Source organism: Peromyscus leucopus, chromosome 7 (assembly GCF_004664715.2).
Source record: "Peromyscus leucopus breed LL Stock chromosome 7, UCI_PerLeu_2.1, whole genome shotgun sequence".
Classification (NCBI taxonomy): Eukaryota; Metazoa; Chordata; class Mammalia; order Rodentia; family Cricetidae; genus Peromyscus; species Peromyscus leucopus.
The window spans coordinates 14,782,609-14,852,751 of NC_051069.1; the positions used below are offsets into that span (position 1 = coordinate 14,782,609).

General features: G+C 49.0%; 2 protein-coding genes across 6 annotated transcripts; both read left to right on the forward strand.

The window, feature by feature from the left end:
* Positions 1 to 1,031: 1,031 nt before the first annotated feature.
* Positions 1,032 to 32,539, forward strand: Pml (PML nuclear body scaffold). Of its 3 annotated transcripts, none has more exons than XM_028892501.2 (9): positions 1,032 to 1,269; positions 3,058 to 3,515; positions 16,958 to 17,538; positions 18,632 to 18,702; positions 21,468 to 21,608; positions 22,032 to 22,290; positions 22,731 to 22,783; positions 30,376 to 30,526; positions 31,508 to 32,539. In XM_028892501.2, the coding sequence occupies exons 1-9, from the start codon at positions 1,141 to 1,143 to the stop codon at positions 32,287 to 32,289; spliced, it is 2,625 nt and encodes an 874-aa protein (XP_028748334.1). In that variant the 5' UTR covers positions 1,032 to 1,140; the 3' UTR covers positions 32,290 to 32,539. The 3 variants fall into 3 exon arrangements, with proteins under 3 accessions (XP_028748334.1, XP_028748335.1, XP_028748336.1); XM_028892502.2 differs by having other exon boundaries at positions 1,053 to 1,269; positions 31,513 to 31,605; XM_028892503.2 differs by lacking the exons at positions 30,376 to 30,526; positions 31,508 to 32,539 and adding an exon at positions 23,912 to 28,208 and having other exon boundaries at positions 1,053 to 1,269.
* A 13,300-nt stretch (positions 32,540 to 45,839) lies between these two features.
* On the forward strand, positions 45,840 to 53,626 carry Islr2 (immunoglobulin superfamily containing leucine rich repeat 2). 3 transcript variants are annotated; one of them, XM_028892509.2, is made up of 3 exons: positions 45,840 to 45,977; positions 48,809 to 48,937; positions 50,202 to 53,626. In XM_028892509.2, exon 3 carries the CDS (start codon positions 50,210 to 50,212, stop codon positions 52,445 to 52,447), a length of 2,238 nt encoding a protein of 745 aa, XP_028748342.1. In that variant the 5' UTR covers positions 45,840 to 45,977; positions 48,809 to 48,937; positions 50,202 to 50,209; the 3' UTR covers positions 52,448 to 53,626. The 3 variants fall into 3 exon arrangements, with proteins under 3 accessions (XP_028748342.1, XP_028748340.1, XP_037063361.1); XM_028892507.2 differs by lacking the exon at positions 45,840 to 45,977 and adding an exon at positions 47,918 to 48,262; XM_037207466.1 differs by lacking the exon at positions 45,840 to 45,977 and having other exon boundaries at positions 48,593 to 48,937.
* The last annotated feature ends 16,517 nt before the right edge of the window (positions 53,627 to 70,143 follow it).

A 70,143-nucleotide genomic window follows, 5' to 3' on the forward strand; every position in this document is an offset into this window, starting at 1 on the left:
AATAGATTGAAGTGGAAGCCAAAGGCACTGGCCAATCAAGTGTGCCTTTTCCCTCGCCCACTGGATTCGGAATCTCTTTTCACTGGCCAAGAGCTCCCTTTCTATCTCCTTGCTCTCTTCACTGCTTCTGGCCAGTTCTCCCCCCTGCCTCCCTGCTCTCTCCCACCTCACATTCACCAGACCCACGGTCACCCAAGGCATCACCCTGTTCTGTCTTTCACCAACGCCCTCCCACCTGACTCAGGTCCTCCTCGGCATCCCATGGCCCCTTCTCATAAGCCTCCTGTCTCAAGGTCATCAGCCAGACGTAGCTGACAACGTGTACCAAACCTTTCACCGACTCTCAGATCAAATAGAACTGGCCCATCTCCTGCCTTGTGATTAATCTCCTCTTCTCGGGTATCATTTTTCAGGAGCTCCATCTCAAATCTGAAAATGGTCCTGACTACTTCCCAAACAAGCTCTCCTCTTTCAGACCTCCACTCCTTTCCAGGTGCCTGTCTTTAAAGTGTCCCCACAACCCTGAATCCCTAGTGACTTCCTCCTGCATGCTCCATTCTCAGCGGAGGGATGCCTTTCCAGGCAGACCCATTCCAATACTGGGTCTAAGTCTCCATTTGGGGTGACTTGGGTGTTCTCTCAAAGAGGGGTTTATTTCTTAATAAAGAAAGAGCCTCTCAAAGAGGGGTTCTTAACTAGGGAGGCACGAAGCTGTGAGGTGAGCTGAGTAGCTCAGAGACAGAACTGGAGCAAGGAAATGCCTGTCAGCCAGTCAGCTCTGCATCTCTCCTGGTATGCATATTGTGAGCGTGGCAGGATCTCTCTTCGTAGAGCAAACTCGCGATCTTTCTGCTAGAGTCATGCCACCATTCTGTTTGGTTGGTTGGTTGGTTAACCTCTCTGGTTCTACCCGAGGGGGCTCCATAGCTCCCCAGTCTTTTTCTTCCAACTCCCGAAGTGTGACTTTAGAACCAGCCTCTCCGCCCCTAGACACGCCCCCGCCCTGTCTCACTTCCTCTCGGGAGGCGGGCCCTCGGCGAGCACCGCCCCGCTGGACAGCTCAGTTTTCTGGCTGCAGTCTGGGATTCATCTCCCGCCCTCACAGACCCAAATCCAGAAATCGAAACTGCACCGGTTCCCATGCAGAAGGCGCCCTCACCCACTGGATCTCCCTGCCTCCAACAGGACCCTGCCCTGACCCCCACGCCCACTATGCCTCCCCCGGAGGACCCCTCCGAAGACCATGAACACAGCCAAAGCCCCGCGGAGGTACTGCTGGGTTAGGAGATGAAGGGCTGATAGGGCTTTATTTGTTTACTTTGGTGGGGGAGTTGAGAATGAAGAAGGCTTTTATAGAGATGGCAGTTTAGTGTCCTAGAGAGACACCAAGGTCTTCATCCTCCTGTCTGGGCAGGGGTAGGACGGATAGCATAGAATAAAAAAGAGGAACCAGAAGGAGTTAGGGGAGCCATGGGTATAGTCGGATTGCAATGAGATGGGCCACTCCTACCCCCTGGAGCCTTGTCTTTTAGCTCCTACCTCAGTTGTAAAAAAAAAAACAAAACGTCCAGGGAGAAGGCCAGGCCAGGAGTCCCCTTTGCCCTAGCCTGGAGCTAAAGACGTGCCCCAAACATGACAAAACCATTTACACCCCCTCACAGCGGGGGTAGCACATGCCAGGAGCAGCTGTACTCATGCTGTAGGTGCTGGAGGAAGATTGTAAGTTCCCGGCCAGCCTGGTCTGCACAGAGAGTTCAAGACTGTTGAGGACGGCACAGCAAGACCTTGTTCCAGAACAAACAAAACTCAGCCCCGACTGAAGTGCTGTCTTGGCTGAACCCAAGGCGACACATGTGGCTTCTCTCTCTTTTGGTCTTCATAGATTTATTTTTATGTGTATGAGGTTTAGGGATTTTTTTATTTGTTTTATTTTCCTGAGACAGGGCCTCACTATATAGTTGTGGCAAGGCTGGAGCTCACTGTGTAAACCATGCGGGCCTCAAACTCATAGAGACCACCTGTCCTTACCTTCTGAGTGCTGGGATTAAAGGTGTGTGCCACCATGCCCTGCTCATGTGGCTTCTCTTAAGGAAGCCAAGTTCTTGGTCCTCCTGGAAGTTTTACCTCAACCTGCCATACTTATCTCCAAAGAAACTACCTCTATCCCTTTTTTCCTTATTCTTTTCCCCCTTTCCTCTTCACAAAAGCTCAAATAATGCCACAATGCCATAACTTTTTAATTATTAGCATTATATAGCTAAGGATTAACAGGACTAGTTACCATTTATAGATACTTCTCATGCACCAGGCACTGTATTGGAGCACTTTGTACCCTTCAAACAATAGCTATACTTCCTGTTTCTATGAACTTAACTATTCTAATATTTCATATAAATGGAATTGCATAGTATTTCTCACTTTATGGCAGGCATATTTCACTTACCATAATGTCCTCAAGGTTCATCCATGTTGTTGCATGTAATCAGAATTTCATTCCTCTTAAAGTTTGAATACTATTCCATTATATGTGCAGACACATTTTGTTCATGCATTCACGTGCTAGTCAGTACTTGGATCGCTGTGACTATTGTGGTTAGTGCTGCTGGGCACATTAGTATATGAATAACTGCTTGGAACACTTCCCCAGTTCTTCTGGGTATATGTGAAAGGTGGAAGTTTTGATTTTAGTAATTCTATGTCTAACTTTTTGGGAACCATAAGCACTGTATATGAGGTTGGTACTTTTGTGTATCGGCTTTCCAAACTTGAGTCCCTTGAAGGCGAAGATGTATCCAATCTTGTATCTCAGGGCCTACCAGTGGGTCTAATGGTAAGTAGATAGGGGCCCGGTAAATTGTTCAGTGAACGCTTCAAGGCCTGAATAACTGGGGTGCCGATGAGCCAGGGCATGATCCAATGACTCCCTGGAATGGAATGCGAGGTCCTACCTATTCCAGCCTCCAGATGAAGGGATGGGTTGGACGGTCGGGGGCGGGGGTGGGGGAAACAGGACTTCTGGGCTTTCTGTAGGCCTTATTTCTTTCTTTGGTTCACCAGCAAGCCATGAAGGAGGAATTCCAGTTTCTGCGCTGCCCGGGCTGCAAGGCCCAAGCCAGGTGCCCCAAGCTGCTGCCTTGCCTGCACACGCTGTGCTCTGGATGCCTGGAGGCGCCGGGCTTGCGGTGCCCCATCTGCCAGGCGCCGGGGGCTGGCGCGGAGGAGGCCCTGGATAACGTGTTCTTCGAGAGCCTGCAGCGGCGCCTGGCGGTATTCCGGCAGATCGTGGATGCGCAGGCTGCGTGTACCCGCTGCAAAGAGTCGGCTGACTTCTGGTGTTTCGAGTGTGAGCAGCTCATGTGCCACAAATGCTTCGACGCGCACCAGTGGTACCTCAAGCACGAGGCCCGGCCCCTGGCCGAGCTCCGCGACAGCTCAGTTCGCGAATTCCTCGACAGTACGCGCAAGTCCAACATCTTCTGCTCCAATACCAACCATCGCACCCCGGCGCCGACCAAGTGAGTGGAGCATCCTGGAGCCAGGGGTGGGAGCTTCGGGGAGGCTCGTCGCTCAGAATGCGGTCCGCTGGCTTGTAGTCGTTTCTAATGCCCCTCTGAACTATATAATGCTGCAGAATCATCCTTTCCCCCTTACCTAGTATGTCTTTAGGACAAAATTTTTCAGGGTGTCATTGCAAGTGAAGTGTAAAAACAGTACGTTTTAGTACATGCCACAGAATTTTAGATGTCTGAAGAGTGGACTCTTCCTCGGGGGCCCCAGGGAGTCTCAGTAAGGCTGGAAGTTTAGATAAAGGGCAGGTAACCGGTGTCTGAAAAGTTGAAACTATATCATCGGGGAGTGCTGGCCGAAAATGTCTATATGAAAAGAGCAAAGAAAAAGACAAGAGAAATTCACTTGTAATTATTTTTGTTAAACGGCATATTTTAATTTCATGTTTATATAGGGAATGTATTTATATGGCTCACAAACAAAATTTGTACTATAATAAGAGAGTGCCCTCTCTATTTCATTCCCATCCGCTTAGTTTTCAACACTTTCCCTCTTCACAGGGCAGCTGCCCTTACTAATTTCGAATGCTTCTTTTAAGTTTCTTTGTGAATATACGTGCAGGTAGAGTAGCTTTATAAGGGTTTGTCTCTTCCTTTTTAGCAAATAAGGTAGTATATGTTACATGAACCCTTGACTCCTCACAAGCAGATTGCTTGCATACGGTTCTGCCTAATAGGACTAGTAGTTCTTGGGAAATTAGCCGCAGCAGAAAGCATTTCCTCATGTGGGACACCCCTTAACCTACAGACTCTGTACTCCAGGAGCTTGCTTCCGGTCTCGGAGGAGTCCTGCCCGCCCCTGCTGGCCTCCTCAGCGTTCTCTGCTGCTCTATTTGCATTTCATTGGGCACTGTTGAGATTCAAAGGCTTTCCTGTCTGTTTACGGGTCCTTGTGTTTCCTCCTTTGTGAACTGCCAGTTGGAAGGCTGGTTTGCTTTTCCTTTGAGGAGTTCGTCCCTCTGTAAGACTCTGTGGTGATAGTCTTTCACTTAGTATGTGATATCGTATTTAGAATAACTCTTTAGTTTTAGGCAATCAAATGCATCAGTCTCTCTCTTGATGGTGTATGGCTTTAATGCAATCTAAGGAAGAGCTCATGTCTATGTTAAAAAATAATCTCTATATGTTCTATGAGCTTTTAGTATGATGAGTTAAATGAATGTCTTTTCTTTGAACTGGATTTTTGGTTCCTAGGAGGAAAAATTCAACTTGGATTTTGATATACTATTAATTTCATTCCTATCTAGTTAGTTACATTTTGAAATATTTTAATATTAGGCTATTCTCTGTAACAGTAAGTATAATCAATTTAGTATGAAGTATATATATGGTTTCTGCATTAGGTTTTCCTGTCTGTTTTATACTAATCTTTTTAATTTGTCATCTTTCATTTCTTTGAGCATGATAATACAGTCCTTCATAGGGGATGATCGATTTCTTCACCCCTCAGAGAAGTGCTCATCTTCCTGGGAACTCTAAGCCACTTCAAGATTACTCATAAGCCAGGAAGCCTTCACTACCCACACTAGGGGAGCAGAGGCAGGCAGATCTTTATGAGTTTGAGGAATCTAGTCTACATAGCAAGTTCCAGGCTAGCCAGTGCTACAAAGTGAGACCCTGCCTTAAAAAAAAAATTACTTATAGTGCTAAAAAATATAAATGCCATGTAAATAGGTTTTTATACTTAACTATATTTGGGAAGAATGATTTCTAAAAGTCTGTACAAGTACAATATGAATTGTGTGTGTGTGTGTGTGTGTGTGTGTGTGTGTGTGTGTATTCTCATGCACTCACGAGTGCATGTGGAGGCCAGGGGACAATTTTGGATGTTGTTCTCTCTTTTTTTAAACTAATGGTTAGGGAATTTTTTTTTTTCCACCAACCTCAATGTCGTAAATAATCCACAATTTCCCTTTGGCCACAAGTCAAAATAAACCACCCTGGCTTTTGTCATTGAGCTGACATGTAGCTCATGCTGGGGAGCAGCACAAGAGGTGGCTTTTGGCGGGGTAGGGGGTTAGGGTCTGCCCTCGGGTCACTGGCATTTGACCACCATGCCTGTGGAGTGGATTGGTTCAGCCCACCATCATGCCAGGCCTGCAGTGCGCCATGTTCTCTGTTAAGTATTGGAGTATGAGTACAGACAGACCCAGCCTTGCCTTCTTGGGTGCCTGGGGTGGACCAACAGACCCAGCAGTGAGCAGCAAAGGCGCAGAGTGACCAGGCAGGGAACCTGTCTCTTAACTACCCTTTGAGCCTGTGTTTCCACAGTGACTCTGACCACACCTTCTCCTTTGTGTTCCCTTGATAGCAGTACCTGCCCAGGACACTGATCCCCAATGTGTGGGCAGAAGGAAGAAGGAAGCAAGGCATGAAGGTCTAGATTGCAGAAGTCCACCTGCCCAGCGTGGCTGGACAGAGAGGCAGCTTCTAAGAGGGTGTCATATGACTTAGATTAGCAGTGCCCCTGAGGAAGGAAAGAGAAAGGCCAGAAGGAGAAGGCGTCACGGGTGAGGTAGAGCACCAGGGAATCTGTGAGTCTTAGACAGTGCACTATGCAGGGAAAGGAAAGATGAGCTGGGGTCAGACACACAGGGCTTGGGAGAAGTCAGGACTTTATTTCACACTTTCCAGAACATTCACCCTGTTCAGCTTGCTCTTTTTTTTTTTTTCATGCACACACTCTTGTCATTGAGTACCCTATAGAGTGTCAATGAGACAATGGAGTACGCCGCTGGGCACTCACTGCTGGAAGTCATGGTTAGACCCTCTCCCTGCACTCTGGTTCTTTGTCCCAAGTGGACAACTTTGGCAGCTGCTAGGCGAATGTTTATTTGATCAGTTGCTTTCTTATTTCTCTATCACAACTGTTTGGCAGGACTTATTACCTTATGTTGGGTATGTTCAGAAACTGAAGTATAGAATCTGGAGGGAAAAGGAACCCCCTTAGGTTATTTGTGATCTATGGGAAGGGACAGGGGCGGGGAAAGACTGAGTCTCACGGTGTTAGAGCCTGTGGGACCTGGAGGCCCACTTGATAGGCCTAGATCACACTTATGAGTGATAGGGATCTAGGGCTCTCTGTGTCTGGATGTTTGAGCTTAAAGTCTGGTGGATTGGGGAGAGGGAAGTCAGCCAAGGCATCAAAGTCTGTAGGCAGGTACTATAGCTGTATGGAGAGAATGGAATACTTATTCATCAAATTAAAGAAGTGTGGTGGGGGCCGGGTGGTGGTGGAGCATGTCTTTAATTCTGGGACTCAGGAGGCAGGGGCAGGTGGATCTCTGTGAGTTCAAGGTCAGCCTGGTCTACAGAGTGAGTTCCAGGACAGCTAAGACTACACAGAAAAACCATGTCTTGAAAAACCAAAAAAAAAAAAAAAAAAAAAAAAAAAAAAAGAAAAAGAAAAGAAAAAAGAAAAGAAAGAAGTGTAATGGGATCAGAAGCCCGGTGGAAAGTCTCCAAGACTTTCCAGAAGCTGGAATGGTTGGCAGCAGGTGACAGAAAGGCAGCTCCGGGCAGGGACCGATGACATCCAATGGCAAAGCTGTGACAAAGCCAGGACAAGCTAGGCTGCTGCTGAAGGTGGACTTGCTGGTGGTTCTGCTTTGCTTACCAGCCCTGCCTGTCCCCACCCTTCCTGCCTACCCACTCACCCACCCCTGGGGAATCTGTCGTGCAGTACGCCTTTTCCTGGGGCTCATGGCGTTGCTGAGACTGATTTCTGGCCCACGAGGAGCACTGCCACATGGCAGAAGCAAGGTTACCGCCTGCAGTTGGGAACATAGCAGACAGGATGTTAGGGACTCCTTCCTCAGTTCTGAAATGCACTTACCCAGGAAATGTGGCTTCAGACCCAGGAATACCCGTGCTCCATTTGGTAGGATATTACGTGGATAAAAGAGATTTCTCCTCCACACACCTGGCCCTTGGGATGTTTCAGAGGGAGGAAAAAAAAACAACAAAGAATTAAAACTAACTCAAGGCAAGATCAGGGTTCGAGTGTTAGTCCCTGGAAAGGCTGGACTCTCTTCTCCAGCAGTGGCATTGGGCTTAACTGCTCAGAGATGGGCATGGAGACTTTTGACAGTGTAGGTTAGCAGTGAGCCTGAATGGTAACAGGCTTTTCTCACTGATTCCCAACTCATAAAATGAAGCCAACTGGAACCACATCTGTTTGTCTGTCCATCTGCCACTGAATAATCAATTAGGGAGGCAACAGTTTACTTCATGCTGGGCATTGAAACATCTGTTGCCAAACAAATGAGAATTGGTGTCTTTGAGGGCTGTGTTGAGTACACACAGCACAGTGCTCCCTAGTGAGGACTCCCAGGCCCCAGGAGATGGCTTCAGATGCAATGCCAGGCAGTTTGAAGGACGAAGGCCTTGTATTTGACTGAGAATTAGAAGCAGTTTTAAAATCATATTTTGGAGAGGTTTGTTGAGTCCTGTGAGTTCCATGAAAAACAATTTGTAAAAATGAGCGAGAAATGTTCAGTTAGCTTCTGGAGTGTAAAATGGTTGATGGCTCATATAAGCCAGGAAAGGTGGTCTGGTGCCTGACCCCAGCCTGATTAGACACATAGCTTGTGCCACCAGGAAGGTCTCTGTATTTCTGTGGCCTGGCTTTCTGCCAAGGCCACTCCATTTACAAAAGGCTCTTTCCCCAGGGTTGCCAGAGGATTATAAGAGCTAAGGAAGTTACTTACATTTAGGCTTGAGTCCTGGGGGACAACCAATTCAAAGCCGAGTCTCAGTATTATCACCGCTGGCTCGATAAGTACTCTCCTTGAAAAGCTGCTCGGAATGCTAGGGGCCATTCAGCTTGGCCTATGCCAGAGTTATGCTTTCTCAAAGCTCATGGGTGTGTCCTCCTTAAAAGAAAGTCTGATTCCATACTGATGTTAGGAGTGGGAAATGCCTTTAATGTGCCTCAGAAAAAATGGCTACTGCAAAAGAATCAAAGAAAATAAAATGCCAGGTATGGGCAGACACGAGGGCAAAGGTTTATAGCCGGCATCGGGTAAAGCTGGCTCCTGACTCCTTAGGAGTCCTCTCCCGTAGAGCTACAGAACGGAGTGTTGTGAGTTGATCCCACCTTCCTTCTCTCCATGGTAGAGCACCTGCCCATCTTCAGAGATGGTCTCTCTGTGGTATCTTAATCCCGAGCCCCCTGCCAAGACTGTTTCCACTGCCCAAAGGAGAAGGAAATGAGAGGTCACAGTGTTCATAGGCACTAACCTAGAAGGAGGGCTCATCCCACCCGGGGACAGAACAGGATGAAGGACTCCTGACTGCCGAGCGTGGTCTCTCGTGACCTGCCGGTCTTCCCCTTCCTGCAGCCTGCAGCTAGCAGAAGGATTCTGCAGGTTGCTTATTTAGAACTCAGAGTGTCTTCCTTTAGAACTGTACTGTTAAAAGGAAGCATGCTGTTAAAGCAATGTAAAGTCTCATTTTCCTTGAATTTAGCAGAAAAACAAATTAGGCTTGCCAACTTCAAAGTATGTTTTAGGGTCTGGGGATGAAACTCAGTGGTAGAGTATCTGCTGAGTTGTGTGAAGCCCTGGGTTTGATCCCCAGTCACCAAAAAGGAGAGGGAGAGGGAGGGAGAGGGAGAGGGAAAGGGAGAGGGAGAGGGAGAGAGAGAGAACCCTTCCAAAAAGATTCCTCTAAGCTCACCTTTTTTAAACCTCAATGCCTAGACTTTAAAAAAATTATTGGAGGGGCTGGCAAGATGGCCCAATGGGTAAGAGCACTTGCTCCCAAGCCTGGTGACCTAAGTTTAATCCCAGAGGCTACAAGGTAAAGAGAGAAATGACTCCTACAAGTTGTCCTCTGATCCCCACACATAAGCTGTGTCCTCTGACCTACCCAACACCCCCCCCACCCTCGCCGCTGCCACCACCGCCGCCACACACAAATACTTTTTTTAAAAACCTATTGAAGTCTAATAGTTTGTTTGTAATGAAGCACTCCATCTTAGTACTCATGGAATCTAAGCCATGGGCAGTCTGAATGCTCAGTTCCTATTCCTGCAGTTTTGTTTCCTCCTGAACTCTGTCCATTTTACATCACAAACCCCAAATTGTTGGATTTCTTCCCCCCACAACTGGAGATGGAATCCGGGATGAGTGTTTACTACTCACCTGAGCTGCATACTATCAACACCCAGATTCTGTGCTTTGGTTGAGCTCCTGACTGAAGGACATAGTAAATATTTTCCTTCAAGGAGGACTCCTGTGTTCCAAGCTGCTTGCGTCTCTCTTGGGTTTGAGACTATTCGTGGCTGCTCATAGACCTGAGTGACATCTTAGCTAAGTCTCGTGTTCCTGGGTCACTCTTTTTCCATCTGAATGTTGTACACACTGCTGCATTTTATTCATCAAAAAAAGCTGAGGGCCAAGGGAAAATAGATTTTCTTTTTCTGTCTTTGTGTGTGTGTGTAAGCATGTGTTCAAATGTGTATGTGTTGAGGGGGGGGGCGGGTAAGCATGCTTGTACATATGGAAGCCAGAGGTTGACACTGGCTGTCTCTTTTCAATACTCACCTTGCTTTTTGAGGCATGGTCTGTAACTGAGCATGGAGCTCATCCCCTGGATAGACCTTTACACCCAGCTTTTCACACAGGTGCTGGAGGTCCAAAGTCAGGTCCATCTGCAAGCATGAGCCGTCTCCCCAGCACCCTCTTCTCTGTCTTAGTGCCCAAAGATGTTCCTGATTATTGAAATTTGTTAATTAGCCAATGTCCTGGATAGTTTTATGTCAACTTGACACAAGCTAGAGTCACTGGAGAGGAGGGACCCTCATCTGAGAAAATGCCTCCATAACTTTGGGTTGTAGACAAGCCTTTGGGACATTTTCTTAACTAATGATCAATGTGAGAGGGCCTAGCCCATTGTGGGTGGTGACACCCCTGGGATGCTGGTCCTGGGTTCTATAGAAAGCAGGCTGAGCAAGCCCTGAGGAGCAAGCCAGTAAGCAGCTGCCCTCCATGACGTCTGCATCAGCTCCTGCCTCCAAGTTCCTGCCCTGTTTGAGTTCCTGTCCTGACTTCCTTCTGTGATGAACAGTGCTGTGGAAGTGTAAGCCGAATAAACCCTTTCCTCCCCAACTTGCTTTGGTCATGGTGTTTCATCACAACATTAGAAACCTAAGACATCCAAGCTGTCTTGATGGTGAGCATTTTGTATCAAATTATTCCGGAACTTGCCAGACTCCATCATCTAAAACTTCTGTGACATTTTCAGTGACATTTTCCTACATCACTCTTCTTTCTCCTCACTTTCTGCCTTCTTACCTTTGTCCCTGTGTTGCTACCACTGATATCACACCTTTTGGGTTATTTTTTCAGTGTTTTCCTATTAATAACCAAACAGTATCAGTACACTTTGAAGGGCACTTATTTAACATTTGATTAACATTTAACCAAAATTAACTGTCATAGACAGGCAAAGCCACATAATAGTCATTTTTATAACTTACTTGATAATTCCAGAATTGCTATGTCACATAGGGAATCATTGTCTGTTTTGCATATCACCAGATTCTGTTAATGTTTAATGATGAATTTTGGTCATTGAATTTTGTAACAAATTTCTGGCATGGCATATCTTACACTTTGGACATATTCTGCCAAAGCTGTTAAGGTTAGTGTGGTATTTCAAGATGGGTATAAGTAAATGGCAGAGTTGGCTGTTTTTATATGTTGCTTATCTAATAGAGTAGCATGCTGTCTTAGTCTCTTACTGAATATCTTTTTTTTTTTTTTTTTTTTTGGTTTTTTGAGACAGGGTTTCTCTGTGTAGCTTTGCCCCTTTCTTGGAACTCACTTGATAGCCCGGGCTAGTCTCGAACTCACAGAGATCCACCTGGCTCTGCCACCCAAGTGCTGGGATTAAAGGCGTGCATCACCACCACCCGGTGTGAATATCCTTTTTAAATTCATGGCCTTAACTGATCATTTTGGATATATATTTTTTTAAAGATTTATTTATTTATTTATCATGCATACAATCTTATGCCTGCATGTATGCCTGCCAGCCAGAAGAGGGCACCAGATCTCATTATAGATGGTGAGCTACCATGTGGTTGCTGGGAATTGAACTCAGGACCTCTGAAAGAGCAGCCAGTGCTCTTAACCTCTGAGCCATCTCTCCAACCCTATTTTAGATATTCTAGTTTGCTGTTTTGTTTAGTGAAAATAGATCAGACTTAAGTAAAAAATATCTGTAGAATAGAGCTTGCTTTTTCTTTGTGTGCATGTGTGTGTACACATGACTGTGTGTGTGCGTACATGACTATGTACATGACTCTCTCTCTCTCTCTCTGTGTGTGTGTGTGTGTGTGTGTGTGTGTGTGTGTGTGTGTGTGTGTGTTGTGTGTAGACTGGAAGTTGATGTCAGTGTCTTGACTTCAGTTGCTATCCACCTTACTTTTTGAGACAGAGTCACAGAGCCTGGGGCTCCCTAATTCTGCCAAACTGACAGGCTGCAAACTCCAGGGATCCAGCTGTGTCTGCCTCCCCAGGCTGGGATTACAGATGTGGGTCACCATGCCTTGTTTTTGTGAGTGCTGGGGACCCAAACTCAGGCCTCATGCTGTGCAGTAAGCACTTTACCAACTAAACCATCTTCTCAGTCCCCAAATTCATTTTCTTTCTTGCAACATTTATTGGCAAATTCTGTTCATATTCATCAGTATGTAATTATAATGTATCATCACAAAATTCAATGAATTTTCCCCTCAGTTCTCTAATCTTATTGAAAAAGTTGGGTCTTCTTTATTACCATGTAACTGACATGAGCTCTTTTGGTTGTGACCATAAAGGGCACAGTTTCCACACCCACACCTCAGCTTCTCCTTTGGAAATTACAGGGTGGAGGCACTGGGGAGTCTTGACTGGAGTAGGAGGGACCAAGATAGGCCAAGCTTTGGGTAGTGCCCCAGATCAGCAAAAACTAAGACAGTGGCAGTGATGTGACAGGTGAGGAGCCAGAATTTTTCTGTCACATCTTTTTGTCCAAGCCTCTGCTGCACATAGCTGACCTCCTAACGTTTTTGAAGTAGATGAAGGTAGACTCAGACAATAAGAATTACTGGTGAGGGCTGGAGAGATGGCTCCGCTGCTCTTCCAAAGGTCCCAAGTTCAATTCCCGGCAACCACATGGTGGCTCACAACCATTTATAGTGGGATCTGCTGCCCTCTTCTGGCATAAAGTCATAATGCAGCTAGAGCAGTCACATAAAATAAATAAACAAATCTTAAAAAAGAATTACTGGTGAACTGTTGTTGAAGTGGTAGAGAGGAAGGCATCTTTGATGACCCCACAGTGTCTGGCTTGAGAATGGTGGTGCCATACACTGCCCTAAGAATGTCAGGAAGAGCTGGGGACCCAGGACACAATGAATACTACCTACTGAATGAGTGGTGTGTCCAGTGTTTTAAGCCAGGTCCTTTGACTCTTCATATTCTTCTAGTTCCATGTTTGTTTTAGCAAGTGCTGCCTGACTGAGAAGAGTCCCCATTGCCTTCCCTCCACAGGTTTTTCAAACATTTCTTTGCTATTTGGTTCATCGGTTCCTACATATGACGTTTATAATCATTTGGCTAAGTTTTTAAAATCTCATAATTAGATTTAAATGTCTTTAAAATATTTACGCTATCTTGAGGATGGACATTCTTACAATATTTAGTCTTTCTAATGAGGAACCTCATCTACTTTTCTGGGTTTTAAGAATCTTTTTTATTTTAAAATTACATTTATCTATTTCTTTATTGTTTTAAAATTTTCTTTATACTTATTTATCTATTTATTTTGTGGTTTTTTGAGACAGGGTTTTTCTGTAGTTTTGGTGCCTGTCCTGGATCTTGCGCTGTAGACCAGGCTGTCCTCGAACTCACAGAGATCCACCTGCCTCTGCCTCCTGAGTTCTGGGATTAAAGGCATACGCTACCACTGCCCGGCTATTTTTTAAAAATTTTCATACAATATATTTTGATCATATTCTCTCCCCTTTCCCAACTCCAGATCTTCCTCCCTACTCAACCAACTGCATGTTCTCTCTCTCTCCTCTCTAAAAAAAAAAAAGGCAAACAGAAAAAGCAAAACCATGGAATCAGCTCTGTGTTTCTGTGTTGTCCAGCTACTCCTGAGCACGAGGCCTGCCCTGAAGTGTGGTTCATACACCCCATGTCGCTTCACTGAAGAAAACTCTGTCCGCTGCAGGTAGCTTCTTGGTTAGGAGTTGGGCTTTGTGCCCTCTTCCGGTTCGCCATGCCAGGACATTGACTGATTGATTATGTACTTGTGCCTGTGTGCATCTGCCACGGCACAGATGTGGAGGTCCACTCAAAGAAGCTGGGGTTATTTTCTTCGCCATGTGAGTCCTAGGGATCCAACTCGGGTAGTCAGGTTGGGTGGCTCTCACCTGTACCTACTGAGCCGTCTCACTGGCCCCACTTTTCTGTTCTTTAGACTTATTTCTAATGAGTTTTTGTTATGTTCTTTGAATAAATCCTGCATATTTCTTGCTAGCATGTCTAAGTATTTTATAACAGTTTTGGATTATTTGTTGTGAGTTGAACCCCCACCCACCCCAATTTGTTTTTATTTCCTTTGATGGAATAGAATTAAGATCTCCCACCCTCTTCCTCCCTTCCTCCCTCCTTCTCCCTTCCTCCCCCTCCTCCTCCCCCCCCCCCCTCCATCTCCTTTCTCTGTCACTCTTTCAATCCTGGTGTGATACGGTCCATTTTGCTGAGTAATTTCTTGCTGACTCAGTGGTGTTTTAGTGAATTCCTTTGTGTATTCTGGAAGGAAGTAACTGGCCATATGCCCTTCTGGAGATACAACTCTCTGTCTTGACTAAACCAGGTTCTTGGCACAGAACCCTGGGCAGACATCCATCTCACCTCTGCCTCTTTCAAGGTGCCAAGCACAATAATAGTACAGGCCCAGTGAGCGTCCCTCAGATGAGGGGGAAGGAACCACTTGGCTAAGATCACTCCCGGGTCTAAGTGGCAGCCCCTTGATGGGTCACCCTGATTCTGGGTCTACCTCTAGCCTTTTCAGAGAGTTAGGGGCTTTGGAAGGTCATTGACCTGCAAATGGCGTGCTCCTGAGGAACAGTCCCCCCTCTGCGCCACTGCTGTTTATCTCAGTCTGGTTCCGCCTCTGGGTAACAGGACCCTGTTCCCTAGATCAGATGTCATGGATGGAAGAGCTGTGCGCTCGGGGCCTGTTCTCTTCCCACACTCTGGGCTCTCTGGGAATCCTTTGCCTCCAGCGTCTGATTGAGTGCTGAGGCGTCTTCACTTTGAGTGGTCTGTGGAGGATGAGAGCTGGTAAAGCAGAGGACCAGGGTCTGGCCAGCAGCATTCTGTTGATAGTTCCGGGTCGTGTTGGCCTTGGTTACTGAGGCCAAAGTGGCCCCAGGTAAGACCTTTCCCCAGGTCTCAAGTGAGCTTTTTCTTAATATGGGGGGGGGGTGAGAGTAAATTGCAGACTATCTCTGGAGAAGTCGCTGAAAGTATCTTTCCCAGTAACTTTTGAAGCCACAGAATTACTGTGGTTAAGAACTTAGACCGAGGCTGCTACCTGGCTCCTGTGTTAATTTCCCATCGCTGCTATAACAAATCACCACCAACTCGGGTTTACAACAATACAGATCCCTTTTCTTGTCCCCCTGGACTTCAGATGTTTGAAATGGGTCTGTGCTGCCTGCATTCCTTGGCACCTATTCCCTTCCATCCCCAAAGCCATCAGGAGGACATGACTCCAGCCTCTGCTCCCATCAGGTCCTCTCTCACTCTCCTGCCTCCCTTCCTTCTTTTATTACAACTCTTGAGATGACACCCAGATAACTCAGAATAATCTCTCAATCTTAAACTTCTTTTTAAATAATCTTTTTAAAAGATTTATTTATTTATGTGTTTTGCCTACATGTATGTATGCTTACATGTGTGCTTAGGGCTCACAGAGGTAAGAAGAGAGCATCAGATCTTCTGGAACTGGAGTTAGAGACATTGTGAGCTACCGTGTAGGTGCTGGGAATCAACCTGGGGGCCTCTGCAGGAGCACCAAGTGCTCTAAACTCCTGAGCTGTTTCTGCAGTTCCTATAACCTCGAGATTCTTAATTTAATCACACATTCAAAGTCCCTTCACCTTGTAACATATTCAAAAATTAGATAGAAAGACTACAGTAAATGCTGTGAAAGTCTCTGTTAGCCTATATATTAAATTGACTATATATATATATACATATATATATATCACGTATACCATGATGTTGTGATATACATTGTAGAACTGGAAAAATCCAACTAATTAAAATATCTATAACATCATATACTTACCATTAATTAATATTTTTACATGCATAAAATATTAAGATAGAGAGATACATTCTTTGATCTAGCAATCTATTATTTGTACTCTATTTCATAGAGAGACAGGCACCCGTACATTAGGCTGCCTAACATGGATGTTATGTTATTTAATCGCTGTTCACTTCAGTCAAAAAAATAAAAGGGAGAGGGAAGAAAGGCAGGAAGAAAATGCACAAATAGGAAATCACGTGAGTGTTTGCCAAAAGGGAGCCTGTTGAACTAAACAATTGTCCATGTAGTTATAATGGAGCTATTAAAGAATACATTAGGTTTGTCCCTGTGTACTAAAGGAATGTCCTGAGTGAAAGATTAGAGAAGGAAGTTACCAGGTAGCTTGTAAAATTGTAGTATGATTTTATTGTTTAGGAACAAACATTAGCCCTCCACATCGTTTAGCTGTTAAGTCCTGGTTTCTTTGTCTGTGAAAAGGGAATGATAAAAGCTCCCGGTCAGTGCTTGCAAACGTGGAGTGACATGCACATCAGCTGCTTTGGAGTTTGGACGTGGAGAGGTGGGAAGAAGAAACCATACCCTGCTCAACTGAGGCCTGAGTGGGCAGGGTAGGGTCAGAGCTAGGGTTAGGGGTTGGTGAGAAACGGCGGAGAGTGGATCTTTCTTTCTGTCCGTGTCTGAATTGCTGCATAGGCGGAGGAATTGTTACTGTGGTAGGTTTTTTTTTAAAAAAGCTTTTTTAAAAATGTGTGTGTGTGTGTGTGTGTGGGTGCACGTGTGCTGTGGCACGCATGTAGAGGTCAGAGGACAGCAGAAGTCGGTTGTCTCCTTCCACCATATAGGTTCTAGGGAATCAAACTCAGGTTGTCAGGCTTGGCCGCGAGTGCCTTTACTTCCCGAACTTGCTAAAGGCTCTGTAGTAGCTTTTTACCTTCTGGTATTTTATGGATAGATCCGTTATCATAAGCATAAACACAGACACTTGAGTAGGGAAAAGCATAAACGGAGAAAGAGCCTGTCCTAACTGGGTCCTTCCTATGTGTCCGCAGCATCTACTGCCGAGGCTGTGCCAAACCTCTGTGTTGCGCATGCGCCCTCCTGGACGGCGACCACAACCATCTCCGGTGCGACATCGGCGACGAGATCCAGCAGCGGTATGAGGAGCTGGGCACCATGACGCAGGCGCTGCAGGAGCAGGACAGGGTCTTCGACAGTGCTCACGCGCAGATGCGCTCCACCATAGGCCAGCTGGAGCACGCGCGCGCAGACACGGAGGAGCGGATCCGCGCACGCGTCCGCCAGGTGGTAGAGCATGTGCAGGCGCAGGAGCGCCAGCTGCTTGAGGCGGTGAACGCACGCTACCAGAGGGACTACCAGGAAATAGCTGGCCAGCTGGGCCACCTGGAAGCTGTGCTGCAGCGCATCCGCAGTGGTGGCGCGCTGGTTGATAAGATGAAGCTCTATGCCTCCGACCAGGAGGTGCTGGACATGCATAGCTTTCTGCGCAAGGCCCTCTGCCGCCTGAGCCAGGAGGAGCCCCAGAACCAGCAAGTCCAGCTGCGCACCAGCGGCTTCGAGGAGTTCAAGTGGTGTCTGCAGGACCTCATCTCCTGTATCACCCAGAGGACAGGTAAGTGCTGAGGCCATGCTCATGGGCAGCTGGTTTGACCTTTGAAGGGCCCGCAAGGGAAGCCGAGACAGAAAAGATGATCTATCTCCATTTGATAGATGAAAGACAACTATTAGGTCTTGGGTTCCAGAAGGCAGAATAAAAGGATATGGTGATCTGGTGTGGCAGGCACCCAGAGGAGGCCCTTGGCTAACTTATAAGACTCTGTGGAATAGATGTGACTTTATCAGCCTTGGGGAACATGTGGAAATTGAGAAGCTGCTGAGCTGAGAACAGGATGTGGTATCCTTGCAGCCGGATGTGACCTCTTAAGTCCCTAATGTCCAGGAAAAGAGAAGTCAACAGGGTTGTAAGGTTAGGAGAGAAGGAGGCTCAGAAAATCTAGCAGGGAGGTACTTGGTCAGCCACTGAAAGGAAGAATTCCCTAGAATGAAGCAGCCAGCTGCCAGCCTTGAGGTCCTTACTAGTACTGGGCTCTTATGAGGTACAGAAGTAGCAGACCAGCTCCTACCTCAGAAGTTGTCCTGTCAAACTGGGAGAAGATTCTGGGCCACATAGCATAGCTCAGAGACATGCTTGGCTCTGAATCAAAATCCAGGAGCTGCGTCCTGTATGAGCTGATGGCGTCGAGGGCCTTTCAGAACAGAGACCATAAGGGCACATGGACACCTTCAGGTCTTTCGTTTAAATCTTTGGGCTGGAAGGTCAACTCTGAGCAGCTATTGAGGGGTACCCCTACTGGCGACTGGCAGGTTCCAAGAACAAAGGCTCCCTCCTGGAGCTGATGGCTACGGGCTTGTAAAGGTGCCGTCCCAGAATGGAGATGAGCTTGTATCTTCTCCATCTAGGCAGTGGCTGATTCCCAAAAGATGAAAAGGTGTGCACTTGGGATTTAGAGCCGTGCTACCTTCCCCTCTGTTCTCGGTGGATTCATGCCTGCAGCAGCCAGCTCCAGCCCCTCTGTGGAGACATGCTCAATAGTGAATACCCAGGAAAAGCAAGGACCGCCTCCCCGTCACTGCCCCAGCCCAGAATTCTCCTTGCTGGACTGCCCTTGTGCTTTCTCTCTCCTTTTGTTTTTTTGTTTTTCCAGATGCAGCTGTAGCCAGGAGAGCCACCTCAGAGGCAGCCAGCATTCCCAGGGACTCTTTTGACCTTGAGCAGGTGAGAGGGATTTGATGTGTGAGGAGAGGTGGTAGGCAAGGCGTCCTGATGTCCTGTGGCAGCAGGGAGAATGCCTGAGAGGGGACAGCAAATGGCTGGACTGGATCCCTCAGAAGGAGAGTGTGAAGGAAGAGTTAAGAAAGGGTTGGCTGGCTAGTGCCGCATTCCTAAATGCCTGAGTAGCTCTTGAGCTAGTTCAGGAGGGGTCAGACCCAGGGGTGCGCAGGAAGTGAAGGAAGTAAATGGAAACAATGGCCCTGTTGGATGTGACACAGGATATCCCTGACGCTCATACTAAATGTATGAGCCAGTTTCTGGGGCTGGCATAGGTGCACCTCCATCCCCCCCCCCCCATGGTTCTTGGATTTAAGGCTGAGAGTCAGAGCTCAATCCTACAGATTCCAGGGCCATCCCATACCCAAAACCTACAGTTTCTCAGGGTGGGAAGACACCCTTAGGTTGTCTCCTGTTGGTATTCCCTCTGCTGCACCCTTGACTCGATGACTTTCACGCAGATGCCTTTGGGGACAGGAAGTTTGTTCATTCTCGAGGCAGTTCTCGCTCCTCTGATTGCTCTGACTTAGTGCTTCCCAGGGTAGAAATGCACAGGCATCCTTTCCATTCTCCTCCACCAACACTCGTAGGCATGGCTCCCCTGCGGCAGCATAAGTCCTCTCAGTTCCTTCCTGCGCCTGGCATCTTTCTCCACCCGATCCTGCTCACTCCGTTGTGTGTGTCTGCATGTCGAGATGTAGGCTCAGGACCAAGCAGATCTTCTGGTGGGCAACAAGGATATTAAGCCTCTCTATCTTTGCCCTGGGGCGACCCACGAGCAAGTGATTGCTGTGGGCTCCAGCAATCGGGAAAGGCTTCCTGGGGGAGGCAGAACTTTGAGAATTTTAGAGCTACAAGACAGCATGGAGTCTAAGGCCTCTTGCAGAGATGCAGACCCAAAGAGACTCAGCGGTGAAGCAGTTTGAACTTGAACTTTGGCAGTGCCCTGCTTTACAAAACTTCCTGTTTTACACCATGGTCATACCTTAGTGCCGAGGATAGGAGTCCAGAAAGAGGTGGGGAGCAGTGTGTGGGTGAAAAGGCCACAGGAGGCAGGCACAGGCCTATCTCAGGGTAATGTGACTGCGTCGTCGTCATCGTTGTCGTTGTCGTCGTCGTCAGTCCTGTTAGGAGATTCAGCTCTAGCCCTCACAGCACCTGCCTCAGCAGGGAAAGAAAGTATTTATGATTTTAAAACTCTAACCCAGTGGTCCTCAACCTTCCTAAAGCTGTGACCCTTTAATACGCTTCCTCCTGTTATGGTGACCCCCAACCATAAAATCATCTTCATTGCTACTTCATAACTGTAATTTTGCTACTGTTATGAATCATACTGTAAATAGCTGTGTTTTCCAATGCACTTAGGCAACCCTTGTGAGAAAGTCATTCAAACCCCCGAAGGGGTCGTGACCCACATGCTGAGAACTGCTGTTCTAAGGATAAATCAGTTGTGACTTTCCCCTCACTGTCTTCTGCTTCTTTAATGTTGGTGAGTGGAGTGTTGAGGGAACGGAAGGAGAGGTACCCAGCCTTGCCCTCCGGAGTTCCTGGCCTGAGTAGGAGGAGAGCCTTTTGTATGCCAGCAATTGCGGAGCTATGAAGAAAAAGATAAGATGTTTAAACCTTTTGCTCCTGTTCTGAGGATTGAATCTGGGGCTTGGTACAGGGTGGGCAGCTGCTTTACCATTGAACTGCCTGCCCAGCCCCACGTGTAAGCTTGCATTGGAACATCCACCTTTAGTCCTTTTGGGGCAGGGCCTAGGAGTGGAATGGGTAAGTCATGTGGAAATTCTTTCATTTTAGAAAAAGATTTATTTATTTTTATCTTATGTGTATAAGTGTTTTGCCTACACATAAGTGTACCATGTGTGTGCAGTGCCTGCAGGGGCCAGAGGAGAATGTCAGATCTCCTAAAACTGGGGTTACAGATGAGTGGGAGCTGCCACGTGGGTGCTGGGAACCGAACCTGGGTCCTTGGCAAGAGTAGCCAGTGCTCTTAACCTCTGAGCCATCTCTCCAGCTCCTTTTTCACTTTTTGGGGAGCCGCCCCTGCTTCATTTTGATATAGATGCACAAAACGCTGAGCACCAAGTCTGACATGGAATAGTAATAAAACCAGTATTATATTCATTAGCCCTCCTCATCACCCCCACTAATGGGACTCTGTAAGTACTGTATACTCTTTTAGATATGCTGAAGATGTTTGGCACATTTCGTCCATATTGTCATATGAAACAAATGTTATTATCCCACTTTTTTGGGAGGAGACTGAGGCCCAGTGAGTTTTAAGTAATTCCAATATGTAGCAGCTGCTGGACAGAGTTAAGACTCAGGGGTTGAGGCCAGCTCACGGGAGGCTGGGCTCGGATTTTCTCACTGCTGCAATTCTTATCGCTGCTGAGGGAGGTGCTGCTTTCAACAGCAAGCAGCTTGTCTCTAGAGCCAAGCAAGCGAGGCTAGTGGTCAGGCATCTTCTGAGGAGTTGGGCTCTGTGGTCCCTGAGGTATCTTCTTACCCTGTCAGGAAACTGAAGTGGTGCCTGGGTGCCAGCAACCCAAGGTCAGAAGCAAGTGCCATCATGGAGGGTTTGGGAAGAGCTACTTGTCTCAGTTTGAACAATTTGATTGGGACCAAGAAGCTTACAACTGAGGCAGGTTGTTAGGCCCAGGGCCCCTGGTCATTTCTGACTGTCTTGTTACCTGATTTTACAGCCCAGTGAAGTGCAGAGGACCCAGGCCCAGGCCCTGAGGCTGTCCAAGACCCCACCTGTGGCTGTGGTACAGTCAGTGCCCGGGGCACACCCCGTGCCCGTATATGCCTTCTCTATGAAAGAGGGCTCCACCTATCGAGAGGTAAGCCCCCTACTCAGCCCCGCCTCACCGGAAAGGCTCAGACTCCAGCCAGCATTGAGGCATAGCCGGATGAGAATCGGGGCCTTCCTGAGGTCTTTATTTGCTCAGCACAGACTCCGTATTCTCCATTGCTCTGGGGTGCTCCCCTAGGAAGCTCCCAATAAGCTTGAGCCAGTCTCAGCCCAGCTGGGATGCTGAGACAGCCAGAGCTGTGAGGAAAACAGAGATGTTGTTGGTCAGCGGCCATGACCAGAGTGCATGGCAACCTGAGAGAGCTTCCTATTTGCAGAGACATGGTCAGCCTGGCCAGGAACAGGAACAGGAGCAAAAACATGCCACAAGCCCCTGGCACACCGCTCAGGGTCCTCAGCCCAGCAACCCTAGAGACTCCTGAGTCACCCCCTTTAACCCTCCACTGTGCAGGAGGCCTCTCAGACGATCACCCCCATGAAGAGGAAGTGCTGCCATAGCGATTGCCACAGGAAGATCATCAAGATGGAGTCCACGGAGGAGGATGAGAACAGGTTGATCTCGAGCTCCCCGGAGCAGCCCAGGCCCAGCACGTCCAGGGCCATCTCTCCTCCCCATCTGGATGGGCCACCCAGCCCTGAGAGCCCCATCCGAGAAAAGGAGACCCCCCTGCCCACCAGCAACCATGTTACCAGCGACACAGAGAAGACAGGTAAGGAGATTAGGCAAGCTGGCACTTGGGTCAGACCCTCACTCTGTCCTCAGATATCTGGAACACCCCCAGCCCCCACCCCACATTCTGCTCCCACCTAGGCGCTCGAAGCCACCAGGATTCCCATGCACACACTGCTCTGAGCTGCCATTGAGTATGTGGGGGTAGTTTACACTGTACTTGGTTGGCTGTGATTCCAGTGTGGGACACCTGAGGGCCTATGCCCTAGTTCTGACTCCTTTCCTCCAAAACTCGGCCAGTGCCAAGCACTATTACTTGGAGGTATATACACTCTATCTCCTCCTGATGCACACAGGACAGGGCATCTGCCGCCCTCAGTCCATTGGCTTACAAGGACTCTCCTGGGTGGCCATCTTTCTCACCCCAGCCAGTGGATATCTCAGGAAGGATTTAATGCCACCACCCCTTCTCCATTCCAGAAGAGCGAATTGTGGTGATCAGCAGCTCGGAAGACTCAGATACTGAGAATCTGGTGAGTAACTCGGAGTTCGGCCTAGGACTCCTGCCTCCCCTCATTTAAGGCCCCAAAGGCTGCAGCCACAGCAGGTGACTCTGGAGCTCGTCTGGCACCTGGGGAACTTTCTAGTGAGGCAATCAAAGCCTAAACTGTACCAAGGAGAGTTTGCAAGTACCAAGTGCATGCTTATTGCACCCTAGCCCCCTCACTGCACCAGGCAGATGCCTCTGCAATGCTTGCTAGACTGCTTCCTCCAGGGCCTGGCTGTCCTCTGGAATATCCAAAGCCCTTGTCTAGAGCTTCCTTATATATTTTCTATCTGCTAAGTTCTCCATGAGGAGAGCTGGACAAGAGTTCATTCTCTGGTTAAACAATGAGCCAGGTGTAGTGGTTTCTGCCTTTAATCCCAGCATTTGGGAGGCAGAGGCAAGTATGGATCCCTGTGAATTGAAGGCTGGTCTGGTCCATGTAGTGAGTTCCAGGACACCCAGGGATATGTAGAGAGGATATGTAGAGAGATCCCATCTGAAAAACAAACGAACAAAACAACAACAAAATCAATCAATGAAGGCTAGTGATGGATAGAGTGTGTCCATGGGTAACAAATAACGGGCAGGGGTGACTTACTTACTTTTCTATTGCTGGGAAGAGACACCATGACAAAGGCATCTTATAGTAGAAGAGTCAGGCAGGCGTGGTGCTGGAGCAGTCATTGAGAGCTCACATCTGATCCACAAGCACAAATTACAGAGAGCGCCGCTGACTGGGAATGACAAGGGCTTTGGAAACCTCAAAGCCCATTCCCAGTGACACACCTCCTCCAACAAGGCCACACCTCCTAATCCTTCCCAAACAGTTCCACCAACTGGGGTCCAAGCATTCAAACATTTGAGCCTATGGGGAGCATTCTCATGCAAACCACCACAGGAGCTACATGCAAGATTTTACTTCGTATTAGAAAACTTCTTTAAAGGCATCTTATAGAGAAACCAGTGACTCTTCTGTACCTGGAGGTATGTTACTAGAGACTAGACTCTTAAGCGTCCAGGGGAAACAGAGCCTGAGTAGGGAGAAAGGTTAGATCAGGGGTCCCCAAGGTTCTTTCCAGCCGCAGCCTGAGATTCTGTATTGGAAAATACACAGAGCCACCGGATACCACTGCCACACCCTCCTCGCCAAGCCACTCCGCCCTGGTGAGCACCCGAAGAGCCTCCCACCCACTCTGGACCTCCCACTCCAGCAGGGCCTGCAGTCTACCTCAAGGCACCTGCCAGCCACCAGCTTGGTCTTCCCATCATCCCACAGAGCAAGCTGCCGGCTCTGACACCGAGTCCTCCGGCCAGCCTGCCACTTGCCAGAATCATCCTGCTGTCCTCTGTCAGATCTGCATTTTCTCACACAAAGCAAGGAGAGCCACCGGCCTTCATGACGCCCCTGGTAGCCTGTATCCCCAGTGATGTTATGCCCCGACACAGGCCTCCTCTGGTAGCTCAGGCCACCACCCCTGCCACCCTAGGGCTTCCCAGGCGTCCTGCTGATAACCTACACCCAGGCATCCTGCTGATAACCTACATACAGAGGGACATCAGCAAACTCTGCTGGATGCACAGAGCCTCCGGGGCTCTCCCGGGGCTCCCCCCTACCCCCGATTTTCACCAGTGGCTTTGCAACTTAGTTTTTCTCCCTTGCTCCTCTGTGGCTTCTCAGCCTAATGCTTTTTCCATGGGTAGTGCACAGGTAGCAGGTTCCCCCAGAGATTCTAACAAAGCCACCATGGAGAATCCCCAAGTTCAAGGCCTCTCTTGAAGTCTTTGAAATTTCATTACCACCCCCTTACCCACTCAAGAGGCCTCATCCCTCCCAGTCCAGGCCTAGGCCCTCTGTCAGACAGGCCTCTGAGAACCTGAGTTCTTCCCTCCTCCGTGGCTGCTTGCCACCCCATGCCACTGCTGCAGTCTCGTGGCCAGATGTCCCTGCCGATGCATGCAGCGACTCTATCCATCCCAAGGCCTGGCAGGTATGACTGCTCAATAAATACTTGTTAAATGATCTCCGTTGTGAACCCTTATTCCACAGCCATCAGATCCCGTGTAGGATCTTCCCTGTAGGGCTGTTTGTCTTCTATTCCTGCATGGAACTTAGCTCCTCTCTGGGGGAGAACATGGCTGTCTTCCTTCCACACTTATGAGCGTCTAAAGTGGGAAGCAGGACAAGGCCTGGACAGCTCATCACCTGGTGGCTCTTAGGGTGTAACTAACCTTATCTCCCCAGTCCGTCTCGGACACCTGCCCACCTCCCCTCTCATGGAGGGACGATTTGCCCCTACATTTCTTCTTTCCCCCTCATGTCTTGCTTTCTTCCTGGTTGATTTCAACACCCGCCATCTGTCCTACGCTCCTTGGTCTCTGAAGGGTCTTCAGCCAGCCACTTCAGCTGCCCAGCAGTGACATGCCACACTGTGTTCCTTGACACCACCTCTAAATGGACTGCCCTGACTCAGACCACCACCTCATGTTCCTGGAGCCCTCAAGCTTACCATCACCTCCCTCCAGCTGAGATGTTTCAATCATTCTCTCTTGGAGACCTGCTGGCAGAAACAACCAGAATCAGGGCCCTGTTGACTCTCTGCTGCCCTCTGGAGACAAGCTGGAGAAAAGCCACACAGGAAGGCAAAGAGCAAAGGACTTCCGGTCATACCCATCTGCTCTCATTTGGCTCCCTAGGGACACTTCTCTAGGCTTCCTCCTGGTCTTCCCTCTTACCTGTTGACTGTACCTTCTGCTCCTGGGAGGAAACAGAAACCCTTTGGACAGTGTGGGAATCGTGGGCATCTGCTACCTAATTACAGATTTGCCTGTTGCTGCCCTTCTGCCTGGAAGTCGGCTTGCCTCTAAGACCCACACCTGTGTCCTGGCCCAGCTAGCCCAGCCCCTGCCCTGTGGGAAACCTCACTCTACCTCATGCCTGCGTCTCCTGATTCATCCGCTGCCTTCGGGCCAGTCTCTCTCTGCCCACTCCCTGCTTCTCCCTTGGCCTGTGCTTCACACCACTCCTCATCGCACGTTCCGAACCTCCCCACCATGCCTGCAAACCCTACCGGTCAGCACCAGGGAAGCCCCAGGCCTCTCAGCACGGTGGTCCCAGACTGCCCATGGCATTTGTGACTGGGTTGGCCTCTTCCCAGAAGTCTGTTTTCTCTTTGCTTCTCCGGGCACTCCATTCCAGGCCTCCTTGCTCTTGCAAAGGTTAGCATTCTGGCATTGGCTCGGGGTCTTCTTTTCCCTATACTCTGCGCAGCCCACTCTGACCAGTTGTTGCCCAGAGAGAGCTGATGCCCACACTTGCTCCTGCCTGCCAGACCAGAATGTCAGGGCCTTCCGTCAGCTCTGTCTAGATGTCCCCCATGTACCTCACACATTCTCTTTCTCTCCTCTCACGCTATCACTCTGCCATCTGCCTAGGTACACAAGCTGAGCGCCCAGGAGACCCCTTTTAATTATTTCTCACCTCCAGCCAAAATTTGATCCTTGCCTTTCCATGGCGTGTATTCTTCTGGTACCTGGACATTTCTTTCTAGCTCATCATCTTTGATAAAGTTCAAGCTACTACCCATGGATGGAGGTGGGAACCTAGGAAGGAACAGCAGAGAGAAGTAACCCAGCAGTTTCCCTGGACATAGTGCAGGGTTCAGCTCGGGAGATGCCACAAGCAGCGTAGCAGATGGGAAGAGGAAGAGGGGATCCAACTCCACCATCATTGGGGGTACCAGGGCCACCAAGGGAGATATACATTTCAGGTTAGGAAGAGGTAACCAGGAAGAAGACATTGCTCACTGTGCAGAGCAGGCCTGGGGAGCCGAAGAGAAGAGTCCATTGCTTTTGTGTATATATGTAAAAACTAACCATTTCAGGAGTCCCCAATTTATCTTCTAGGACCCTCCCGAACCCCTGAGGCACTACAGCATACCTCCCCACAAATCCCCGCTCTGCAGCTTGGAGGGAGGACAGTGTTTCAGGCTACCCAGCTACATATCCTCGCTGTGGGGCCTTTGCTCTGCCTTGCAGTGAGGGGCTGTTCTATAGTATTGGCCTGTTGAAGTGCCACCTTTTCCTAGTGAGCCAGTTGGGGTAGGCCCACCTTGACCTGCAGCTCTGTCTGAGGGGAGAGACTAAACAAGGTGGAATGTGTTGGAAGAGCTCGGTCACAGTTTTGGAGCAGAAAGCAAGTCCTAGTCTCTTGTAGAGTCCATGGGATGAGAACTGTTGCTTAAACCCTGGAAAGGTGGGTAAGCCCTGCACTTAGCCAGGGCCACTGTTTGAGGAGTCACAGCAGAAGAGGTAGGTGTTCTCACCCACATTTGTGGCAGATGACGAGGCACCTTGGCAGCAGAAGGACCAGGCAGGAAGGGGTCCAGCTAAGATAGACGCGGCAATGATGACTGGCTGAGGAAGGGAGGCCCAGGACAGCAGCCGGTGCAGGGATGCGGTCATGATACTGATGAGCACTCATATAGAGAACGTGAGTCGGGTGCTTGCCTGAGAAGGTGGGAAAGGTTTGCCTAAGAGCAGAGCTGCCTGGAGAAGGGTCGTAGCAGCCAATTAGGTGGCCTGGTCTCCAGATAGCTTTGTTGTGCCTCCAAGGCCTTCAAGACTGCAAGAGCTAGGAGTTGGTGTCTGTAAACCCGGGAGATGCATGAGTCTTGCTAAACTGAGCCCAGGTGTAGCTGGAGCTTTGGTGCTGAGAAAGTTCCTCAGGATCACAATTCTCACTGAGCATTGATGGAAGATACTAGATGGCTCCTCGAAGCTGAATGCTGGCTTCCCAAAGGATTTGGCTCGTGTCTGTTCAGTTGGCGATCAAACACGGAATGAACCCTTATGTAGACCAGGGGTTCTCAAACCTGGCTGTGCACTGAGGAGTTTAAACAATTGCAGATTGCTGGGTACCGCCCCTGCAGATTCTAATTGAGTCCTTCCCTGTGCGGCCTGGACTTCCAGAGCTTTTTATGCCACTCAGGCCTGGCCAAAGTCAAGCTCCACTGAATTGGGGGATTCACTTAAGCATCTGGGTGAGAGGAATGCCCATTTGTTTTAAAGAAAGTGACATTTACACAGTGGCTGTGATACTGGAGGGACAGGAAAGGCCGGCTCTTGCCTCTGTCAGGGAATGGGGGGGGGGGCTAGAGCTTATAGTCCACAGTGACACTTGAGCCCCCATCCCGTCCCTTGGGCTCTCCTCATCACTTCACAGTTTCTCAGAGTATTTTGCCCTTCCCTTGGCTGTTCCGACCTCTATTTTCTCAACCCTATTCCCTTCCACCTCCACTTCCCTTTCCCCCACCAGCATCTCTCTGTCTGTCTGTCTACTCCAGTCCTTCACACCCTGTTCTGGTTTTTGGACGAAGATGGAGGAGAGAAGACTGCAGACATGGCCAGAGGCTCCCTTGCTGAGCCGGGGGGGGGGGGGGGGGGGGAGACGCTGGCGCTGGCGCCAGATGCTCTGTGTGCCTCCCTGTAGGCTCTCCTTTAGAAACGTCTTGCTTAAATGGCCCACTTGGGCTGGGCTGGTTTGGGAGGTAAGAGAAGAAGGGAAATCAGGAGTTTACAGCTGCCTAGCTCAAGCACACGGTGTTCCAGTGAGACCAGCCTCTGCCATTGTGCATGGCAGTTCTCAGAGATGGGGCAGGAAGGGCTGTGTCCAGGCTAAAAGACAGGCCCAGCCTTTCCTCTCTCTGGTCGCGGCGCAGAGGAAGGGGAAGAGGCGTCTTGTTAATGAGACACTCACAGGTTCCCTCAGAGAAGGCCGATAGAGAAATGAGGCTTCCTGCCATGTGGTGTGAAGATGAAGGCGCTAACCGGAAGCTCCAGTTGTGTGGCACCCCAGGAGTCCTGCTCTGGAAAATTGCCTTTGAGGCCTTCGAGGGACATCGTCAGAAGGACGGGGAAGTCATTGCCGGGAGTCAGGCGGAAGCACCTGGGGCCACAAAGGGGCTTTTGAAGTGATGCGTGAAGCTAGAAGAAGACCCAGGAAGAGGATGCCCGTGTGTCATGTCTGTGGTAGCAGAACCGACTGGGCGAGTGAGTCTGCTCTTCAGTGGCTGGCAGAGTGAACGTTCCCCCTGGGGAAGGCCATGGCCGGGGTGGCTCAGCTCTGCCCCCCAGTCCACGTGGGAGGATGACCTACAGACAGAAACCCCGAGTAGAGGAACAGACCCTGGAAGCCACAGACAGAAAATGACGGGATTCTTCCACGGGGAAGAGGACTGAGTCTACTGTTCTCAGCTAGCAACTAGGAGAACGCCTCCAGAAAGGTCCTCACAGGGAAGGCCAGCCATGTGGGGTCCCTGGGTGCAAGGCAGGCTGGGGAGAAGTTGGGGTGCCCGGCACAGGACTGCAAAATGTAAGTTGGGTGAAAAGCAGCCTTCTATAGGGAAGCCCAGCCCTGGTTAGCTTTCTAGTGAGCAGCAATATGACTGCTCTTGGCTGAAGGTGTGTGGAAGGCAAGTGTTTCAGAAAGGTGGGTGGTAAACGCCATGACCAAAAATGACTTGGGCAGGAAAGGGTTTATTTCAGGATACAGCTTGTAGTCTGTCATGGGGGGACGTCAGGGCAGGAACTCACGGCAGGAGCTGATGCAGAATCCACGGAGGAGTGCTACTTACTGGCTTACTCCTCTTGGCTTGCTCAGTCTGCTTTCTTACACACCTCAGGACCACCTGCCCAGGGGTGGCACCACCCACGGTGGGCTTTGCCCTCCCATATCAATCACTAATTAAGAAAATGCCCCACAGATTGCCTACGTGCAATCTTAGGGAGGCATTTCCCCAACTGTAGTTCCCCGCTTCTCAGATAACTCTAGCCTGGGTCAAGTTAACAAAACAACAACGATCAGGACAGCAGGTGTGCTGACTGTCTCTCATGCCGCCCGCCGGAGCCATTAGCTGCAGGCCACAGTGAACTGAGGCCTCAGCCCCAGGTGCTGACTCCATTGACTACCAGAGCAGTCTGTAAGACGACAGACGTGGAGCCTTATACGGACTCTGTCCCAGAGACACTGGCCCTGGCTAGTGTCCAAACCTGGCATTCCTAGGACACTAACCAGCTGTGCTGTTAAGTGACTTCGTATATTATCCTCAGAGACTCTATCCTATCTGTAGCCCCAGCTCCTTGGGAAAATCTCAGAGGTAGAAAGAGCCTCTTCCCATCCTTGAGGCCAGGTGTTCCAGCAAGGACAACCTTGATGCTGGGGAGCCGAGCCTCCTTGCAAACCTGCCGTGGGTCCCGGAAGGCTCCTCTGTGCAGCTGAGGTACGGATGTGGAGAGTTGAAGTCTCCAGGATCTGAGGCTCTCAGCTGCTCCCTCCCAGACCCTCTCCCAGCCAGGGAATGCGTGTCCACCTAGATGTGGGCTCCAAGAGGCCAAGCAGCCCTTTCCTTCCCGATACTACAAGACCCCATGGGACAGTCTGGTTTTGAGGGCTAGGAAAGCCGGACTCCTCCCCCTTCCCAAGAATCACCTGTGCATACTTGCTCCAGAGCGCAGGCGCGTCTCTCCTGGACCTCCAGGCCTCTGAACTCCTGACCTATTGGCTTTTTGTGTGTGTTGCAGCCTTCCCACGAGCTTGAAGACAGCAGCAGCGAGTCCAGCGGCCTCCAGCTGGAGGGCCCCAATTCCCTCAGGGCACTGGACGAGAGCCTCGCTGACCCCCAAGCAGAAGACAGGCCCCTGGTTTTCTTTGACCTCAAGATTGACAATGAAAGTGGGTTCCCCGAGAGCTACCTCATCTCTTGTTATTTTAGTCTCCGAGTCCCCAGGGAGAGTGCAGGCAGAGACACCTGTAAGGCCCCAGCAGCTCTTAGCACTGGCGGGCCCTGACAGCCAGGTGGACAGAGGACTCTGACCCCACCTGGGATGCCTGGTGTTGCCATGTCAGCCTGCAGTGGAACCTGGGCATGGGAGGGAGACGTGTAACACCACAGGTTCATTTCTGACAAGACGGGGAGGCTGGGAACGGTGTGTGAGCTCATGGCTGACAAGTAATCCACACTTGACCTTTGGCTTTGAGCACACATTTCCCAAAACAGAGCCCACCCCACAAATGGATACACAGGGAGGCCTGCAGAATCTAGGACGCAGAGAGTTGTGACTCCTCCTCCTGGAAGACCCTTATCTTCCTCGATGTCATCCTTGCCCTGGTCCCTCAGCTCTGACCCTTTGCCCTGGCCAACCAGTTTTGAGCCCTGCCATTGGGGCTAGCCTACCAGCCAGAAGCCTTGGGTATTTGTATAGCACAAAAAAGCCATCTGTAGGCTTCAGGAGGAGACTCTGGGCCATACTTTTATAGGATACATAGGCCATTTCTGCTGTCTGCAGCCCTGGGCTGTGATCCAGCGGGGACCGATGGGGTTGGAGGTAGGAACAGGAGAACAGAAGGCCCAGAAGAAACATTCTGGGGTCTCTGGTGGAGGTGGAGGCTGAGAAAATACAAAAAGGGAAGAGTTCTTAGGGCTGGGCAAACTCTAGGGCAGGGGGAATAGGAAGAGCCGTCTTCCCGACAAGTGAGCCCCCTGACCCCTCTCGCATCAGAGCCAGGCAAGAACTACCCTGGGAGGATATGTGGTTTCTGCCAGCCGGCCTTAAGGTGGGCTCTCTAGATAGTGAGTCAGCAGCCTGACCCCTTGCACCCACCCCAGTGCCTCCTGAACCGTGGAAGCTCACCCTGCCCTTCTTTCCTGCCTAGCCCAGAAAATTAGCCAGCTGGCAGCCGTGAATCGGGAAAGCAAGTTCCGAGTGCTCATCCAGCCCGGGGCCTTCAGTGTCTACTCCAAGGCCGTCTCCCTGGAGGTCGGACTGCAGCACTTCCTCCGCTTCCTCGCCTCCATGCACCGCCCCATCCTGGCCTGCTCCAAGCTCTGGGGGCCTGGGCTCCCCATCTTCTTCAAGGCCCTGGAGGAGATTGACAAGCTGTGGGAATTCCAGGACGCCATCTCCGGTTTCCTGGCCGTGTTGCCTCTCATCCAGGAACGCATCCCCGGGGCCAGCAGCTTCAAACTCAGAAACCTGGCCAAGACCTACCTGGCAAGGAACATGAGTGAACAGAGTGCCCTGGCCGCCGTGCTGGCCATGCGAGACTTGTGCTGTCTCCTAGAGATCTCCCCAGGACCACAGCTGGCCCAGCATGTCTACCCCTTCAGTAACTTGCAGTGCTTTGCCTCCCTGCAGCCCCTAGTTCAGGCAAGTGTCCTGCCCCTGCCCGAGGCCCGCCTCTTGGCTCTTCACAACGTGAGCTTCCTAGAATTGATGACGGCATACCGCAGCAACCGGCAAGAGGGCCTGAAACAGTATGGCCGCTATCTGAGCCTGCAGACCTCATCGGCTTCCGTCCAGCTTACTCAATACCTTCAGGCTCTGAGCACCTACCTGGAAGGACTGTTGGAAGGGCACGCCCCGGCCAGGTCAGAAGGCACCTCTACTCCTCTCTCGCGCCAGAGCTTGGCCAAAAAGGCCTCCCAGCAGAGCTGAAAGGAAGGGAAGCCTGGCTTAGCTGGTGGCCACGGAAGGAGGGGCATCCCTGAGCCAGGCCCCACCCTTCACCACATTCCGGGGTAATGGTCTCCGATACGGGACTGTTCAGAATAGGTGCCCTTTATCTGGGACCAAACGCTCTTTCTCTAAAATTCCCACAGCAGACACCAAAGGCACTGCAGACCCAGCCCCTCCCTTTAGAAGCCAGAACCAGGAAGACTTGAGTAAAGAAGGCATGGCCTCTGGGCGCTCTGATTGGCTTTTTCACATGGCCCCCGTCACCTCACCCTACCACTACCACGGGTGGTCTTGCAGCTCTTCCCTGATGCTTAGTGTCCCAAGCGATCTGCTGACAGACCCCCACAGATAACACCCTGAGGTAGAGGTTCTCCATCTGTGGGTTGCCACCGTTGGAAAACACGTATTTACGATGCTCTCAGGAACCCCCAACCATAACTGTAATTTTGCTACCGAGCAGTGTCTCCATTCCTAAGGCCATCGGAAGTACGCGGTTTCCCATGACGGCGACCCACAGGTGGAGAACGACTGCCCGAAGGTCGTGCTCACCACTATACCAGCAGCCCCACGGCACCCAAGTGCCTTTCAAACCAAACTGCCCTTCATGAATTGGGGTTCTCCCAGCTCCCACTGTCCAGAGGCCAGCTGTGTTCACTTTTATTTTTTTTTAAGCACTTTCATTCCAAAGGGGCCTTCTAGCAGCAGAGAGAGGTAGAAGCTATTGCTCCATCCATCCGTCACCCTGTTCCTACAGACTGACCCTTCCAACTTGGTTCCTCGTTCATCAGGCCACCTAAGCCCTCCTTGCACTCAGCCCTTCCAAGGGACACCCAGCGGGGCACTTGCACTGAGAGCTTGGGAAGGTGAACCTGTGGGCTTTACACGAGGTCCCTAGAATCGGGCCTTCTGGGGTAGGGCCTGCAGCATCAACAGGTTCTCCAGGTGATGCCGTATGCTCAATTCTGAGCATCGCTGCCGTCACGGGCCACCTCCCCCCACCCCAAAGAGAAGTAGAGAAAGCCCCTGGGCTGTGTTTATTGAATGTGATTAGGAAAAGACCAGCGCTCCAGTGTTCTGTGAAGTGGGTTCTGGTTCTGTCTGACTCAGAGTCCCCAGCCAGCTCAGTCACCGTGGGCTTTCGGGCATGGACAGCAGCCTGCTGGAGCAGCAGATAAGCATCCTCACCCGTGGACCCTAGCTCTCATGCCAAGCCTTTGGTCCCCAACCTTGTGATCCTCTTGAAGGTCAGCTGTCCCCTGTGCTCAGCTGAACCGCGGCTTGTCCACTTTCTCACCCTGACCCATTCCCTGCGTCCTGCTCCCAGGGTATTTCCCAGGTAGCCCAGGGGTCCAGTCTTGACAGGTTGGTGGTCTCCACTTTCATGTGGAGACCCATCCTACGGGTGTCCTGATGTTCTAAGGCATTCTATCGAAGCTCGTTCCTACCACAGTGAGGCTGAACCCTGACAGCCATCCATTAGAGCTCTGGTTCTGGGTGGGGTGAGGACGGGAAAGGAAAAGAGGCTGAGACCCTAGCCTGGCTGTGCGGGGGCAAGGCGGTACTGGGGCCATGTGTCATACCTCGTCCTCAGCCTATCCCTGAATGAAACAGGGCCCACCGAATCCCAGCCGCACCAGACTGTTCTGCCACCCTGGACCCTACTCCACCCCATCATGGATTTATGACAAAGGAAAGAAGGAAAGCCCTGCCCTATCTGCTGTTACAGCACTTAGTAAATATGTGTTTTGTTTTGTTTTTTTCAAGACAGGGTTTCTCAATGTAGCTCTGGCTGTCCTGGAACTTGCTCTGTAGCCCAGGCTGGCCTCAAACTCACAAGATCCACCTGTCCCTACCCCCCAAGTGCTGGGATTAAAGTTGTGCACCACCACCACCGCCTGGTAAATATGTGAATCCTGAAAGCCTAATGTTCCTATCACAAACTCTACTCAGCCTGCCTTTCCCAGAGGAGCCATCAAGCCTCCTCTTTCATGGAGACAAGAGGCTCTCCCAAGCATGGGTGAGCAGGTTTGCCCAACTCGACTCTGGGGGAAGTCTTTCAGAGTCTGGCAGAGCCGAGCATCCCCTTGTTCAGAGCTAGAGGCGTTAAGGACGTGAATCCTCTACTTCAAGTAGGGAGAAGCAGGTGGACTTTCCTCAGAATGATTCCCAAAGGTCAGAGGCACCAACTTTGAGAATTAACCTCCTAGAGCGAGGTGGGGGCAGAGACTAGGACCTGCAGGTGCTTTGCTTCTGGGGCCTCTCCTGGTTTCAAGTTCCTGGAGCAGGCAATAAAATCCTATAAACTGGAACTGAGGGGCAGCGTAGGCCGTGGGCAATGTGATCATACAGTGTCTTTGATATCCTGGATGGAACTTGGAACATCCGAGGCTTCAGTGCACACCACTCTAGTGCTCCTTGGCTGGATGAACAGCCAGGTGACAGGCTTATTCAGCAACATCATCATTCTACCCACTTGCTGTCCCAGCTGCCCAAGTTCCACTCCTGGAGTTTTAGTCTCTCAGTTTGACCCTTTGACCAAAAAATTATCCAAGTTCAAATATGCTGTATGTGCTACATTTTAAAATTCTGTCAAGATCTGCCCTACCACCACCACCAGCAACAACCAAGATCTTATTGGGCTACAAGTTTGGACACTGGAATTCAGTTTTCGGTAGCTTGTGGCCCTGATCTGGCACTGTTGATGCCCCGGTTCCCAGGCAGCTCCTTTATAAATGAGATAATATGTATTAGATTTTTACATCATGAGATCTTTGCTAGAATCAATGAGAAGATCAGTTTTCTGATGTTAGGGTCTTATTTCACACACACACACACACACACACACACACACACACACACACACAAAGATGAGACTTACCACTTTATAAGAAAACCAACAGCAAATCTTAGCCAAGTGATACTATTAATACACACTGTGTTGGGGGAGGGGGCCTAGGTCTCTGGGAGCCAGTAAGAGTCAGGCGCCCCCTTGTAGCCTCTAAGCAGTAGTTGGCTCTGTGTTCATAACACACCCAATGGGAGAAGGACCTGGGATAGAGAGCAGGCTTCCTGAAGCCGCTTCGATCATCCCCGCCTCAGCCCCTCTTTTGGGAACCAAAGGCTGCTAGCTCATGCCCTTGTGAATGTTTCTCGAAAGTCTGCTTTGGCCCAGCCCCAACCATGTTTCTCCAACCTGCACAATACCCAATCGCTACCCAGGTGCCTGCTGTTCTGCCGTTCTGCCACCCTGGACCCTACTCCACCCCACCTGCAATGCCTAAACTTGGTCTAGGCCCCTCTCAGCAGACCCCTTAGATCTGAGACTCCTTGCCCACCACACACCAAGCTTGTCCAGCTTTTCTGAATTCAGCGTTTCTGTTTCACATTGTATCTTTGTTCTCCATCAAGAGAGCTAGTTAGTGTAGTGTGTGGTCCACTGAACGTTAAGTCAGGACGCTGAACCGGCCCAGGTAGAAGAGGAGCCAAGCGGCACCACTCCCAGATTCTGTCAGCAGAGGGCGCCACAGCCCACGTCTGCCCAGAGGTTGCTGTTGGGAGGATCATTGTGCACAGCACTCCTGGGGTTGGTATCCTAGACTTAAAATAAACTATACCAGCCCTTGGTAGTGTGCTGTGTGTTCTTCTAGGATTACAGGAGACAGCTTTAGGCAGCTGACCCATGGAAAACAACTTTTCAAATGTTGAGCTTTTTATATTTGAACACATCAGAAACAATATTACCAGTCTTGCTGATTTCTGAGGTAACCATCACTCAGAATAACACTAACATGGAATTCTTTAAAAGTCTACTTATCATCAATACTAAGTAACTATAAACCCAGCAGGGACACAGACATGGCAAGCCTGTGAATGTGGAAGCGTGTGGTCTCGGTTTGGGAAACGTTGGATAATCAGGATGAAGACTATGGGAGAGTGAGAGCCGAGCCAGGTCAGCGGGCATGAGTTCAGCTAGCTGTAGATCAGACTAAGGTTCACATTTGGAATGAGGGTTGGGAATCCAGTTAGCAGCAGAGTTGATCTGTGTGACTTTAGAAACCAAGAAGTCCTTGAAGCTTCGGAGAAACACCTGCTACCATGGCACCCCAGTGCATGCTGGATCCCTTCCTGGGATTATCTTTTAGAAGCGAATAGATGGGCCTCTACTGCAGCTCACTGAACCCCAGTGGGGCCAAGTCCCACCAATCATGGGAGGGACCGAGGCATGCGCAGATCTCACTAGGGGCAGGAGCCCAGGACATCCGGGTGTGTAGTCTCCCCGGCTCTCATACCCAGGAGGGAGACTGCGCGCTGGACACGCCTTAGCCACGAGCACACACGTAGCTGAGCTTCTTTTCCTCCTTCCAGCTACACTATTTCATCACACCTTTGTCTCCGTCCTACCAGTGAACACCGGGAACAGCAAGGCCAATATCTTGTTCAAGGTCGGCTCTCTTGCATATGGCAGAAGTAGAATTGACCCTCACTGGGAGCCCATGTCCAGACCAGCATCATTTGTAACCACCCACCCCCACTGTGAAGGCTGCCTGTCTCCTTTAGTGGATTGTCCAATCTCGGGTGATGAGAAATACAGGTCCTCTGCAGCTCCTGCCTCCCTCAACCTTCCGGTCCCAATGCGCAAGTTTATCCTAATTTTAATTTTTAAAAATTTTAGGGCAGTGTCTCTCAACCTCTTTTTTGTTTCATTACTTCCACCCCCTAAGGAATCTCTTGAGATAATTTCTGGCCTATTTTCACGTTCCTGCAGCTGAAGTTTTTAATGCACATTGTGCTGGGCCTTCTCTAGGACCTTTCAGATTGGCGACCTCCAAAAGGAGTGTTTTCTTTCATAGACAGCTGTACTCAGGGAGAGCAGCTAGCTGTCTGGACAGTCAGAAATCACAGGGAGGATTTCTGTAAGGCTGTCGGCCGTCCACCGGGGACCAGTTTCCCTCCCCTGTTAGGGATGTGCAGTTTCTGGAGAGGCCCCATCTCCAGTTACAACGCAGTAAGCCGTGGTCACGAGAGTGCTGAGCCTTCTGCGGGGGTGGAGACATCTGGAGAGAAATGAAAGACGATATGGGTGAGAGCTCTAGGCCACATTCCACCTCTAGGCCACATTCCCCCTCAGCGGATTCCTATGCAAGGGCTATGCTGAGCCTGGGGCTCAGGGAATGGTAGGCAGGACTACCCTTTGCTTTTGTGACTGAATCCATGTGTCAGCTCCAGACCCAGTGGGCCTGAGTGAAGAAGATGCCTGTGGAGAGATCTAGAATGTCCACTCATTCTCCCCACCACTTACACACACACACACACACACACACACACACACCAAGTTTGGAAGTCCCTATCCAACTGTACAAAATGTGTTTGTTGTCAAATGAGGGGAAAAAATTCCTTCAGTCTTGGCTCAAGGAACTTCCTTAAACTCAGCTCAAAGGAATTCCCTCCAAGACCATCTGCCTGGAGTACAATGCAGTTCATACATGTTATAAATATCCCCAACCCGATAGCCAGGCTGCTTACAAAAGCCAGCTAGCTAACCACAAAAAAATTTCCAAAACCCAGTCAGTCAGACCAGTGTGGTAAGACCAGTACGAAATGGAGTCCTTGTATGCAAATTAACTGTGCTCCTTGTATGCAAATTAAGGGTGATAATAAGTACTGCATAACTCCTGAGGATTAAACAAATGCTAACCTTTGAGTGAATCAGTAACACAACACAATGAGACACCCACCTCCCTCCTCAATAGAGAAGCCTGCGTGCTGACTCCCAGAACAGGCTTTTGCCTCGAAAGTCCCCCTCCCCCACTTTCCACTCCCTTATCTCCTCTCTTCCCTTCTTACTGACCCCTCTTTCCTGATCCCAGTCCCCCAGTCCATTTAGAATCTGGGTGGTTCTATCCCCACTTTTCCAAGTCCCCTCGACACTGTCCTCTACCCTGACGGGGTCACCCCCTTGGTGGCAGGCTGAAGGGATTTATAGCAGTCCTCGCCTCCCTCTGGCCCCCACCTGGCTAGTAGACAGCCATCTGCAGGAAGGTCACTTTCTCACAGTGCTGGCAGACTTGTGGGTTGGATGGAGCCCCGCCCCCTCGCACACATCAGAGCTAATAAATACATCAAGTTTGCAGCTGGGTCTGGAGATAAGGACCGAGGGAGATGAGGCACACATGCTCAAACGATAGCTACACAGGAGCCCCCCCTCCCAGTCCTTTGCCGTCTTCCCAGCAAAGCGTATTTGGAGCATTTGAAAGTGGGCTGTGCCTGGGGGCTGGATTGTCTCCTGGGGAGGGACTAGGCCGAGGGACTCTCCTCAGCTTGGATTTTGTAGGGACTGACCCGAGGAAGGAGAGAGTCAGCTCAGGTCAACAGGTAGGAGGAATACTTAGCACAGGAGGGGAAACTGAGGTCCCAGAAGGGAGACTGATTTTCCCAAAGCCTCACGGGAGTTCAGTAGGAAGTAAGTTCAACCTGTAAGTTCAAGCCCGGATCTTCCCCAGTGGGTGAACTATGCCGGGCTGTCCCCAGGGTGTGACCACTGGAGCTCACCTGGCCTGGCTGCAGAACTGGGATGGTCTGTAACATGCCCACCCTCCTCCAGGATGCCTTGCCTTCCTTCACACCACAGCTCAACCCGGCCAGCAGCCTGACTGGAGGTGCTCCTCTGTGGTCCCACTTGACATTAGGTCCCCCAGTAGGTCTCCAACAGTGGCCATGGCTCTGGTCTTGGTGCCCTTGAACTCTGGAGGGGCGTAGTGGGGACCTGAAGAAGGCAGCCTCCCTCTCCCCTAGAGAGGCCTCATCTGTGCAGGGTCTCCCGAGTAGAGGGCCTACCCTTGGGAGTATTTGGGGGGCAGGAATTAGCTCCCAGGATCCAAGTGTTCAGATGACCTTGAGATGAGAGCAGGTTGCAGTGAGGAGGCAGGGGGATTGCTGGCATTGCCAAGGACGTGGGGGGGGGGGAGGGAATGGTAATCTCGGCCTTGCTCAGGACAACCTCCTTCCAATGACAGTCCAGCTCAGCCTGAAAACCAGCGGCTCCTACAGTGGCAGCACTCGTAAAACCAGATCTCAGTCACGGTGGCACCTGAGGACCTGGGGCGCGTCTGATCCGTTCTCCTTGGTAGATTTCTGAGGTAGCATAAGGAGACAGAGGGTAGAAAGAGACCTCAACAAAAGAGACCGTTTATTTCAAACCAGTGGAGGGCAGACACTCTTCTGTGGGAAAGAGGTACCTGGAGAGGGTAGGGTTCGCTTGGAGTTTATGTAGGAAGACTGGGTAATGGGACGTTAGAGGCAGCCGCTGGGGCTCTATGCAAGCATTATTTCTCCCTCCTGCCATTGTCCACTCCATCGAGGCGAGACAGGCTGTCTTGGGACATAGATAGGCTATCTCAGAAAATAAAATAAAATAAAATAAAAGCGTCCTTTCTGCCCACTGACAGCAGTTTGGAGCAGGGCCTGCTGTAACTTCGTAAGACTCCTATTTTTACAACCGAGGCTCTCCATCACTCCTAACAAGAGTACAAGAGCAGGGACTGGGGATGGAGCTCAGGTGGTAGATGGATGCCTTGCAGACACCAAGTTCCAAGTTTGATCCCCAGCACCTGCCTAACCAAGCATAATTCCGGCCCCCCAGGAGGCAAAGGGAAGAGGATCAGAAATCCAAGATCACCCTTCACTTGCTATAAAATTTGAGGCCAGAGTCTTAGTTACTTTTCTCTCTGTGATAAAACACCATAAGCAAGGTTCCAAAGGGGTTTGCATTTAGATTTCTGAAGCAGCAGAAAGAGACCCTGGGTCTGACCTCACAGAGGAGAATTTCTTTCAGTGAGAGGCAGACACTTTCCTGCGAGAGAAGGGTTGCCTGTGAAGCGGGGAGGGGACACTTGGAGTTTACATAGGAGGTTTTGTGAATGGGAAGTTAAATGCAGCTTCAGGAAGCCATGTTCGAATCTTCGGTCTCTACTTCCTGCATCCAGACAAGACCGATTTATCTCTAGAAATTGCCTTGCCCTGGCTATCAGGATGCGGGTGATAGTGGGTGACTGAGTTAGGCATGGCAGTGAGGGGGAAACGGCTGTATTTTCATCCAAGGGGTGGGTGATTTCAGCAAGTCTTAGGGGGAACAGGAAGTTCATTGGTCAAGGTCTGGTAGAGTTTGTTCAAGGTTTACTCTGACAGTTAGGATCCATGGTGAGGACTGGAGGGAGCAGAGGAAGAAGCAGAAGCCGAGAGCTCACCCCTTGAAGCGCAAGCAGGAACAGAGAAACCACTGGAGCTGGTGTGAGTCTTTGGAAACCTCAAAGCATGGCCCCCAGTGACACACTTCCTCCAGTAAGGTCACACCTCCTAATTCTTCCCCAAATAGCCACCAACAGGGTGGTAATCAAATACCTGAGACTTAGGGGGGCATCTCATTCAAACCACTACAACCAGCCTGGACTGCATGAGACTTTCTCAAACAAAAACCAAAACCAGCCAAACTGATAAAAGAATAGGCCAGGAGCGGCAAGCTGTGAGCTCCAAACCCAGTGATATCTTCACCATTTTTTGCTTTCTCCAGGTTCTTCTTGTGACCACTGGTGCGTTCTTCCTCCTGTTTGTCACCCAATGGTGTAATGCCTCTTTTCTCTGCCATGGACGGGTGACAAGCTCAGGATGTAAAGTCATGCAGGAACATCTTTGAGCTCATAAACATACCCTGCTCATAAATATACAACGTCTGCTGCTACCAAAATAGCTTTGGATCCCAGCACAGGCATTTCCAAGAACAGACTCCCATCCTTTCAGGAATTCTGTGAAAGCAGAGGATCCTCTTTGCTGGGCATACAAATAGTATGCCCAGCAAAGAGAGTTCCCCAAACCTGGTTACACACACTGCCCTGATCCTGATATGGACCCCTACCTGAGCCCTATTGCTGGTCACAGATCATGGACAGACCAATCTCATCACCACGTAAATACTGACTCTAATTCATTATAGTTATAGTCAGCCACTGCAACTCATTCCACCATAATCTTAGGTAGCTCTGAACTCACAAATCTCCAGCTCTTCCAATGAAGGGGTATCCTGCTTGTGGGGAAACTTGGGATTGACTCAAGACTGGATTACTCTAAGCTAATCACTTCATCTTCTTGGCCAGGGATTGTTTTAGAGATGGGACATCCTAAACTATTGTGTGACAATAGAATCCAAAGAATAGAAAATCAGTCCTCTATCCACTAGCCCGGGTCTTCTGAAACTTTCTACTCGTGACCCCTTTTCACCCCTCAAAAATTTTATGTGTCTAGGTATATATGATAGATGTATAAATCAAACATCATTCTAATATCAAACTAGAAAGAAATTGATCTTAAAATAATTCTTTGACATATATAATTTATTAAAAATGGAAGCTAATTAACTTTCATGCAGATGAGATGAGTGTGCTTGTTCATTTGTACATAGAAAGTTAAATATTGGCCAAATATTTGACACCACAGATAATAGAGTATCTTCAGTGTTTTTCAGAGTTGATTGGTATTTTGATTTATAATCAACTAATGCTGAGAATATCACTTTGATTAATTCACAATACTGATGGCAGAAGTATATTGAGGGCCATTTTCCAAATTGTTAGAGGGGCTGTATTAATCCTGAAATTCATGCAACATTTACAAAATTCATGTAACATTTACAAAATTCATGTAACATTTCTTTTAATGCCTCTCAAGAAATTCAAACAGCAATCTTAGGAATCAAATATTCTAATCTAATACAATTTAAAGATACACTTATTTAATCCTTATACACTGAGAAGTGATTATAGAAAAATACTGTCTTTTTCTTCTGTGATTAAAACATTATGTTTCTATAAGAGCAGGAAAATTTGTACAAACAGTAAAATCTCTGCAATTCCTAACATCCAACAGTCCTCAACGTGAGCCAAGGTGTTTCCCGTGGCTTTTGTTCATGTTGAGTGTCGTAACGGCTTGCACAGAGCAAAGTGCTCATGCTGTGTATTTAGAACGAAGCCTTCAGTGAAGTTACGAGCTACAACACGGGCAAGCACCCCTAGAAATACTTCATCCGGTAGAGGTTTATTCTGAAGTAATTTTGATCCTTGCACGTTCAGAAGCCTCTTGCTGTTGCCAAAGTTTTCACTACTCACACATTCAGTTTTATGACCCCATAGGAGGTCACAACCGACAACTTAAGCCGAGCACCAGCCTGTTAATGGTAAGCATATCGTCGAGCTGCTGTTGAAATCCTCTACCAACGTCAGTGAGCACAGCCAGTTATCCTATTAAGGATAAGAGAAGAGAAAAGAACCGGGGTCAAGAGTTGGGGGGGGAGGACTACTCAGGTGGCAGAGGCACAGAGTTAACCAACCCTGAGGCCAGCTTTGCTTCCTGCTTTGGAAGAGGACACAGTTACTGGTCTCTGTCCTTTGAAGTGACTTTTACCGTTAGCAAATGGATCTTGCACAATACCCCTCCTCCAACATCATCCTGCCCCTGATCTCTTTTAAGAAGATTTATCTTAATTACATATATGCATGTCTATCTATGTGTGGGGTTGTGCACATGAGTCATGGTACCCCTGAAGAGGTCAAAGGCATGAGATCTCCCTGGAGCTGGAGTTACAGGTGGTTGTGAGCTGTCCAATGTGGGTGCTGGGAATTGGACTCAGGTCCTACTCTTAACCTCGGAGACATCTCTCCAGCCCTTAAATTCTTTAATTTTTTAAAATTTTATTCGTGTATATGTGCATGCACACTCTAATCACAGTGGTGCATGTAGAAGTAAGGGGATAACTTACAGGAATACACATTCTGCCCTTCCGTCACGTGGGTCCTGAGGCTCAGGTCGTCTCTCTCAGTGGCAAACACCTTTCACTGCTGGACCATCCTCCTCCATCACCCCTCCTTCCTTCCCCGACTCTTGATCAATTGAGTCCTGCCATGAGGAGGCTGGCCACTTCAGGCCCTCTTTGTGTGTGTGTGTGTGGGGGGGGGTAGCGGGGAAGCCAGATCTGCATTGGTGGAGTGGGGCAACTAGACATGCATGGCAAGTGCTGCCTCTCCCAGGAAGGAGCCCCCAGAATCGGCAATACAAATGCACACCCAGACAAATTACATGAGCTACTGCCAGAAGAGCCATCGTTAATTTTTATGGCCATAAATGGTCTTGCCAGCATGTTGAGCTAATTTAATGAAAGCACCGGGAGGAAGGTCGTGGGCTAGATCTGGGTTTGTTAATAATGTCAGGCTTCATTTGAATCACTCCGGAAATCCCTCCCCACTGCCTCCAGCTACCTGCCACAGGTTGCATTTTTCCTCAGAAATCTACAGTCTTCTCATACACAAATGTGGACTCTCCTTTGTTTCTCTCTAGAAAATAATTAAAGTCCCGGAGCTCAATAAATACTTAAAGAGAGTGTGGTTTTAATTAAAAACCTTCTGCCGATTCTGTAGTGGCAAGTCTCTCTTCCCAGGCAGGCACACTGGTGACAGCCACATGCATCACAATCTGCTAAGGATGTGAAACCAAAAACCTGTACAAATAATAACGGGTAATTCTGACTCTGTACAGAGGGGACAGGTGGTGAAGAAAGATGGCTAGGGGCAGAGCCAAGCTCTCCTCCCTGTGGGATAAGCAAGACACAAGCATCAGGAGTGCATGTAGCTGCGTGTTCATCATATCTAGACCCAAGTCTTTAAACAACAATAGTGGCTGAGTCTATCCAGCTATTGATGAGGAAAAAAAAAAAAAAAACAACCTGCTTCACCAAGCACCAAGTGTCACAGACTGAGTCCTTTGCAGTGTCCTGGCTCATTTAACCCTCACAGGGAAACCTGTTCTCTCATTCATGTTCTTTCTAAAGGTTTATTTATTTTTATTTCCTGACTCAGGGTGAGTGCCTGCATGTATATGCATGTATATGCCTGTACACCACATCTATGTCTGGTGCCTGGGGAGGCCAGAAAGAATGTTGAATCCCTTGGAACTAGAGTTACAGATAGTTGTAAGCTGCCATGTGGGTGCTGGGAGTCCAACCCTGGTCCTCTGCAAGAGCAGCCAGTGCTCTTAACCACTGAGCCATCTCTCTGGTACCTGTCTGCCCTTTATTTCTTAGAGACACAAAGAGGTTCAACCAGGATACCATAGCTGATGTATGATGGAGTCTGGTGCTGGGAAGAGAAATGATGGTGTAGAAACGGGGCCTGGCTTCCCCAGGAGTGACCTTTCTGATGGAAATTAGGAAAGGAAAACAGAAATGCTTGCTGGAATATCTCTCTCTCTCTCTCTCTCTCTCTCTCTCTCTCTCTCTCTCTCTCTCTGAACTTGTTAACTTGCAGACACTGTAAAGTGTGAGGCAGTGTGTTCCAGAGCTTCTAGCTGGAGGGCAGCTGTGGGGAAGGTCTCTGGAGCAGGCTGGTATGCCGGGGATGTTTGAATGTTTGATGCCCTGGCTTCCTTGTTCTTGGAAGCCCTTCCCACACACCTTGGCAAGTCCATTAAATCACCCACGAGCCACATGAAAACACAAGGGTGCATTGTAATGAGAGCTGGTGCTGAGCAGATGTTGCAGAATCATGCACACATTACCTGTCCTAAATGTTTAATCAAACATCTATTACTTCAGTTTTCTTTCCCCATTCCCACCCCACTTAAGGCCAACGAGTTTCCTTTGTCAGTTCAGAGACATTTTAGAGGCCTGTGGCAAAGTAATAAGAGGCAGGGACAGTACTGCAAGAGGGATGTGCTGGAAGCTTTCTTCCCAATGCAACTACACTCACCGATTTATTCGCACCACCAAAATGATGCAGTGTTGGATTCTGGGCATGGGGAAGCCAGTGGGCCACGAACTGGCCAAATCTGTGTTAAAATAAGGAGGGCCGGTTGTGTTTCCATGGGGCGCAGGCTGGGTGCACTGAGAGAAAACTTCAGGGTTTTGGTTAAGTGAGACCCACTACAACATTGCCCAACAGCACCGCGAAGCCCCAGGCAGAGCCCTCCTTGGTGCCCAGGCCCACATCAACCCTTCCAAAGCCACTGCCCTGCCCCGCTTCCTGCAGTAACCAGCAGAGGGCGCGCGGGGACCAGGGTTGGACCCCAGATTATTGCGGGCCTAGCGCTGGGAGCTAGTCCGTGGAGCCTTCGGTTTCAGCGCCCCACAGTCTGGACCATCCCGGCACTCAAAGTTAAAGGTCAATCCTCAAAGCAGTCCAGGGCCTTCCGCTCTCGGCCTTTGCGTCTATCTAGGGTCCAGACTGCAGCTTGGTAAAAAGCTTGTGCCTGAACTGGGCAGATCCTAAATCTGGAGCCCTCTGCTTTCGGGTTTGGCAACTTTGTGTCGCTCCTTTCTTTCGCTCCTGCCGCACTCACCTGATTAAATATCCGTTCCTTTAAAGATCAAAGACATAGGCAGGGGTGTGAGGTGGGAGCTGTTTCTAGGCCCGGGCTCTCCTTCCCTAGGTCACTGTATCATTATTAACATTACAAGCAACAGACGGCAATTCTGGGCGGCGCCAGAGCTCTGTGTGCCGTCTTCTAGCCGAGCTCAGTGGTTCAACCAGGAATTGCAGCTCCCACCCTAGACCCCGCCGACGCTTGCTGGAGGCGACTCCAGCTCCAGCCTTGTCCGGATCCGCACTAGGTTCTTCAGGGTTGAAGACGGGGTAAGGGGTGTCTTCTCTCCGGTGCAGAATCGGGCAACAGAAGCATTTTTGCGGGAGAGTGGGTGGGAAGCCGGGGTCCACGGGATCAGCATCTGAGCCATCGTGGTTGCCACGCCCTTAAGCTATCCTGAGGGTGCTGGAATCGCCCTTTCCACAGCGAGTCCCCTGGCTTCAGCGCCTCTTCCGGAAAGAAAGCCAGAGTTCCCAGAGCTTACACGGACTTTGGGTGGGCACGTCCTTGCCGTCCAAGGAAGTCCTGAGGGAGAGCTCATGAGCCCATTCTCTCTTCCAGCTCTCGGGGCCCCTTGCTCCTTCCAAGTTAACCCTCCGCCGGCTTGCGTCCCCTCCAAACTCAAAATGAGCTGAATAGAAGTGAAAATCGGATGAGTGGTGCGTCCACGCCTTGCGTCTTCCTCTCCCCAGACCAGGAAAGCCCCCAGGACTCGCCATCCCAGAGCACAGTCTTAGTCCCTCCGCTGCCACACAGCGGTGCAAGGCAACCCCCTCAAGGTTGCTAGAACGTGAACAATAATACAACAGGACATCCCTCTTGCTTTGCAGACAAAGAAGTCGCTGCCAGGCCGGCTGTTCCAAACCTCTGAGGCCTTGGCTCAGGTTAGAGCCTTGTTCTGGACTGTCTCAGGTGCAGAGTCCCAGGCAGGGAGGAGTCCGAGTTTTCATCTCCCTGCCCTCTCAAAGACACCTTCCCTGGACTGCCTAACCGCCCTCTTCCTGGATCCGTCTGTGGGGTTTCCAGGCCTGAGCAGGTGTGATGAAGTTCTAGATTCCGAACTTGCCTGAGATTGTGCTGGTCCCCGCGGTCTGTAGCCAGGAGCAGGAACGGGAGGGACCAAAGTGTGCACACACCAGTATGTTCATATTTAATTTACAAAGCAGCCTCAGAAGCCCAGCTGGGTGGTCCCTCTAGATGCTGTGTTCTTTCCGCACGTCCCTCCATCACCCCTCCTTAGCTCATTAAAATGCTTAACACTCAAATCAGGGTATTGATTTCCAAAGAGGCCCCAAACACACTGCCATCGACCCAAAGGCTGACTCTCGTGAGGGCTGGGGGGCCACGAACATCCCAGGATTACAGTGTTTACAGAAATAGCAAGAGGTGGGGAGTCTACACATCTCTCAAAAACCTATGCCCCCTTACCAGTTCCGGCCAGCAGCTCTGTCTCCTGGAATGCCAGAGGCAGGGGAGTGAGTTGGTGAGTTTTAGCCAAATGCCTTGACACTCTTCAAATCCTCCTGCCTGTCTCTAAAAGAAATGCCCTGTGTTTGCCAAAGAGAACAGTGAGTCCGAGAGTCTGCTGAGGCCAGCTGTTACATGAGGGTGTGAGATGGCAGGGTGGTGGTTGCTGCCTAGGCTTTAACAGAAGTCTGTATGTGTGTGTGTGTGTGTGTGTGTGTGTGTGTGTGTGTGTGTGTGTGTGAGCATGCAGGAGTTGATGGTATGCTTGCTAGAGATGCTGAAAGGATACTAGGTAGTGGGGTACAGGAAATGCTCCACGGTTTTAAGTTCCTAGTCCACAGTACTCAAGAGGACCAGACGTTTTGGTAACCATCCCGGTCCCTGTCGCCACTGTCGCCACTGTCGGTGGCAACCTCAGTGCCCTATTAGCCTGCAGCAAGGAAGGGCAGAATGAGACACTTGGATGAGTTCAACCTAGGGTTCTAGGAGCTCAGACGACACCAACCCCCACGGTGAGCGCCCGCTAGCCCACGGGCAATGGAACGCACGCACTGGTTTTGCCACAAAAGACCTGGCGGTGGAGTTCCGGTTAAAGAGGCTGGGCAAGGTCTGCGAGGGGCTTGGGAGGTGGGCGTCTCTTCCCTGCGCGCCCTGCAGGGTTGTGCCTTCTCATCTAGTTAGTCTGGTGGGATTGGGGGTGGAGGGGAACCAGGGTTTGTATCTACCCAGATCCAGGCAAATATGACAGGGAGGGTGAGGCGCTCTGCTAACACTATCAATTATGCATCGTGTTGAATGTGGCTTCGGGGAGGGGGAGGCTAGCAGCCGGCGGGAGGAAAAGGGTCTGAGCGAGCGAGCCAGGCAGCGCAGTTCAGCCAGTCCCGCTGGAGGTCTTTCTGCGCCAGTGCTTGCTTTGGGGAAGAAAAAAAAAAGTGTTTAAAGGCAAAGACACGCCCCTCCAGTCCTATGCCTTTCTTTCTCCTAAATTCCTCAAAGATGGTTTGTCTCACGTGTTGCGGGGCGTAGAACGGCTCGCATTCAATTAGCAGCGAAAGCTCGCGGGCGCTGGCGGGACGGGCGCGAGAGGGTGAGTGAGCTCGGGTATTTGTGTGCGTGCAAAAGAGAACGGTGAGTGTTCGAGTGAAGGTGTGCTTGTGAAAATGTGTGTGAAGGTGGCGAGAACTCAGCGCGTTGACGCGATTATTACATGTTGATGGGTAATTCTAACCTGTGAAGGTCGTGTGGGAAGGCTGTGCGTGTTGGGGGGGGCGGGTGGAGGCATAACGAGAAGCAGTGACAATGTCATCGAGTGTGTAAATGTTGGGGGACACAGGTTATAGTGGTTCGGTGGGCTGGGAAGGGCTGAGCCTGGGGCTGTGCGCATATGGAGTCCCTTGAGATCTATGGGACTCAGCCTAGGGTGGGTGGGGATCTCTACGGCTTTAACAAATGTGAACGCGGCACGAGGTGGGAGACTGTGCGCGTTCCCGTCGATCCCGGGGGCGCGCAACGACTCTCCAACCTGCAAGCACTGAGAAGTGGGGCGAACAGACAAGAAAGGAAAAACTGAAGTAGGACTTGGGGGTCAGGGGGAGTTCTTACGCATGCCTGCCTCTTCTCCCTACTGTCACAGCAACAGATGCCAGAAGCTCCCGTGGACTGTCATCTGAGTCTGGAGAGGGGCTTGCAGCCGGAAGGCGGCACAGTGCAAGTCTGAGAGCAGCAGGAAAGGTGGACCGACTCCGCAACCTCAACCTAAAGGGTAGGTCCAGCCTAGAGCTCTCGCCAGGGTTGGGAGGCTGTCTGGAAGGAACACGGGAGGGAGCTGCCGACCACAGGAGCAAAAGCAAGAAGGGGACCTGCTAATCTCAAAGACAGGGTATAGGAGGGTTCCGTCAAGACTGACAAGAGTCTCAAGTTCCGGCAGGGTGGGGGTGGGTGGGTCTGTGTTAGAGTATTTGTGTGACTAGAGACAGCAGGTGCTCTCGGGCATCTTGGGGTTGTGGAGAAAGGTACAGAACCTTGAGCAGTCTCCAAATTTATTAGCCAGAGGCTTGTCCCCCTAAAAACCTGTGGACAGAGGGGTCCACCTGGGCTCTGTGGAATACAAAGAGGGACCTTTAGTGACTGTCCCCACAACATACTTTGTCTAGGCATGGGGGAGGCTTTCTTTCCCAGATGGAAGAATAATTAAGCAGCTATGACTCTCTCCTGAGGGGAGCTGCAGCCCAGGGCAGGGAGGCTAGAAGACATAAGTGGGTGGAGGCTGCCCCGGATCCCACACCACAATCCAGAAGTTCTCCATATTGCTCATCTGCTTGGGTTTTGGTCTCAGAGGAGGGCAGGGTAGCACCAACGTCCCTGTGTGGGGGCTGGTTCATGTGAGGACTTGCGTCCTTGTGTCTGTCAGTTCTCACTGTGAGCAGAAAAGTGCTTTGCTTGGTGGTGGCCATGCTGCATTGAGTTGAGAGAACAATGAGGTAGGTCTCCAGGGTATAGTGTGTAGATGTCTGGGTGCCTATGTCTAGGTAATTCCTGTGAACCTCCTGCTAGAGTCTCAGGGCCTTGTAGTTGGCAGCTGCGGGGAGATGCTCAGGCTTCTGTGTGCACTGTCCTTGCCTGTAAGAAAGTGTGTGCAAGTGCTGTGCATGGGACAAAGGATTCCAGAGAAGACAGTCAGTCATGAACGAAGATCTTTCTGCATCTCCGTTTCACCGGGTTAAATGAGGATATAAAAAGAAGGGTCAGTGTGGGGATCATGGAAGACCACAAGCATTGGAGGGGACAGCTCCAGTTGAGGGAATAGATTGGGTGGGTGGGTGGGTGGGGGAGCATGCTCCAAGCCCTCTGGAGAAGCAAGGCAAGGTCCTGAAAGCAAGCATTTATTAAATCTGTAGGCTTTTGCTGAGCTCCATTCGTACCTAAGATTTCTGGAGCCTATACAGGTTTAGGAGGTATAGTTTGTTAGGGGAGGAAAGAAAACCGTGGCGTAAGTGACCCCTCTTCACCTTGACTTCCTTTTGCAGGAGCCGTGATGGGGCCCTTCGGAGCCCTGTGTTTGGCTTGGACTTTGCTAGAGGTGGCCAGAGCGTGTCCTGAGCCTTGCGCCTGTATTGACAAGTATGCGCACCAATTTGCAGACTGTGCCTACAAAGAGCTGCGCGAGGTCCCAGAAGGACTGCCAGCCAATGTGACCACGCTTAGTCTGTCCGCCAACAAGATTACGGTGCTAAGGCGGGGAGCCTTCGTCAACGTCACACAGGTCACTTCGCTGTGGCTGGCTCACAGTGAGGTGCGCACCGTAGAGTCTGGGGCATTGGCAGTGCTGAGTCAGCTCAAGAACCTCGACCTAAGCCACAACCTCATATCTAACTTCCCTTGGAGCGACCTTCGTAACTTGAGCGCACTGCAGCTGCTGAAGATGAACCACAATCGCCTGGGATCGCTGCCCCGGGATGCACTCGGCGCGCTGCCGGACCTGCGCTCTCTGCGCATCAACAACAACCGGCTGCGTACCCTGGAGCCCGGCACGTTTGACGCACTGAGCGCGCTGTCTCACCTGCAGCTCTATCACAACCCCTTCCACTGCAGCTGTGGTCTCCTGTGGCTGCAGGCCTGGGCGGCGAGCACCCGGGTCTCCTTACCCGAGCCTGATTCTATTGCGTGCGCCTCGCCTCCGGAGCTGCAGGGCGTGCCGGTGCACCGCCTGCCCGCCCTGCCCTGCGCACCGCCCAGCGTGCGTCTGAGTGCCGAGCCGACGCCGGAGGCGCCTGGCGCCCCTCTGAGCGCAGGCTTGGCTTTCATGTTACACTGCCTCGCTGAAGGCCACCCTACACCGCGCTTGCAATGGCAGCTTCAGATCCCGGGTGGCACTGTAGTCCTAGAGCCACCGGTTCTCAGCAAGGAAGAAGATGGAGGAGATAAGGCAGAGGATGGAGAGGGTGACGGAGATGAGGACCTGCCTACACAGACTGAAGCACCAACTCCGACGCCAGCGCCTGCTTGGCCAGCGCCTCCAGCCACCCCGCGCTTCTTGGCCCTCGCAAACGGCTCTCTGTTGGTGCCCCTCCTGAGTGCCAAGGAGGCAGGCATCTACACATGCCGTGCACACAATGAGCTGGGTACCAACTCAACGTCAGTACGGGTGACGGTGGCTGCAGCGGGGCCGCCAAAACACGCTCCTGGAACAGGGGGAGAACCTGATGCTCAGGCCCCGACCTCTGAGCGCAAGGCCATCATTAAGGGCCGTAGCAACAGCGTTCTGCCTTACAAGCCTGAGGGCAAAACCAAAGGCCAAGGTCTGGCCCGGGTCAGCGTCCTGGGGGAAATCGAGGCGGAGATGGAGGAGACAGATGAAGGAGAGCAGGTGGGAAGTCAGATCCCTACAGATCCGGTGGGGGAGAAGCACTGTGGCCATGGGGACCCCTCTCGGTACGTGTCTAACCATGCATTCAATCAGAGCTCAGAGCTCAAGTCGCACGTTTTTGAGCTGGGTGTCATCGCGCTGGATGTAGCAGAGCGTGAAGCTCGGGTGCAGCTGACGCCTCTTGCTGCGCGCTGGGGCCCAGGGCCAGATGGTGCTACGGGAGTACGGCGGCCTGGAAGGCGGCCCCTGCGCCTACTCTATCTGTGCCCTGCTGGTGGTGGCGCGGCAGTTCAGTGGTCACGCGTGGAGGAGGGGGTCAATGCCTACTGGTTTCGGGGCCTGCGGCCTGGCACCAACTACTCCGTGTGCCTGGCACTGGCGGGCGAGACGTGCCACGTGCAAGTGGTGTTTTCCACCAAAAAAGAACTGCCATCCCTGCTGGTTATCGTGACAGTGAGCGTGTTTCTCCTGGTGCTGGCCACTGTGCCCCTGCTGGGTGCCGCCTGCTGCCATCTACTGGCCAAACACCCAGGCAAACCCTATCGTTTAATCCTGCGACCTCAGGCTCCCGACCCGATGGAGAAACGCATCGCCGCCGACTTCGACCCCCGTGCTTCCTACCTTGAGTCTGAGAAAAGCTACCCTGCCCGTGGCGAGGCGGGAGGTGAGGAGCCGGAGGAGGTCCCAGAGGAGGGCCTTGATGAAGATGTGGAGCAGGGGGACCCAAGCGGGGACCTGCAGAGAGAGGAAAGCCTGGCGGGTTGCTCCTTGGTGGAGTCTCAGTCCAAGGCCAACCAAGAGGAGTTCGAGGCTGGCTCTGAGTACAGCGATCGGCTGCCCCTGGGAGCAGAGGCGGTCAACATCGCCCAGGAGATAAACGGCAACTACCGGCAGACTGCGGGCTGAGCCCCCAGCACGCCTGACCTGCCCACCTCTACCTTGGGTATCAGTAGCCTAGGGATGGCAGGACTTTCTCACCCTCGCGGGACCCCACCCCACCCCCAAGCCTTCCATTACTCTTCCTCCTTAGCCCTCCCCAGGCGTCACTACTAGGAATTTCTAAGAGTGGGCCGAATTCAGTGGTCCCCCGCCAGTCACCGCCATTCTCTTGGCGAGCTTGAATCCCCACCCCCACCCAAAGCACAGAGACAGGCTCCTACCTCCTCTAAGACACCACCCACGGACAGCGAGAAACCGTCTATGCCTTCCATTCCACCGCGAGATCAGCGAAACCCACCGCGCACCCCACCCGGTGGGAACCTGGAGGCAAGGGGAACGCGCCAGTCGTTGGCCACCTCTGGTGATAATAATGGGGTTGGTTCCGGGGTTTGCCCGGGATCCCCAGGACAGGTCCCCAGCGTGGAGCGCTGGGGCTCTCATCTTGACCCCACTCGCCTTTTCAAGGTTGCATGTGCCAGAAGCCGGCTAATTTTGAGTCTCAATGTCCCTTCCCTACAGCGATCCAAATCCGCGCCTCCCTCCCCCTCCTCCGCCCCAATTCTGTCCAGTTGGAACCAAGCTGGGGTCCTGGAACGCCTTTCAACTCAGCGCACTGATTTTCTTATTTTCGTTGTTGTCAAAGACAGCGACATTTCTGGGTCTGGTGCTAACACAACCTTCCCAACGTCTGGGAAACTGGATGTGAGTGTGTCAGGTGTGAGAGTCGGAATCCGTTTTCTTCTGTGAGAGTCGGAATCCGTTTTCTTCTGTCTCTCTTAATTTCAAGCGCTGCGGGACCGCGCACCCCTTTTCCTCGCGAGGTGCGGGCTTGGTCCCTGGCCAGTTTCGTTGTCAGTGTCTTGCAGGTGCCAGAGGTTGATGCGCGCGCCACAGTGGTTCTTGCAACTCCGTGGGGTCCAGACCCCGGCAGAAACGTGCTGGCAGCGCAAGAAGCTAACTGTGACCCCCCCCCCCGGGCATGTCTCCCGAGGGTGCCGGACTGGTACCAGCGCGTGGCAGCAGTGGGGGGAGGGAGTCCCTGGGTCCCCTCCTCCCAGGAGAAGAGAGTGCCCAGCTTGTAGTCCCCGCCGCCGAGCGTGGGCTGTAGAAGTCCCGTGTCCTGTAAAGCGTGATGGTGTAGTGTAGAGGGGCGGGAGGGCGGGCGGGAAGGTGGGAGGGAGAGGGCGGGAGTGGCGCGGGGACTGGGGCGGGACCAGTTTTTAGTTCTTCTAGGAAAGCGTCGGGAGGGGGGGTTTCAGGCGTCTGGACCTGCGCTCTGGCTCTGGGCGAAGTGCAGCACAAGCGTGGGTGGCCCCGGGAGGAGATGACCCCGGATCCCACGTCCTTTTCTAAATACTTCTGTATGTACACTGTCAATAAAGTAATCGATTTGAACAGGATTCGGTGACTTGTTTTGTGGGGGGGGGGAGGGGGAGGTCGGGGTCCGGTGGGAAGTTAGGTGACGACAAAGGAACCAGGCTGGGGATTAAAGAAGAAAGCCGCAGAAGCCGCCCTTTGGGGGTCTCCTCTTGTGTTTGCCCGATGGTCAAGTGATTTTGTCAGGTATTTATTTGTTCCTGGCCCCTGTTCTGGGGGCTTCCAACTTCTAGGTGGAAAAGTGAAAACACATGGGGTGGGAGGAGGCTGTCAGAGAACGGGGCGGGGGGCGGGGCTCTCAGGGAGTGAGGGGCTGGTGTCTGTGTGTGTGTGTGTGTGTGTGTGTGTGTGTGTGTGTGCACTCGCGCCGAAGTAAGCGCGCGCTGTTCCCTTTGGGTTGAGATTGTTAGTGCACTGAGGTCTCTCTGTCTCGGTCTCCCTCCCTCCCTCCCTCTCCCCCCCCTCTCTGTTTTCTGTTTCTCAGCACCAGTCTATGAGTTCTCTAGGAAGATGGGGGATGGGCAAGGCAAAGATTGGGGAGAGGAATTCATAGAGATAGGGCTGCTGTGGTTTGCACAGAGAAGTCACACCACACATTTCAGAGCAGGCAGATGATGCCAGAAAAGGGGGAAAGGCTGTCTAAAACTCATTCCACTGCCAATGGACAAGCTGAAGTCTGTGTGTGTGTGTGTGTGTGTGTGTGTGTGTGTGTGTGTGTGTGTGTGTTTCTGGGGTGGGTGGGAGTGCTTAACCAGTGATGGCAATGCTTGGGCAGCTTCTAGGGTTTACTGAGGTGCACCACAGAATCAGGTCTGAAACACACCGACTTCACTGTTCTACAAATGGAGACTGGGAGACAGGAGCAATCAAGACTGGATGCCATGCTCCTGCTCAGCCAAAGTGCTGGCTTTGGGCTTCCGGTGGGTTCAGCTGTACCTGGAAAGGGCAGGATGTGTTTGGGAAGGAAGATGGAAGAGCAGATAAAACTTCCATCCTCCCTAACCCTTCCTGCTTCCATAGGTACTAGTCTTCAACTTGGACCAGTGTAGAATGCAGAACAGGCCCAGGTCAGACACCCAGCATTTCATCCTAGCCCCAGGCTCCACCCTAACTTCCAACCGGATCCCGGCCCTGCAGCCTGATCATTGCTAGGAATGCCATCTTTCAGGAAGACTAGTCCCGTGTCTGGGTAAGGACAAGGCCTGGCTTAATTCCCAGGACTGATTCAATGATCCGCACACAGGATTACACCTGGATACAGGTCTAGCTGGGCCAGTGAGTGCTTAATGGTTTTGGTCCCTCTGAGTCATCTAGTCATGGATCTGCAGTGGGAAAAGGGCTACTTCCTCTTCCTCCCTATCCCAAGGATTGGGTGTTCTCTTAAGACCCCTAGGAAGCCTGGATGCCCAGTGGAGATGGAACAGAGGGAGCTCAGAGTTCAATTCTTTGTTAGGGCCATGCTTCCAATCAGATGAACAGACACTACTCAGCTAGACTTGGTGCTGCCTAGACGCCAGGTCTGCAGGCTCTGCCCATGGAACCAGATACATATGTGTGTAGGCCAGGGGCCAGGATGCTGGGGCTTTCTGCTGGCTCTGCACATAGATACAAGCCCTCGCAGGAGCTCTCTGTTTCTGTTCAAATGTTTGCAGATGCGTACAACAGTTCTTAGCTTCTGCCTTCCCTCTAAAGCTCCACGTCAATTTTATTCTGTCTTTCTCTCTTCACCCCCCTTGTTCTCTTACAGGTTGTTCTAATTCAGCTACCCACTTGAGGTTTAATTTGTGGATCCACCTGCCATTCAGAGCTGGAGTAAGCTCACTATTTACCCACCATCACCACCAATGAGCCAGTTTTTGAGCAGCTTCTAAAGTGTGTCTGTCTCTGCTGCCACCCTACCGACTTTGCCCCTGTGAGGACTTGTCGAGGATGGAGATGTAGTCCTCACCTCTATCCCCCACTTCAGAGCTCCACAGCACCTCACTCAACCCACCTTCTTTGAGCACCTCTGCATGCTTGGGGTGCTGTGGTAGCTTCGATTTCCCCAGTGTGTGGTCATAAAATGTATAAGGATGTCACATGAGGATAGAGTCTGATGAGCTGTGTGTGTGTGTGTGTGTGTGTGTGTGTGTGTGTGTGTGTGTGCAGTTTTGTATTGAGGGACCTGGAAAATGGTCAGAAAATGCAATATGACAGCAGTAGCCTCAGAACTCAGAGCATTATGTCAGGAGCAGTAATTCTTTGCGCTATAGAAACCAGACACCCAGGATGTGGCCTTGAATTCAATCAGAAACCTGTCTGCAGAAGGTGATTTGAAAGGAGGGTCCCTACAAGTGTTTCCTGGGGATCAGCTAGAATGAGACCATTAATACGAAGGAACAAAGGACGTCAGGGCTTCTCTAGCAAGGAAGGAGCTGGTGTGGGGACCTCTGCTCCCAGAGGCATCCGTGTCCAGAATGCAGCCCTCCATCTGTGAGAGCAGGATGGCAGCCAGAACTGAATTGATGTCTGGACAAACAGGGAAGGCCAGCAATGTGGAGGTTGTTACTACCTGACAGTGATGAGAAATTTCTCTTTCTAGTTCTCAGAGCAATGCTTTTTGGTAGGTAAAGTGCACGTGTGGGGTGCCTGAGGCTCTCACTCAAGTTTCTTAACAGGAGAGCTCAGGTTTGGCACTCTTCAGAGAGAGGACAGAAGGCATGACTTGCTGTCGGGGTGGGGAGACACACCAGCATGAGCACTCGGCAGGGAAACTGGAGGCCCTGACTCAGAGATTAAGTGCATATTGAGGGAAAGCTACGCCCAGGTGTCAGGACATAACAAAGGCTCTATGTAGGGACAAGAAATTGTCACATTTGACCTAATGGATGCCTTTCTCTCATACAGCCGCAGCACAAAAAAAAATATGGACAAACCAAGCTGGAGAGCTGGGAGTGAAGGAAACAGAGCCATTCCATATGTGGCAGGTCAGTTAATCGATTGTGTTTGAAACACACCCGTCCACACCTGTACCTTCAGTGACAGGATTTTTCCTGAGGGCTCAATAGGGAACAGTGTCACACTGAAATAAAAAGATCTACTGCGACTGGCCTGGAGAAGAGATTGCATTACGAAGTGTCCTACAGTATTAACATTTAGTTCAAAATATGCCCAGCACTCTTAAGAAGACTTGACATTTTTAAAGCCATTCAAATACTCCGTGCTAAGTAGAAAAAAAATGGAACAAATTGGGTTAAGTCAGTAGGGAAGGTTTTATGTCACACATCGGGAAAGTAAGCAGTTTGAAGACGAGATGCTTTCAAAACTGTGCTTAGCGGTGTTCTTTGTTCGGACATGTGAATGTAAGTTTAATAACTAAATTTTAGTCCATATGGAGTACGGAGGGTAGAAATGCTTATATTTTTATCAGCTGTTTATGGCTTGAACTTACCCCCTTGCGTATGGAGTAATTTGCTTTTGGCAAACCGGCTGCATTTTCTCTTAGCAGCACTCAAGTGAACTGGCCCTCAAATTGAGTCTAGAAGCCGATCAAAGTATCGAACTGTCTGAGAGAAAAGCTGCCAGGGTCACAGGAATGAGGGAAGAACTGATCGGTGTTGAAATGGAGACAGATAAGGACGGGGAACCAATTACCAGATGTGTTTTAATTACAGTGATTCGCTAAGTGTTTAGACTGGATATTCTAGCAACCACTACCTACTATTAACACAAATAATAATAATGCCATTAATAGCCAAAGCTGGTTGAATGTTTACCATGTTCCTGAATTCCAGGGCCATATTCTGCTTTACAACAACCATTTTATTAATCCTTATGGCAATCCTGTGACAATATTATTGTTCCAGTAGACATGCAAAGAAACCAGAAAACAGAGAGGGTTAGCAATTTGTTGAAGGTCACACAGCTGGTGATTATCAGAGTTGAGGTTTGTCTGGTTCTCTGATCCATCAAGCTGAACTCCTCCAGATTCCTCTATTAATTAGATTTTTATAGAAGATATTATATTGTATATGTTGTTACATTTACTGATAATTATGGAGTTAGCCTGGGGGGGAATTTATCTTACTGTCTTTTATTTCTCAAAATAGCAGTCTGGGGCTGGAGAGATGGCTCAGAGGTTAAAAGCACTGGCTGTTCTTCCAGAGGTTCTGAGTTCAATTCCCAGCAACCACATAGTGGCTCACAACCATCTGTAATAAGATTTGGTGCCCTCTTCTGTATACATAATAAATAAATAAATAAATAAATAAATAAATAAATAAATAAATAAATCTTAAAAAAAAACCTCGATTCTTTAAAAAAAAAATAGCAGTCTGTCTCTGACAATAAAAACAATACCCAATGCCTACTTAAGTCCAAGGCAGTAGGATTATGATTTTGAGGCATTCCTGAGATACATATTAAATTTTAGGCTAGTCTGAGTGACACAGCAAGACCTTGTCTACACAAAACAAAAATTTAAAAAATAATTCCTGCTCAGGCTATTGTCACTGCTTCTGATTGCCCATTGTAACTTGTTAGGAGGACCCTGTTGCTGAAGACAAGACATACACTTTGTGTGGGCACATAGGAAAATAAAGCTGGAATTGACCTGGAAATGTCTTCCCTATTGACTTCCATGATACCAAAGGTGATATTCCAGGCCTATGGGGGAGAAAAACCACCAGTGGACTTGGTGGTGGACCCTGAACGCTACAATACCAACCCACCAGGTAAGATGTGCCCCAGAACACAATAGTGGCCTGGCTCTTATGGGGGTAACCAGCTGTTTTCTGATTGGATTTGAGTCCTGCTTCACAGAAGGGCATTTGTGCCTGGTGCTCCAAACCGGATCAAACTCCCATGGCTGAGGAAGTCATAGGCCTTCCAATGGGTACATGCTGTCAAACTGCCCCCTAATATTTATGTTTGAACCCATAGATGAGTGCTGCTCTCAATCTTGATCAGAGAAACTGAAGTAACCAGTGGTCAATACAGACTCATAATGGGTCAAATTATAGAGGAAAAGATGACTATTGAGTGGGCAGCCCTAAATGAGACATCTGTTTCAAACCCCAGGGCCCAGGGAACTTTCCAGAAGAGGGGGAAGAAAGGATGTAAGAGCCAAAGTAGGGGTGGAGTGTTCTAAAATGCTATCTTTTGGACATGAAATGGTGGCTGCACTTATATAGAGTTACAATAGCTATGGTGACAAGCACAAGCTCTGGTTAAAATCAAGCCAGTCGATAATTCCAGGATGGGTGGGGGAGCGATTATGAGGCTCCACCCCTAGTTGAGAAGTTATTGGCATTTGATGGCTGCTGAGGTAAGGGGAGTCATTTTTCTTTGGGGGTTGCCCATGCTTATGCACACAGCACTAACTGGACTCAGTATGTGATGATGAAGATGAGGAGGAGGAGAAGGAGATGCTGGAGGAAGTTCAGGGAAATGGAAGAGGGTAGTTGGTGTAGATATTATCTAAGAATGAATAAAAAAAATTCTTTAAAAAGATAAGCATGCAGTCTCAACAAAAAGGAAACAAATCAAAACAAACAAACAAACAAATCCTTGGGAATGCAGCGACAAAGTTACTTGTGCTCATTTTTGATCTGGCCTGTCCAAGACAGCACCGCCAGCCACACGTGGCTGTTTTTGGCTTTTAGTTGATTAAAATGAAATACAATCAAAATGTCAGCCCTTCAGTCACATCAACTGCATCTCAAGTGCTCAACAGCTACATGAAGCCAGCGGCTACTGTGGTTTGGACAGAAGGGATGGAGAAAACTGATGAAATTTACAGAAATGCTTTGAAAATAAATTATGATTTCCCCAGCCAATGAAAGCCATAGTTAACATTTTACATTTCCTTAAGACTTTTTCTAAGGCATTTTGTTACATTGCATGAGTAGTGTATGAATGCATTTTTGTGGTACAATAGTGAACACCACCACCCCACTTGTGGGGGGGGGCTCCCATGCGCTTCTCTTCAGCCTCCCCAAGTGCTCCCAAAAGCATCCCTACCCCACCACATTTCTAGGGCTTCTCTCCCCTCAACTCTAGCTACAGTGGCCCTAGGATATTGTTTTTTTTTTTTTTTTTTTTTTTTTTTTTTTTTTTTTTGGTTTTTCGAGACAGGGTTTCTCTGTGTAGCTTTGCGCCTTTCCTGGAGCTCACTTGGTAGCCCAGGCTGGCCTCGAACTCACAGAGATCCGCCTGCCTCTGCCTCCCCGAGTGCTGGGATTAAAGGCGTGCGCCACCAACGCCCGGCTACCCTAGGATATTGTAAGATAAATGGTGGTGACCGAACACAACACTGACAGGTGCCACTCTTGCCGAGAGTCCCCAGAACAAGGTACTAGCTGGAAATCCAGCAGAGCTGTTTTTGTTTGTCTTGTCGGCTTTTCTTTTTTCTTCTTATTTTTTTTCTGTTTTGAGACAAGATCTCACTAGGTAGCCTAGACTAGCCTCAAGGTCTCTACCTCTCCTGCTTCCTGAATGCTGAGATCTCAGGCATACACAACCGTGCCTTGCCCCAGCAGACATTACTCTGTGAAGACCCCATGGGGAACTGGCCTGTAGCCCTGGGTCAGCTGAAAGAAGTCCAGAAAGGTGGCGTGTAGGAGGTACGCAGGCTCAACTAGTTCCTACCAGGTGGGCTCAGAGCTCTTCGGTTACCTTCATGAGTGCCACCGAAGAACGCTGGAGGCTGCTGGTTCCTGCTGTACCCATGTGGCAATTCTCTCTGCAGTTGGTACGAAGATTAACTGACTGTCTGGTCAGTTCATCTTCCTCTCATGTTTACCTTTCGATTTTTGGTTCTTAATTCATGAATTTTTAAGTTTTCCTCATCTTAATACTCATGCGTCTAGTTATTAGTGTCCTCTTAAGTACTACTGCTACAGACCCCTGAGTTTTGATTGCTACTGTTTGCATTGCCACTTAGTATTAAATATTTCATTCCTACAAGATTTGTTCTCGGGTTCATGAATAATTTAGAGACATGCTTTTACATTTTTAAATGTATCGCTTTTCTGTCATCTTAAAAATCACGTCTTTAATACTAATTTCAGTGCCTTGTTGTCACAGAATAGCGGTTGCACATTGCTCATTATTTGGTGATTGTTAGAACCTATTCCAGGGAACAATACATAGCCAATTTCTGTAAATGTTCATTCAAGTTTGACAAGAATGTTTGTCTTGGCCCTGGGAAGACAGCTCAGTCACTAAAATGTTTGGCGTGCAAACACAGACACCTGAGCTCCGTTCCCAGAGACCACATACCAAAGCCAGGCATGGCAGTGTGCCTCTGTGGCCCTAATGCTGAGAAGCCAGAGATGGGCCTGTCCTTGGGCACTGGACAGCTATCCTAGTTCTCACAGAGATGGCTAAAGCAGTGAGAGACCCTGTATCAAAACAAAGGAAAAACGACTGAGGCACAGCATCCCAGGTGGCCCTCCAGCCTCCACGTGCACACACATGCGTGCAGACCTGCACAGACAAAAGAGCATTTGCCTTGACCTTTTGAATTTTCGATTTTCCTATGTTCACTAGGTTTGTTATATTATTGGTTACATGTTCTCTAATTTTTAGTGTGGTGTGCTTGCTCTACCCATGTCTGAGAGAAATGTTTTAAGATTTCCTTCATTTTCCCTTACGATTTTGTGGATTTGGCATTGTGTGTTCTTGAGGTCCTATCATAAGGTGCATTGTTCCTTAACCAGCATAATGTACAAAACAAAAACAACAAAACCCAAAACAACCATTGCCACAAAGAGAAAAAACTTGCTCAGCCTGCACCCAGATCAACAGAAATAAAATGACCAGCCCTGGGCCGCTGCCTCATCTTCTTTGATCTACTTCTCCCCCCACCCTGTGCCCGCCAACCTCTACCCTGCAGACCCTTAGCCTGGACCGGAACTTCATGTAGAGGAATCACACACTCTGCCCAGCTTCCCTTGCTCAGCATCAGGTCCATGGGATTCCTATGGATCTTCCATTCTTGCCCTTGTCATTTCCTCATCCTGTTGTTGATGGACACCTGTGCTGTTTCCTGTTTGGGGCTATCACATCGAACCCTGCTATTAACGTTCTCCTCATGTCTTTTGGGAAATTTATGCACTTCTGTAGGAGTGGAATTCCGAAGCTACGTGATGTGTCCATGCTCAGCTTTAGGAGAAACTCCTAGAGATTTCTGGATATGTTGGTTTAACCTGCATCAGCCTGGAGGGTCCTTACTGCAGCCTCTGTCTGCTCTGAGCTTTAGGAGTTCTATTGGGTTAGTACTGGGTCGTGATTTTAATTGGCATTAGCTGATGACCAAGGAAGTGTCAGTGTTTACTGTCCGTCCTGTTATGCAAAAATCCCACTGTAACTTCAAGGCCAGTCAGTACTATGTTTAGCAAGATTTTGTCTCAAAATAAAATAAAATAAAATAAAAAAACCCAGCCCAAAATTAAAAAAAAATTTACAAAGTGTCTTTCTTCCCTTTTTATTGGGTTGTATCTGTCTTTCTTTTCCTTTAATTTTTTTTTCCACTTTTATTTAGCCCAAGCATGTGCTTTGGAGCACATATTGGTGTCTGAGGACAACTTGTGGGAGGTACTTTTCTACTTTTACCATGTGAGTGCTGGAGATTAAATTCACCTAATCTGGCTTGGCTGCAAGCAAGGTCTTCTCTACCTGATCAGCCATCTTTCTAGTCCTTTCTTTTTCTTCTTAGTCAGGGTTCCATGTATTATAGGGTGGCCTCAAGCACCTTATGTGGCCAAGGATAGCCTTGCAGTTCTGATCTTCCTGCCTCTACCTCCCAGGTACTAGGATTGCAGGCATGGACCACAACACCCTATTTGGTGCTGAGGATAAAACTGGCTTTTATGCACAGAGCTTTGGGTACTCTGCCAAAACACTCTACTGACCCTGCTACACCTCCAGCCCCCGGTTATCTTTTTCTTACTATAGGAGTCAGTTATATACTCTGGTTATGAATCCTTTGTATTTAAAATGCTTTTACCTTGTCTCTGGTTTCTTGTATGTATGTATGTATGTATGTATGTATGTATGTATGTATGTATGTGTGTGTGTGTATGTATGTATGTATGTATGTATGTATGTATGTATTGTTTTTTCAAAACAGGGTTTCTCTGTGTAACAACTCTGACTGTCCTGGAACTTACTCTGCAAACCAGGCTGGCCTCAAACTCACAGAGATCGGCCTGACTCTTTTTTTTAACTTTTAAATGATGTCTTTTTATGGAGTTGGCTTTCATTTTAATGTATTCCAATCTGTCAATTTTTCCTCCCATGGTTAGTACTTTTTCAGTCTGTGTTTTGAAAATTTTTGCCTAAGGTCTTCAAAATGTTCTCTCATTTTACCCTAGAAGCATTATCTGACATTCATATTTGCAGCCCATCTGCAAGTGGTTTTGTGTGTACAGTGAATGGAGCCAACATTGCCCCCATGAGAATCTCAAGGTGGCCCAATCATTTTTGTCACAAAGATTATCTTTTCCCACTCTGAACTCCTTAGCCCTCGGCCATCAAGTAGACGACAGCATCCGCAGGAGTTTCTCCTGCTCCCCTGTGTCTCCAGCTTCCGCTGCCACATCTGTTCTCTGATGCTCTCTTTGTCATCCCTCTTCCGCTTATGAGGATCTCTGATTATACTGAGTCCCGAAGCAATTTTCCTACTTAAAAATCAACCAACAAGCCTCTTTGTGACCTCAGTGTTACCCTTTGTCATACAATAACACTTTCATGAGTTTCGGGAGTTAAGGTATACATCTTTGTTTGCTTGCTGTGTGTTGAGAAAGGACTTCCTGTACCACTTTGAAACTGAGGGTGACTTTGAATTTCTGATTCTCTTGCCTCTGCCTCCCAAGTGCTGAGATCACAGGCATGTGCCACCGGGCTTGTTGGTTTATGGTTTATGGGGTTTTTTTGTTTTGTTTTGTTTTGTTTTTGTTTTGTTTTGTTTTTTGAGCCAGGATCTCACTGTGTAGCCTAGGCTGGCCTGGAACTCACTGTGTAGCCCAGGCTTGCCTCAGACTTGTGGTCCTCCTGAATTCTGAGTTTACAGGGATGAGTCACTGCACTTGGTGAAGACACGTGAATCTTTGGAGGGTTGCGCCTGTTACACTGAGTGTGATCCAGTTCCTCTGCATCATCACCAGCATTTGGGGTTGTCACTGTTTGGGGTAGGTGTTGTACCAGTGCCACATTGTGGTTTTCAACTCTCATTTCTCTAGTGGCTCAAGATGTTGGAGATATTTTGGTGCTGTGGTTTGTGCTTATAATCCCCGGTACTCAGCAGGCTTAGGCAGGAGGATCTTGAGTTCAAGGACAGCCTAGGCTATGAAACAATGTCCTTTTAATTAATAAAAACAATCCTGTGTGTGTGTGATGTATGTTTGTTTCTCTGTGTGAGTGTGTGAGTGCACATGCATGCACCGTGGCATGCCCATGGAGGTCAGAGGACAGCTTTCAGGAACTGGTTCTGTCTCTTCTGTGGGTTCCAGCTCAGCGTGTCAGCTTGCCACGGGAGAGCTGAACCCAGTGAACCATCTTGCTGGCTCGAAAGACTGCTCCTAAAACACAACAAGTCACACCTGCGGTCATTTTCTAATGGGATTGTTTGTGATGTGTTCAGCTTGAACTTGGAGAGCTTTTTACAAACCCTAACCACACACCAGTTAGACACGTGGTTTGCAAATATCTTCTCCCATTCAGCAGCTTGTCTTTTGATCCCTTTGCCCAATCTTTCACAGGAGAAGCCCTTTTAATTTTTATGAGATCAAATTGACCAAGTTTCCTTGTTTTTGCTGTTATGCCTGAGAAGTCTTTGCCTAGCTCCAGGTCCTAAAGATTTTCCCTTCTGTGTTTGTTTTTTCCATTAAAGATTTAAAGTTATAGATTTTATCTACATCCCTGATCTATTTCCAGTTGATTTTTTTGTGTAAGGCTTGCAGTATGGCGGAAAGGACTGCTTGTTGGAAAGCTGTCTCTCCACCATAGAGCTGCTTTGTGTCTTTGTTAGAAATCAGTTGGGCAGGTGTGGGTGGGACAGCTTCCGGGTTCTCCAGTCTGCACCACCGAGCTCTGTGGGTAGTCCTCCATACTGTATTGATTGCTGTAGAAAGTAAACCCACATGTCAGGTGCAGCGATGCCTCCCACTTTATTTTGCCTACCACGAGGCTATTTTAGCTACTCTGAAGGCAGTGTCTGCCTTTATATATTGTAGAATAAGCAGTCTGTTTACAGAAGGCCTTGCTGAGATTTGCATAGAACTGTGTCCACCTGCAGACATCTTTACTAGCATGAACCTCAAAATCCACAAGCATGATACTGTCTTTCCATTTATTGAGGTCAACTTTGATTTTGAAATTTTTTCATAGTTACAGACTGTATAAAGTCTCAGTGCATATGTATATATATGTGTGTATGTATATGTATATAATGCATATATGCACATATAATATGTGTATATATAATATATGTCCAATTTCCTTTGGGGGTGATTGTAAAATGGATTGTTTGAAATTTCAATCTCCACATGTTTATTATTAGTATATAAAAGTACAAAAATTTTTGCATGTTGTTCCTATATCCTACAACTTTGCTGAACTCACTATTAGTTCTAAAAAGGTGTTATCCTTTCCTTGATTTTCTAAGATATTTTAATTCTATCATACTGATTTTTTTTATCATTATTATTTTACTTTGAGACAGTGTCTCACTGTGTAGACCAGGCTAGCCTTGAACTCTGCTCCCCAGTGCTGGGTTTTAGGGCATGTGTCACCATGCTCAGCTTTGGTGTTTGGTGTTTTGTTTTTTGAGGCAGAATCTCACTAGTATTTCTTTTTTAGAGACAGTCTCACTCCACAGCCCAGGCTGGTCTTGAATTCATTATGTGGCCCATACTGCTCTCAAACTCATGGAAGTCCCCCTGTCTCAGCCATCAAGTGCTGGGATTATAGGTAGGAGCCAGCATACTCAACTTAAATGTTGATTTGTGACAACTCTCACTTGTTTTTGAGACAAGATCTCATAATGTAGACCAGTCTGGTCTTGACCGCATGGCGACCCTTCTGTGTCAGCGTCCCGAGAGCAAGAGCCGGGCTGACAGGGGCGAGGCACCGTGCCTGGACCAATTCTACTTGATTTATTCACGGGCACATGTGCTCACTACCTCTCCTAGTGTTGTTAGTTTGTATTTCCTCTCTATTTTTTTTTTTTTTTTTTTTTTTTTTTTTTTTTTGGTTTTTCGAGACAGGGTTTCTCTGTATAGCTTTGTGCCTTTTCCTGGAACTCACTTGGTAGCCCAGGCTGGCCTCGAACTCACAGAGATCCGCCTGCCTCTGCCTCCCGAGTGCTGGGATTAAAGGCATGGGCCACCACCGCCCGGCTCAACCTCTTTTTTTTTTTTTTTTTTTTTTTTTTTTTTAAATAAAAAAAAGATTCTCATGTTTTGGACTGTTCCAAAGACCCAACTTCTGTGTTTGCCAATCAATTCTATTCCTTGTCTAGTTTATCAATGTCTGGCTTTTAGTTTTGTCAGTATTTTTCTTTCTATTTTCTTTGAGTTTATTATTCTCTCTCTCTGTCTTTTTTTTTTAGCTCCTTGAGAATTCAATTATTATAAAAACTTCTATTGCTTAGGAGCAGATTTGTCGAAGGCTACTGATGAGACCTTTCTATCATCTATTTATTTTTTAAAAGGTCCTGTTTTATTATTTTTAATTACATGTAGGTGTGTGTGTGTCTGCACGTGGGTATGTGCACACGAGAGTAGGTACCCAAAGAAGACAGAGGTATTGGATTCCCTGGATCTGGAGTTACAGACAGTTGTGAACTGCCTGGCATGTGCTGGGAACCAAACTCCAGTCCTTTGGAAGAGCAGCAAGTACTTTTAACTTTCTGCATATGATTTCAATACTTTTGTTCAAGTTTTACTATGTAATGTTTTATGTTTCAAAGAGTTTAAGTTTCAAAGATGTTAGTATGTGGTGACTGATGGAGTTCTGGAGACAGATGGTGGAGACGAATGGAGCGTGTCTCTCAGGGTGGTTAAAACTACTTGATGTGTACTGCTCGCTGCTAAAAACTCCAGTGAGCATTTGAAATAATTTGACACTATTAGGGATTTGGACTCTGATTCAAAATAAAGTACAATATCTGGAAAATCATCTCATGCATGTTTTACTACAAAAAATTGGTGAGTTTAGTTTGAATTTCTTCTTGAAGCCAAGGTTATTTTTAGGTTGTATTTTTTGTTTAATTATGTGTTTGTGTGTGGATGTGTGCGTGTGTTTGGGGGCCCTTGAAAGTCAGAGTTGTGGGATCCCCTGAAGCTGAAGTTACAGGAGGCTGTGAGCTGCCTGACTTGTATGCTAGGAACTGAACTCAGCTCCTCTGCAAGAACAGTATACACAGCCGGGCGGTGGTGGCGCACGCCTTTAATCCCAGCACTCGGGAGGCAGAGCCAGGCGGATCTCTGTGAGTTCGAGGCCAGCCTGGGCTACCAAGTGAGTCCCAGGAAAGGCGCAAAGCTACACAGAGAAACTCTGTCTCGAAAAACCAAAAAAAAAAAAAAAAAAAAAAGAACAGTATACACTCTTTTTAAAAATGTATTTCATATGTGTAGCCTGCATATATATGCATAATTTGCATATATGTATATGCAATATATACAAATATATATATATATGATATATATATGCACATTATGTGCTCTTAGAAACCAGAAGAGGGCTTTGGATCTCCTGGAACTGTAGTTAAATATGGTTGTTAGCCACCAAGTGGGTCCTGGAAACTGAACCCGGTCATCTGTAAGAGCAATAACTACTCTTAACCACTGAACCATCTCTCCAGTCCCTAAGCCAAGGACTTCTACAAGTATATTTGTAATCTTTCAGGTGGATGATTTTGTGAACTGTTACTATTGGCTAATCTTTTTTTTTAAGTACATTGATTAGTTAATGTGTGTGTGTGTGTGTGTGTGTGTGTGTGTGTGTGTGTGTGTGTGTTGGGGGAGCCACTTCTCTCCTCTTGTTATGTGGGTCCCTGGAATTGAACTCAGATCATCAGGTTTGGCAGCAAACACACTTGTACTCCTTGAGCCAGCTTGCTCTTTTTTTTTTTTATTTGAGAGAGAGAGAGAGAGAGAGAGAGAGAGAGAGAGAGAGAGAGAGAGAGAGACTTTCTGTATAGCCTTGGCCATCTTGGAACTCTCTCTGGAAACCGAACTGGTTTTGAACTCACAGAGATCCACCTGCCTCTGCCCCCTGGGTGCTGGGATTAAAGGCGTGCGCCCCCATGCCCTCAGCTGGCTATTCATTTTTTAAAAATAAATTTTAATTTTATAATGTGTGGCTTGTGGGTTTGTGAAGGTACCGTGTGGTATTTTCTGTGTTTTGAGTTTAAGTGATTGCTTTTGTGAACCAGTTGATTTGTTGTTTTAATTTCATGTGTGTTTAAAGAGAATATATACTTCCTTACTATTGGGTAAAATATTTTAGATGACCTTTAAGATCAAGCTACTTAATTATCACTGAATCACTTGTATATTTGCTTATTTTCTGTCTGATTTGTGGACTTCTGGGAGATCTATTTGGCTAGCGGGGTGGTACAAACAATACATCTTAGCCACTCAGGAGTCTGAGGCAGGAGGATCAGAAATTCAAGGCCACCTGAGCTACAGAACAAGTTCAAAGGCAACTTGGGCATAATAAAAAGATTGGTTGTTGTTGTTGTTTTTTAATATTGAAGCCGAGGAGACGGCCCAGTTGGTGAAGTGCTTGCTGTACAAACACAAAGACCTGAGTTTGATCCACACAACCCACGTAAAAAAGTGGAGTGTGGTGATGCTTGCTTGTAATCCCAGTGCTGAGGGAGAGGGGTACACTCTAGCCTAGTCACCCAGCTCAAGTCAATGAGAGACCCTGTCTCAAAGAAATTAAAAAAGGAGGGGGTGCTGTCGGGGCAGCTCAGAGGTTAAGAGCGCTTGCTCCAGCAGAGGACCAAGGTTCAGATCCCAGCAGGCACAAAGCACAACAGTTTGTAACTCCAGTTCCAGGAGGCCCAACACCCTCTTCTGGTCTCTGTGTCGTGTGCACGTGGTGTGCACAAGCAAGTGCAAGCACAGACATATGAACACACACACACACACACACACACACACACACACACACCTTGAGTGCTTTGGAGAACATTAGTACAAATAAAATAAATACATGTTGTAAGAAAAGCTTTCAAAAGAAAAGGCATCCGGCATCTGAGGAGTGGCCCCACAACTGTCTTCCTAGCTCCACCCAGAACACCCAGATGTGTTTTTCTCTCACATTTCTGCATTTCAAAGCTGTAGTGTGTGAATACCTAGGTGTGTGACACCCCAGAGGGCCACAGTGTCTGCTCACCTGTCATCCCCTGCTGTTGTGTGTGATTTTACCATAAATCTGTTCTTTTTTTTCTAGTGGTAAGATTGCAATTTTCATTTTCTTTGTTTTATAATGTATGCCTAATACATCCTTTTCTATTATTAAAATTTATTTTTAATCAAATATTTCTCTAAGGAAAAAATCCAGCCCTTGTGCCTCTCCTCTGACTCCAGTTCCCCAGGGCAACTGTTCTCAACTTTTCCCACCTCCGCGCTGTTTCCTACCATATTAAAAAAGACATGCTTTCCTGAATTTTTTAAGTTTTGAATTTGACATATTGACTTCCTGTGGAGAATGAAGAATTAATATTCTCTCTCTCTCTCTCTCTTTCTCTCTCTCTCTCTCTCTTGTGCGCGCGCGCGCGCACGCGCACACACACACACACACACACACACACACTCAATACTTCCCTTCCTCCTTCTAGTATAATTAAATTGCAATTATTGCTTAAATCGATGTTCACAGCTGTCATTATGATAATTATGCAAACATTATTCCCAGCTGGTCCCTGTGTAGACCTACACGCCTGTTTCTTTTCTTATACAACCTTCTCTTCTTCTTCAAGTTGATAATCACCTTGTTCTTCTTGTTTGCTTATTTTCTTTATTAGTATTACTGTATCCAATTTGCTGCAGAAGTACAAATTCCAGGGGTGCTGGCTGTCTGATAAACTCTGTCTTCATGGTTACCAGGCAAGTATATTACCCAGTGTGCCACTCCTTCAGACCCCACTCTGTCTTTTAATGAAGCAGATAAGGATTCTGATTGGTAAGACTTAAAATAAGTGTATGTAATTATTAAACAATCAAAAATAGAAAAATTATGCATCACCAAAAATGTCTTTAAAGAACACACGCTGGAACCCACAAGGACGG

Bases quoted from the DNA above. Each gene is read 5' to 3' on its own strand.
- Islr2 (XM_028892509.2), top strand. From the start codon at position 50,210: ATGGGGCCCTTCGGAGCCCTGTGTTTGGCTTGGACTTTGCTAGAGGTG.
- Pml (XM_028892501.2), top strand. From the start codon at position 1,141: ATGCAGAAGGCGCCCTCACCCACTGGATCTCCCTGCCTCCAACAGGAC. The intron at 17,539-18,631 runs GTAAGTGCTGAG...TTGTTTTTCCAG, and splicing joins CTGTATCACCCAGAGGACAG to ATGCAGCTGTAGCCAGGAGA. The intron at 18,703-21,467 runs GTGAGAGGGATT...CTGATTTTACAG, and splicing joins ACTCTTTTGACCTTGAGCAG to CCCAGTGAAGTGCAGAGGAC.